The sequence below is a fragment of the Perognathus longimembris genome, chromosome 1, assembly GCF_023159225.1.
Source record: "Perognathus longimembris pacificus isolate PPM17 chromosome 1, ASM2315922v1, whole genome shotgun sequence".
Lineage (NCBI taxonomy): Eukaryota > Metazoa > Chordata > Mammalia > Rodentia > Heteromyidae > Perognathus > Perognathus longimembris.
Window position 1 is genome coordinate 14,974,939 of NC_063161.1, and position 72,089 is coordinate 15,047,027.

Consider the following 72,089-nt stretch of genomic DNA (forward strand, 5'->3'; position numbering starts at 1 on the left):
GCTGGCTTTTCAATCTGCCATCCTCAGATCTTAGCCTTCGAGTGGTTAGGATTATAGGCATGAGTCACTGTGTGTACCATTCGATAATAGCATTCTTTTTTTTTTTTTTTTTTTTTTTTTGGCCAGTGCTGGGCTTGGACTCAGGGCCTGAGCACTGTCCCTGGCTTCTTCTTGCTCAAGGCTAGCACTCTGCCACTTGAGCCACAGCGCCACTTCTGGCCATTTTCTGTATATGTGGTGCTGGGGAATCGAACCTAGGGCCTCATGTATACGAGGCAAGCACTCTAGCCACTAGGCCATATCCCCAGCCCAGCACATAGTTTTTAGTAAACCAATTCACAGCTGAAAAATCATGAACTGGATGCAAGTCTGTTCCTAAAGTTCTGGTACTGAGGTCTGATAATTCCTCCCTCTCTCTATTCCATCAGAACGTCATTCGGGATCTATCAAAAAGTATATACTATCTTAATCAGCTTGTGGACTACTTGAAGATACAAAACAAACAAATAGACCAATGCCCCTCTTCACAGAGGATTAGTTGAGGGACTAAGAACTAAGTACACAGAAGGCCTTGCGAGTAGATATCACTATAATGTCAAAGAAGCAAAGTATTTTAAGAGCAGAAACTCAGATCATTCAGATTTGACTTTATACCTTGACTCTACACTTAAAATCTTTGTGAGGGCTGAGAATGTGGCTTAGTGGTAGAGTGCTTGTCTAGCATGCATGAAGCCCTGGGTTCCATTCCTCAGTACCATATAAGCAGAAAAGGCTGGAAGTGGTGCTACAGCTCAAGTGGTAGAGCGCTAGCCTTGAGCAAAAGAAGCTCAGGAACAGTGCCAGGACCTAAGTCCAAGCCCCAGGACTGGCAAAAAAAAAAAAAAGTGAATTTTTTGTGAATCTCAGTAAAATGCTAAGCTCTTTGAACCTTAGTTTGCTCATCTTGTCCTGGCCTCCTCTGAGAAAACAATCAAAGTGCCCCCTGCAGAGACATAGAGCATTAAATGAGCGAATGCATCAAGTTCGGGTGTCTGCACATGGTAAGTGTTCTACAGATGGAGTTATTACTGAGCAGCTCAGCATTCCAGAATGATCTCTGGGTATCTATAGAAACAAAATCACTACACTCTGCTTTCATTCCAGCCTACACTGTTAGGAGATTTGTTCTATTCTACTAAAAATGATCCCTTCAGGATCCGGCGTTTCTCCCATGGGTGATTGCTGACTCCGTGGGTGTGACAGAAAAGATCAGTGTGTCACCAGGCGCCCTCCTGCACTGTGGACAGGGAAAGGCCAGCCTTCAGTCTGCAGCTGTAGCTGCTATTTGTAGCCTGTGTGATGAGATCCCGGGGCTCTGATTTATTTTCTGCCCCATGCCTTTGTTTGAAAAGACCCTAGTCCTCCTCAGCCGCCTAGGCCAGGGCTACTGTTCCTCAGTGTCCTTATTTTGCCTCACTAGTTGGGGGTGCTTCTTCACTTAATACTTGCTGAGAAAATTCATCACCATTTATCATATTTGCCGTGTACCAGGCAGCCTGCTAAGCATTTCTATGTATTCTTTTGTTTTGATGCTAGTCATGGGACTTGAACTCAGGGCCTGAGCATTGTTCCTGGCTTCTTTTTATTCAGGGCTACTCTATCTCTTGTGCCATAGCACCACTTCTGGCTTTTTCTGTTTATGTGGTGCTGAGGAATCGAACCCAGGGCTTCATGCATGCTAGGCACGCACTCTACCACTAAGCGACATTCCCAGCCTCTATGTTTTATTTTACACTCTTAAAACGCCACCAGGTAAGACACCATTGTTATTATCATCTTAAGATGATGAATAGGAAGCCCCGGGCTAGTGGCTCATGCCTGTAATCCTAACTATTCATCTGTAAGATAGGGATTCCACTGGAAAAATTACAACAAATACACAGGATATTCAATCAATTATAAGGAACTATTTCCAGCACCTTTACTCATTAAAGAACAAAAATTTGACAGAAATAGATCAATTCTTAGAGAAGTATAAACTGCCCAAGCTGAGTCAAGAAGAAATAAACCAATTAAATAAACCAATAACCTACAATGAGGTACAGGAAGTAATCAAGAGCCTTCCAACAAAGAAAAGCCCAGGCCTGGATGGATTCACCAATGAATTCTAAAAACCTTCAGGGAGGCGCTAATACCAATACTCCTCAAACTCTTCCATGAAATAGAAACAGAGGGAGAAATCCCAAACTCATTCCATGAAACTAATATCATACTCATCCCCAAACCAGGCAAAGACCCAACAAAAAAGAGAATTACACAGATGCAAAGCTCCTCAACGAAATATTACCTAGCTATTCAGAAGGCTGAGATCTGGGAATTGTGGTTTGAAACCAGCTCAAGCAGAGAAATCCACAAGAATTATCTTCATTAGCCAGCAGAAAACTGAAAGTGGAGCTATGGCTCAAGTGGTAGAGTAGTAGAGCACCAATTTTGGACAAAAAGGCCAAGAAAGAGTAGGAGGTCCTGAATTAAAGCCCCAGTACTTGTATTGAAATTAAAATATAAACCAGGTGCCAGTGGCTCACACCTATAATCCTAGCTATTTAGAAGGCTCACAGCTGAGGTTGACATATAAAGTCAGCCTGGACAGGAAAGTCTGTGAGACTCTTATCTCCAATTAACTACCAGAAAATCAGAAGTGGCACTTGACTCAAAAGGTAGAGCATTAGCTTTGAGCAAAAGAAGCTCAGGGACAGTGCCCAGGCTCTGAGTTCAAGCCCCTGGACTGGTGCAACACACACACACACACACACACACACACACACACACACACTTCTACTGGGGTCTGGGAATGTGGCTTAGTGCTAGAGTGTTTGCCTAGCATGCATGAAGCTCTGGGTTTGATTCCTCAGGACCACATAAACAGAAAAGGCACTGTGGCTCAAGTGGTAGAGTGTTAGCCTTGAGAAAAAAAAAAAAGAAGCTCAAGGATAATGCCCAGGCCCTGAGTTCAAGCCCCAGGATAGGCAAACAAACAAAAGACAATAACAAAAAAAAAGATTTTTTTTTTTTTTTTGCCAGTCCTGAAGCTTGAACTCAGGGCCTGTGCACTGTCCCTGGCTTCGGCTTCCTTTTGTTCAAGGCTAGCACTCTACCACTTGAGCCATAGCGCCACTTCGGGATTTTTCTGTTTATGTGGTACTGAGGAATTGAACCCAGGGAGGGCTTCATGCATGCTAGGCAAGCACTGTACGGCTAAGCCATATTCCCAGCCCTCCCCACCCCCCAAGAAAACTTTTATTGGCATTCACACAGAGACTAAAAGAGGACACCTTTAGAGGAGGAATCCAAAGACATAATTCCTCTGAACATTTAAAATACTATTTACTGAAACTAAAATACTCTCTACTGAATTCCAGGAGATAAGAGACATGGTTTTGTTGTTGCTGCTGCTGCTGCTGGTTGTGTTTTTGCTTTTATTTTTTTTCTTTTTAGGGTGGGTAATGAGGGCACCAGGCAGAGATGTAGGGATGAAGAGTCAACAAATGCAGGAATGGTACTCGGACAGTATGTAGAAAATAAACTATGTAACTTGTGCACAGGAACAGGAGGAAGAAGCTGGGGGAAAGCAAAGGAAGGGGTGACATTGTCCAAAAAGAGTAATATACTTATTACCTGCCTTATGAAATGGTAACTCCTGTGTACAACACCTTAATAATAAGAATTAAATTATATTTCTAAGTATTATGCCAAACACACACACACACGCACACATGCACATACACATCTTCTATTGAATCAGGTGTGGTGGTACACGCCTGTAACTTCAGCACTTGGCAGATTGAGGAAGATCACTAGGAAGGTGGCCAGTTCACGCTATGTAGTTACATACTAAGATTCTGCCTCATAAAATAAACAACAATCAACAGCCAAACAAACAAGTGAATACTCTCCATGATACATACTGCTATTTACAACAGTACAAGACTCTCCTTACTTGCCATTTGATTCAGTCGTAATTTTCTGAGTTAACCAAATCCCTAGATGCTCATTCTAATAAGAGAGCATAATTCCATTCACTTCAGAGCCTATTGATTGAACACTGCCTCTCGTCCTATGCCAGTATTCTTACAGGCTATTCAGTAGAGAAGAGGACTCAAGGTTAACTATAATTTGCTGGCACAGACAGGTACATAATTCCCATCGTGGCGGTTCATCACATTATACCATCTCGGGGATGGGATGGGTTGAACACCTGTTTAATACCAGCTAGAGCTCATTTTTGCTGACACCAGCTTGCTATTGTTGGTCTACAGTTTGTTGTCATTGTGGAATTATCAGAAGCTAGCTATTCTTTCCTTCATTGATTGGAATATGTCTCCACTTGCATAAAAGATCTTTCAGTTTTATTACTCGTACAAAATGGCCATGTCTTCTCCTCTCCATCTTCCCTTTCAGAATTGAAAGCTCCACCACTGACCAGTGCTCTAAGCCAGAAGACTTGACTCCCCACAGACTCCACTACCAGGGTCCACTATCCATTTTCACTATAACGCCAGGGACCTTCCCCCTCTTAGGAACAAAGGGAAGCCGGGGGCTCACGCCTGTAATCCTAACTACTCAGGAGGCTGAGATCTGAGGATTGCGGTTCAAAGCCAGCCTGGGCAGAAAAATCCATGAGACTCTTATCTCCAGTTAACCACCAGGAAACCAAAAGTGGCACTGTGGTTCAAAGTAGTAGAGCACTAGCCTTGAGCTGAAGAGCTCAGGAACAGTGCCCAGGCCCCAAGTTCAAGCCCCATGACTGACAAAAAAAAAAGGTGGGGGAAGAGAAAAAAAAAGAAATTAAAATAGACTAAGAATTCAATTATACTTAACGTCTTTGTATTGTAAGTGATTTGCCTTCTTGGACACATTTTACATACATACTTATATTCCCAAATATATCAGATCAGGAGTTGCAACCCAATTCCTTTTTTCATCAGTGGCCCAAATCTTCCAACAGCATTTAAAACAACAACAAAAAAAAAAAAAAAAAACAACCCTTACCTTTTGCATGTCATCTGGGATTTTCCACATGAGTCCACATCAGCAGCACCAATGCATTTGGCCCCTTCTGACAGAAAAGCAAATGACATGTTAACTAGATATTTGGAAGTTGTTCAGGAAATACAATTTGCTGGGTACTGTGGCTCACCTCTGTAATCCTAGCTAATCGGGAAGCTGAGATTTGAGGATTGGGGTTTGAAGCTAGCCAGGGGAGAAAAGTCTATAAAGAGTAATTAATCATCCAAAAGCCAGAAAGTGAAGGTTTGGCTTACCTGGTAGAATGCCATCCATGGACAGAAAAAAGAAAGGGATGGCACCTAGGCATCTAAGTTCAAGCCTTAGTACAGGCACAAAACAAAAAGATAAAATTTGTTTCAACCCAATTATATACTGGAGTCTTCTGGGGAACTTTGGGTAAAATACTCATGTTGGGGCACCACTGCCTTGCCCAAGCCTACATTCTGGTTTAATTAGCAAGGAGTGGGGTTGGCTCCAGTATTAGAAAATGTTAGTGCTGGGGCTGGGACTGTGGCTTAATGGTAGAGTGCTTGCCTGGCATGCATGAAACCCTGGGTTCGATTCCTCAGTACCACATACACAGAAAAAGCTGGAAGTGGTGCCATGGCTCAAGTGGTAGAGCGCTAGCCTTGAGCAAAAGAAGCTTAGGGAGAGGCCCTGAATTAAGGCCCAGGACTGGCAAAAGAAAAGAAAAGAGAAGAACATGTTAGTGCTCCTTTGAGTGCTAGGAAAGGTGCACATAGAGGTTTAAGGATGTTGTGGCTGACAGGTCCAGAGGGGTGATTCCTGTAGAGCTAGCTCAGTTCACACAGTGGATGTAATTTTGAATGGCTTTTGTTACTAAGGATTATGTTGTGATCTCAAAAGAAGAGTCTCATAAACTTTTCCTGCCCAGGCTGGCTTTGTGCTGCGGTCCTCAGATCTTAGCCTCCTGAGTAGCTAGGATTGGAGGTGTAAGGCGCCAGCCCCTGACTATCCTGTCTGGATAGTCAGTCCTGAGGCTTCAACTCAGGGCCTGAGCACTGTTCCTGGCTTCTTTTTGCTCAAGGTGAGCACTCTACCAACTTGAGCCACAGTGCCACTTCTGGCCATTTTCTGTATATGTGGTGCTGGGAAATTGAACCCAGGGCTTTATGTATATGAGGCAAGCACTCTTCCCACTAGGCCATATTCCCAGCCCATGAATATTTCTTAAGGACAGTACTTCTGGGGATGTAAAAGTGATAGGCAGCAAGGTTCTCTTCTGCATGCTGTAACTGAAAAGAAGATGTTGGTAGTATACCAACACATAGTGGGCCAAATATATCACAAACTGATGATTTTTTCTTTTCTACCAAACCCCAAAGCTCATCTTTCTCATTTCTCCTGAGAAAAATCTCATATATTCATGTTGCTCAAGAGAGAAAAATACTATTTAGGACATTTCCATATTTTTTCTAAAAAAAAAAAAAAGCCAATTATGACATTCCACTTCATTTTCACATTCTCTTGAAGTTTTAAGCCAAGGTCATTCTAGTGATTTTGTAGAAAAATATTTACAGATATTGACCAAAATTTTTCCCCATAAGATAAGGAATTAAATGAGTTAATATACTGAACTTCTGTTTTGTTTTGTTAAAGAAAATAAATACCAGCGCTTGGAGACATTTGTCAATACAGAATAAAAAGACATGTTATCATACTGAAAAAATAGTTTGCTTTTCCCTTTTTCCCTCCCTGGGCATTTTAAGCATGTATATTTATAGGTTTGATGAAATTGATATTTTGTATGTATTTATCCCATCAAGTCCACATACTTAGGGAGATTAATAAGGTCATTTTCTTCAGTAGAAGTGACTAAAATCCCTCTCAATCTAATCCCTTAGTGTCTCACGGAGAATTGGGTTCCTCTCTGTGCACAGAGTAGGAAATCATCAATATGGGAGTCTACTCTTCTCTGCGAGAGAACAAAACACTTCTGCAGATTCTGAAGACCAGTTTTCTCCTCCAGATTTTCCCAGTTGCTAAAGAGAGAGAAAGAGACACTGGTGGAGAGGCCTGTCCATGGGGGAAGATTCCTCATCCCAAAATAAACTCTTCCTGCTCAAGTTAGAGCCTCGGGCTTAAAGTCTCAGCATCCTGGAACCAGAACAATACAAACATGGGATAAGGTTAATGAGAAGGAGCATTGGTACGTGATGTGGTCATCGCTGTGTTAGGGCAAACTCAGGGGCATGTTGGGAATGTACTAGGTTGGGGAAGGGGGGAGTGGTGGAAGGCAGGATATGTGCCATCTACTGGTGAAGAAACCGCAGTTACGTACTGCCATCAGCCCAACAAAACCTAGTAGTGTCTCTTAGTGGATTCTTCAGGATGTAGTCGTAGGATATGCAAATTATCATTCAAAGATGTTCCATTTCAGTGGATTTGTTTTCAAAATAAGAAATGTAGGTTTCTTTGGAATTTTGGAGATTGTTGACAGTCATCGACCAAAGGGTTTTTTTCTGGTTACTTCCAGAAATGCATCAAATGTGTTGCTTTTCTTTCTAAAGTCACATTGATTCCCTTGACCAGAACTCTAGTGTTGAGCTTCCTTGAGATCCATTGTAATACTCTAGAACATTCTGTGGCAACAGGGATATTCTTTATCTGTGCTGTCTGGGGTGGCAGGTACCCACTACTTGTGCCTTCTGAGCACATGAAATCTGCCTAGTGCATCTAAGAACTGAATTTTACACTTTATTTCATTTTAATTGACTTCAGTTTAGGTTTAAATAACCACACATAGCTCTAAAACATCCTGTGGTCACCCTAGATAAAGATTAAAAATTATAATTGAATTTGGAAATAGCACTTGTTTGTAAACCCAAGGATTTTTTTCTCTGAATAAGTCCTGCAATTTCCAAATTAGACATGACATCTCATTTGGAAAAAGGGAAAGGACCATGGGAAGTAGAAAGAGAACCTTCCAGAACCCCTTGGTCATGATGAGGAAACAATCAGATTTCTTTAATGTTTAGCTTAGTAACTTGACAGATATAATAAATACATGTTGATCAGTAGTCCAGAGGGCCACGAATAAAGGACTAGTATTTAAAAATAAACCACCAAAATTCTTTAAAAATCTGACATATCATTTGGGTTCCAGTGGCTCATTCCTATAATCTTAGCTACTCAGGTGGGCTGAGATGTGAGGATTATAGTTTGAAACCAGCCCAAGCAGGAAAGTCCATGAGTTTCTTACTTCCAATTAAACACTAAAAAGCCAGAAGTAGAGCTGTGGCTCAAGTGGTAGACCACTGGCCTTGAATGAAAAGGCTCAGGAACAGAGTCCAGGCCCTGGCCCTGAGTTCAAGCCCTAGGTCTAGCATGCTTACAGGCGCATGTGTATACACACACACACACACACACACACACACACACACACAAAATCTGACAAATCACAAATACAAGATCCCTCAGTGTATGTAAGGAAACCACTGAGGGCTGGCTGGATCTGGTTGGAATCCAAATGAAGAACAGTGTAAGTCGCTAGGAAAACATGTGGTAGAGAACAGCTTAGTGAGTCAGGCTTATGCACTTGTCTCTTTAAGACAGGGAGGCTACTAAGTGGATTTGGAAAAGCAAAGATAGGGGGTTCATGTAACTCTGAGCTTGATGGAAAATTCCATTCACTAGCTCAGTTTGTTTAAGGAAAGAGGGACAATTGGGGTGACAATTGTGACAGATCAGAGGTTTGCATGTTCAGCTACTGTATTTCACTCAGGCTTAATTTGTGATTGTCACAAAAGCATTTGAACCCTCAAAGAACCTCTCCATGTCTTATCCTGCTATAGATGGAATCTAGTGAGAGTGTCAAAGGCTAAAACCTTATACATCTACAAAACCTCAGCCAAAAGATTAGTGAATGGGACCTTTCTATCCTTTCATTTTGCCTTCTCCTAAAAAGCCTCGCTGTTGCTGGGTGCCAGTGGCTCACGCCTGTAATCCCAGCGACTCAGGAGGCTGAGATGTAAGGCTCCTAGTTTGAAGCCAGCCAGGGAAGGAAAGCCTATGAGATTCTTATTTCCACTTAACTACCAAACAGCCAAAAGTGGTGCTGTGACTCAAGTGGTAGAGCACCAGTCTTGAGTGAAAAAGCTAAAGGACAGTGCTCAGGACCTGAGGCCAAGTCCCAGTACTGGCACACACATGCACACATGAGTGTGTGCACACACACACATACATACTATATATACCGAAAGCCTGCTTTCCTTGTGGTTTAGCAGATCTAGAATATTCAAGCTTTCAAATTTTTCCTATGACAGGCCCAGAAGAATAAATATACGATATTTTTTTAAAGAAAACATTAAGTTGCATTTAAAACAGTATAAATGGCAGGCATCAATGGCTCATGCCTGTAATCCTAGCTACTCAGCATCCGAGGATTGCAGTTTGAAGCCAGCCTGGGTAGAAAAGTCCCCATGAGACTCTTATCTACAATAAACTACTCAAAAAAGCCAGAAGTGGCGCTGTGGCTCAAGTGGTAGAGTGCTAGCCTTGAGCACAAAGAGGCTCAGGGACAGTGCCTAGGCCCTGAGTTCAAGCCCCAGGACTGAAAAAAAAAATTTGTGGGTGGGACCAGAGGGAAAAATCTCGGAGAGAATTAGGGAAGGGATAACACTGCTGAAAAAGAAATGTACTCATTATGTGACTTATGTAACTGTAGCACTTTGGTGCATCACCTTTATAATAACATTTTGTTGTTGTTGTTGGTTGTGGGGCTTGAACTCAGGGCCTGGGCATTGTCCCTGAGCCTCCTTATGCTCAAGGCTAGTGCTCTACCACTTGAGCCATAGCACCACTTCTGGTCTTTGAGTGGTTAATTGGAGGTAAGAGTCTCATGGGGACTTTGCTTCCCAAGCTGGCTTCAAACCGCAATCCTCAGATCTCAGCCCCCTGAGTAGGTAGGATTGCAGGCATGAGCCATCTGAGCCCAGTTTATGATAACAATTTTTTTTAATTTTTTAAAAATTGGGGCATTGATCTCAAGCTCTGTCTTAGATTTTTGCCAGCTAATTGGAGTCTTTCTTGCTCTCTTTGCATTGTCTGAACTTGATTATGACCTCAAGTGAGTGAGACTTCATCTCAGCAGAAGATGTGAATAACATCTATAAATACAGGCTCAAAGTACCTCACTAATGAGGTGAGGTTTTAGCCTGTGAAATACAAAGTGCTAATGGTCTCACTAATAGACCAAAGACCTGCAGTACTCTCTTTACATGTGATTTATTTCCATTGTGAGGACTCTGTAAAAATGAAAATTTTACAGTTCCTTTGCCTTTTTCCCTCTTCCCCATCATTCAGATTGAATTACAGTGTCAAGTTCTGTCACAAAGGTTTAATAGGAGAAGAAAAATGCTCTCAACTTCTCTATCTCAGGGCTAATGTAATATTATGTTTTTTAACTGTATTTTTTTTAACTTTTCTTTTTTGGTATTGTGGATGGAACCTAGGACACTGCGCTAGCTATACAAGTACTTTGCCACTGAGCTACATCCCAGCCCTGGGTTCATTTTTAACTGTATTTTTTGTCTTTTCTTTTTTGTAATATTATTTCTAATGCAGTCACTCAACACAACCCCCTCAGTGTTAGAATTATTACTATTATTATTATTATGCAATAAGAAACACTCAGGAGTATAGTTTTGTTTGTTTTGTTAGTTGGTTTGACTTTAGATTATGAGGCTATATGCCTATATTTTGAACCTTGGAAAAAATATAAGCCAAGTTACATCCTGGTTCATTCATTTTATTTTCCCCCCTCCCTAATAATAAGCATATTCATTTTGAAAAAAATCCAGTGATACATGTGTGTCTGATTAGATGTGGCAATGATTTACTTCCTTATGTGCCACTAAAAATTATATTCAGGGACCGGAGAGAGGAAGGGTAAACAAATGCAATCATGCTATTCAGTATACACTATGTGAAAAATGAACTATGTAACCTCTAGACCAGGGAAGCAAGGGGGAATCGGTGGAAAGCAAAAGAAGGGATGACATTGTCCAAAACAAGAAATGTACTCATTACCTGATTTATGAAATAGCAACCTCTCTGTACAACACCTAAATAATAATAATAATAATAATAAAATTTAAAAGCAATTATAAACAGGTCCATCTCTAAACATATCCAGCCTTATGCTCATGGAGTCACATGACAATGCTGCCATTTAATAGACACACCAAAGGAGGTAGTATTTTAAGTTACAGTCGGGTTGTTGGGTCACCCCTTCTTTCTCTGTGCCGTGACCAGCCACCTGCTGTTCTTCCTTCCACGTGTCTTTCCACTCCTAACTTGGTGTCTCCTCTTACAGTTGATCCATCATGTTCTTTCCTACCATTGCCAAACATCCTTGTGATAGGACCAGAAAAAAAAAAGTTACATAAGAGCTGCCAAAACTCAATTTTCCTCTCTGGGCTGCCAAAGGGAATTCTCCCTCCACCCACATATCTAAAAAGGAAGAATTATTGCTTATGGAAGAAAAGGTCAGTGAAAGCAGAGAAAAAAGAAAATGGGCGAGGGGCCAGGGATTCACGCCTATAATCCTAGCTACTCTGGAGGCAGAGATCTAAAGACAGAGGTTCAAAGTTAGATGAGGCAGAAAAATCCACAAGACTCCTATTTCCAATTAACCACCAAAAAGTCAGAAGTGGAACTGTGTTTCAAAAGTTGAAGGATAGTGCCCAGGCCTTGAGTTCAAGCCCCAGTACCAGCACACACACACACACACACACACACACACACACACACACACACACACACACACGGTAGAAGAAGAAAACTTTCAGGAATTAGATGTTAGAGAGAGTTTTGTGGTTGCTGAAGAAGTTTACAGTTGTAGACTGTTGGAGACAGATTAGACAAAGGAAGAGTTTAATACTTATTCTTGTGAAGATACATTTGGATTTTTTTTTTTTTTGCCAGTCCTGGGGCTTGAACTCAGGGCCTGATCACTGTCCCTGGTTTCTTTTTGCTCTAGGCTAGTACTCTGCCACTTGAGCCACATCACCAGTTCTGGTTTTTTCTGTATATGTAGTGCTGAGGAATCAAACCCAGGGCTTCATGTATATGAGGCAAGCATTCTACCACTAGGCCATGTCCCCAGCCCCACACATTTGGATTTTCTTAAATGCTCTTTGAAGATACAAGTGAGGAAAAAAATCTTTTAGAAAAAAATTTAGCTGTCTGGGAATATGGCCTATTGGCAAACGTGCATGCCTCATATACATGAAACCCTGGGTTCGATTCCTCAGCACCACATATGTAGAAAACAGCCAGAAGTGGCGCTGTGGCTCAAGTGGCAGAGTGCTAGCCTTGAGCAAAAAGAAGCCAGGAACAGTGCTCAGGCCCTGAGTCCAAGGCCCAGGACTGGCAAAAAAAAAAAAAGAAAAAAAGAAATTTAGCTGTTGCTTTTGGCTTCTTTAAATGAAACCCTATGGAACCTTCTCCTACTTTATTTATTAACATCACATTTATTTACATCACATTCTTAACATTTATTAACATCACATTCTTAAGAAAAAATTGATAAGATAGCCAGGCACAGGTAGCCCACCGGTAGAGATCTGAGGATTGTGGCTCAAAGCCAGGGAGGCATAAAAATCCATGAGACTTTTATCTCCAAGTGACCAGCAAGAAGCAGGAAGTAGAAGTGTGGATCCAGTGATAAATTAGATAGCTAGACCCTAGATAAGTACACAGATAGGTAGATAGATGATAGATAAGTAGACACACAGACTGGCAGATAGATAAAATCATTTTGGGAGGCAGAAGGAATGGAGAAATCCAAGTCGTTCCATGGGAGCAGCTTTGGAGCCCTGAAGGAAGCCACTGTGATTACAGTTCACCAGTGAAGGAGGGCTGCACTGGGCCAGGCAGGAGCAGTGGTTCACAAGCTACATTATGTGGTAGAATGTATGAGACTTCAGTTCATTCAGAGAAGACGTTCTCAGGGCTGAAAGTATGGATTGAGGAGATACTGGCATTCTGGATGGACTGAAGGCACAGATAAAGTGTAGTAGGGAAATGACAATGATGCAGAAGGGAGTGGGCCCAGGAGCCAACTCTCCCATTCTCGAAATTTAAAGGTGGAGGAGAAGAGGAAACAGTAGTAAAGGGAACTGAAGGGTGGGGGCTTGGGAGCTGAAGAGACACAAAGAGTGTGTGGTATCATGGAAGCTGAGGAGAAGAAAGTTTTAAAGAAGGAAATTCATGGGCTGGGAATGTGGCTTAATGATAGAGTGCTCGCCTACCATGCATGAAGCTCTGAGTTTGATTCTTCAGTACCACATACACAGAAAAATCCAGAAGTGGCGCTGTGGTTTGATCAAGTGATAAGAGTGCTTACCTTGACCAAAAGAAGCTCAGAGACAGTGCCCAGGCCCTGAGTTCCCAAACTCCAGGGCTGGCAACAATAAATTAATAAAAATAAAGAAGGGGGGCTGGGGATATATGGCCTAGTGGCAAGAGTGCTTGCCTCGTATACATGAGGCCTTGGGTTCAATTCCCCAGCACCACATATCAGAAAATGGCCAGAAGTGGCGCTGTGGCTCAAGTGGCAGAGTGCTAGCCTTGAGCAAAAAGAAGCCAGGGACAGTGCTCAGGCCCTGAGTCCAAGCCCCAGGACTGGCCAAAAAATAAAATAAAATAAAAAAATAAAAAATAAATAAAGAAGGAAGCTCAAGGGTACTAAATGCTGAATTGCAAGAAGGAAGTCATTGGTTATGTTCATGAGTGACAGTACAAAAGATTGAAAAAATAAATCAAACCACAATCAAGGACTCAAGATGGGGCTACGTGTGAAAAATCAGAGAGCTTAGAGAAAGCTTAGCAACTATATGTGAGCTCAAGACACCATTTCATCTTGTTTTATTCCCACATTGTGTAAGGTCTGTCCCCTGTCCCCCCTCCCCCCCCCCCCCACCCAGGGCTCCATGAAGATGCACCTCCACTTCATTAAGTCTCCACCCAGTTACCTGGGTAACCAGCAGACCCGGAGGCGGCGGTTACCTCCCCCTTCCCTGAGGTCACATCCTAATCCACCTGGCCACAGCCCCTGTGCCCCTGCCCTAGATAAGGCAGGACCGGATGGGGGTCGTCCTTCCCTCCCTTCTCTCCCACCATGCATCACTTTGGCCACAGGCCAGCAGTTTGGTAATAAACTTTTCTCTCCTGCCTGAATACTGCGTGGCATTCTCCTTTCCTGGCTACCTACTTTAAAAACCTAACACATAGAAGACACTATCACTATAACGAGATATCTATTTTCTACATCCTTCTCAGCACTGGACATTTTCTATATTTTCGAAAGTATTTTTGAAAGCTCATTCATTCATTTAGTGCTGGTCTGGGGGCTTAAACTCAGGGCCTGATATTGTCCCTGACCTGTCCCTGAGCTGTTTTGCACAAGGCTAGTGCTCTCCCTCTTGAGTCACAGCTCCACTTCCAGCTTTTTGGTGATTAACTGGAGATCCAGTCTCATGGAGTTTCTTGTCCAGGCTTCAAACCACAATCCTCAGATCTTGGCCTCCTGAGTAGCTAGGATTATAGGTATAAGACATCCGCTTTTCTTTTCTTTTCTTTTCTTTTTTTTGCTAGTCTTGGGGCTCGAACTCTGGGCTTGGGTGCTTTCTAAGAGCTCGTCAACTCAAGGCTAGGGCTCCACTTCTGTTTCCTGGTGGTTAATTGAAGATAAGAGTCACATTGACTTTCCTGCCTTGGGCTGACTTTGAACAGTGATCCTCAGATTAGCCTCCTCAGTAGCTAGGATTACAGGTGTGAGTCTTGAGCCATAAGCACCTGTCTGGACCATTTATGATTTGAATCTGACTACAAAGCCAATGCATTTCTTCACCATATGGCTAATTATACTCGGCTATAGGTCCAACTTTGATATACACACACACACACACACACACACACACACACACACACACACACACACACACACACACACACCCCCTACACACACTATCTGCCCAGGACCTGCCTTTCCCACTTATTCCTTCAAACTGTTTTCTGCAGGGGCATCTCTAGGGGAGGACTGCATTGGCAGCATTCTCTGGCATCCTCGTTCCTCTGAGTCATGGAGCAACCCCGCTGCGAGGGTCTGGACAGCTGCAGCTGTCAGACATCTGTGAGTTACTTTGAGACAGCATGAAAAATATCTCTCGATTGGTTAGACCTACCTTATGACCTGCCCCCGGATAGAAAGGGTTGACATTTCTACAGAATATTTTTGCTATACAATGAAAATACAGACCTGACTGCTAAAAGGCATGGACCTCTTCACATTCACTAAGGAACTATCTTCCCTTACTTCCAAACTAATTTGAGTTTGATCCGAAGCTCTTTGAGCCTTCTCCAGCCGCTGTGAGCAAGTCGAGTAACATGACAGCTTTCCATGTGGAGTCAGGAACCTGGGGCAGGAATGGAGACTTGATACTGATTGGGTAAAGAGAATTTGTGAATTGGCTTGCCTTCCTAAAGCCCTGGAGCTCTGCCTCCCTGGTTAAGCTTGTAGCAGATAGATTTGTGAAATCCTACCTTAAAGCTAGCATCAAAGTGAAAAATCTAGGGCAGACTTTGGTGTGCTGCCTACTGGACAAATATTTAGCTCTTTCTGCATCCCAGAGATGAGCTCTAGATCCATAAACCATCTTCAAATGGCAAGCCTGGAAGAGATTTTAGTCTCCAAGAGAATTAGTGGTGTGCTTCAGTCATGCATAAATCACTCCCAGGCTGGGGAGGGGGGGGTGGAGCCGGTGTCATGCAAACAGAATAGCCCTAGGGAAGGCACAGACTAACATTCTTTCAAAAGAAAGTGGAGGGGCTGGGAATATGGCCTAGTGGTAAAGCGCTCACCTTGTATACATGAAGCCCTGGGTTCGATTCCTCAGCACCACATATATAGAAAAAAGCCGGAAGTGGCTCTGTGGCTTAAGAGGTAACGTGCTAGCCTTGAGCAAAAAGAAGCCAGGGACAGTACTTAGGCCCTGAGTCCACGCCCCAGGGCTGGCTACAAAAACAAAACAAATAAACAAAATCAAAAGAAAGTAGAGGGGGACCATTTTATGAGATTGTGCTTTACTCGTATCAGCCATTTCTCATCTTTTTATGACCATATCACCCTTTATGTGCCCCTTAGTATTAAATACCTCAGGAATGAATAACAATAGATCCTGTGCACTTCCAACTTCTTATTACCATTGAGAGACCCATGGCTTTAAAACATACCTAGTAAGTGCTGGGTGCTGGTGACTCACACCTGTTATTTTAGCTGTTCAGGAGGGTGAGATTGGAGAATTACAGTTCAAACCCAGCCTGGGCAAGAAATAAATCTATAAGACTCTTCTCTCCAGTTAACCACTAAAAAGCCATAAGTGGAGCTGTGGCTCAAATAGTAGAGCACTAACCTCGACAACAAAGCTCAGGGATAGCACTGGGCTCTGAGTTCAAGCCCCAGGATTGGCACCAAAAAAGAAGAGAAGCGAGGAGGAGGGGGAGGGAGAGGGGGAGGGGGAGGGGGAGGAGGAAAGAAGATGGAAAGAAAAGAAAAGAAAGAAATTAGGTATAGGTAAATACCAAACAGATAGATGACAGTGGTTACTTCAAGGCCATTTGAAAAAAGTAGTGAGACTTTTCATCTTTTTGGTGATTGTGTATCCTAGAAATCCAGCAGGATTGCGAATTTCAGATTAGCCTAGGAGCTATATTAAATCATATTTTATCTCTTAAAATAAAATCCTTCATTGTAAATAGAATTTCAAAATATGTTGATAAACTGCAGATTGACAATGTGAGTTTAGCCTATGATGACACATTTCAGATTATAATATAAACAGTAGAAAAATAATTAGTCAGACAGGGGCTGGGAATATGGCCTAGTGGCAAGAGTGCTTGCCTTGTATACATGAAGTCCTGGGTTCGATTCACCAGCACCACATATATAGAAAAGGCCAGAAGTGGTGCCGTGGCTCAAGTGGCAGAGTGCTAGCCTTGAGCAAAAAGAAACCAGAGACAGTCCTCAGGCCCTGAGTTCAAGCCCCAGGACTGGCAAAAAAAAACAACAAACAAATAATTAGTCAGGCACCAGTGGCTCACACCTGTAATCCTAGCTAGTCAGAAGACTGAGATCTGAGGATCAAACTTTGAACCTATCCCAGACAGGAAAGTCCATGAGACTCTTGTCTCCAATTAATCACAGAAAAAGCCAGACGTGGTGCTGTGGTTCAAGTGGTACACATGGAAATGCTCAGGGACAGCACACAGGCCTAGAGTTCAAACACTAGGACCAGAAAGAAAAAAAAAAAAGCTAGAGTTCTATTGACATTTGCAATAGCTCCTTTGGGGGTGACAGGATTGAAACAGGGTCTCACTGCATGGAAAGCTAGGAAACAAAGAAAAAAGAGAGACATGTCTTTAAAAAGCCTGGCATGGTGGCGCACACCTGTAATCCCAACTGCTTAGAAGGCAGAGTCAGGAAGATTGTGAGTTCTATGCTAGTCTGTGCAAAAATAACAGCAAGACCCTATCCCTGAAACAAACAAAACCACAGAAGGGCAGGGGCATAACTCAAGTTGTCAAGTGTTTGACTAGCATGTACAAGATTATACACACACACATACACACACACACACACACACACACACACACACACACCCCACATACAGTTTTTAAACTTCAAAGAAACTGAATTCTATCAAGAATTCTCTGCTTACTTTCATTAGTTTGAATATCTAACTGCAATTCTTTCCAGTTCCTCCTAGAAGGGGGGAAAGTATCTATCTCCCCCTCACCCCCCACCCTCAGCCAGCCCCCTCAATCTGAGTGTGGCTTTTGTGGCCTGGTTGAATCAACAGAATGTAGAAGAGGCAATGCTGGTAAGTTCTAAGTCTGGGCCTGAAGAGGCCAGGAGACTTCTCTTGTTACCCAGGGCCTGTATGGCAGATGACCGGGTCACTCTTGTCACATCAGTCTACAACCAGCTAACCCCATAAAGCAAAACCAACCACCTGGCAGCTAGCTAAAGAAACACTAGTGAATCTAGCTAAGTAAAGCTCAGACTGGCATTGCATAGAAAGGGTAACCAGGAACACCAGTTAAGTATAAGCGCAGAATGACAAAGTTTCAATGCTCTTAGGACACTAAGGCTTTACACAGTTGATTTCACATATCCCTTCATTATTCTTAACGAAGTTACTGTGTACCCACGACAAGCCAAGTACCACTCTTGGCCTTAGGAATCCATCTTTGTTAAAAATAGACTTTCAAAGTATCTTTTCAATTGGAGCCTCATCCTCTCCTCTGATTCTCTCAAATAACTGACTCTGTTGTGCAATTCTTTTTGGCTTTCTCTCCTCCTGGCGTGGGTTTCTGTGTTCTCAGATCTGCTAAAACCAGTTAGTAATGATCAATGTGCCTTCAAACTTCCAGGGTTACTGAGTTCTTGTCACACATTGGATTTGTCTGTGTTGCTTTTTGTCTATTCTTTAAACTTTTGCTGGATTTTAGTGGGCCTTTTAGGAGAGAATAGAGACTGTTACATATACTTAATTCCCCATGTTTATCTATAAGTTACATGCCAATATTTATACATATAAATCTTTCTTAGAAAATGATGAAAACATATTTTCTGCAATATTTATTGAAAGCTGAGTCTTCTTTTTTTTTTTTCATAGCACTGGGGTTTGAACTCAAAACCTCATGCTTGCTAGGCTGGCACTCTACCAATTGAGCCACAAACCACCCCTGGTTTTTGTTGCTTCATTTTATAGCTGGAGTCTAGTGAACTGTTCTACCCAGGCTGGACTCAAACCACAAACCTCCAGATCTCAGTGTTCTGAGTGGGTGCTCTGTGCCACCCACACCAAGTTGAACTTGAGTCTTGGATATTGATTTAATCCTACTTAGAATAAGCAAGAACCGGGGCTGAGAATATGGCCTAGTGGTAGAGTGCTCACCTCGTATATATGAAGCCCTGGGTTCGATTCCTCAGCACCACATAAACAGAAAAAGCCAGAAGTGGCGCAGCGGCTCAAGTGGTAGAGTGCTAGCCTTGAGCAAAAAGAAGCCAGGGACAGTGCTCAGGCCCTGAGTTCAAGGCCCAGGACTGGCAAAAAAAAAAAAAAAGAATAAGCAGGAACCAGTGAGATGTTACCCATGTGATCACAATATTCACAGTTGAGGTCCAAAAACCAAAGAGAAATGACTAAATGTCACACGGTGCCTTTATTAATGAGCACTGCGTGTGTCTACTCCAAGACAATAGCTCCCACTGCTTGCCCACCCACATCTTTTGGACATCTTTGAGGCATCTCAAATTCTACAATCTGAAAAAGGAAATGTATACTCTTTCCCCCCAAAGTTCATTCTTTCTCTATTCTATATCTTGAAGAAGGGTCTAACTGTTCATTCTGATAAGCACCCTTAAACTCTAGCAATAATTCCCTCTCCTCTTTTGCTTTCTCTATCCAATGATCCATCACCAAATTGAGTCATTTTTCACCTTCTAATACTTTTTCAAATCAATCTGCTTGTCTTCATATTTAGTAGCCTTTGCCTGGACCAGAACATTGTGGTTTCCCTGCACCCTCTCTGAATCCCCTTTTGCCCCTTACTTCATATTATGTCTCATCTCTTCCAAAGGTAAATCTGATCCTGTCTTCTCTTTACTCCAACCCAGAATTGTGACTCATTGGGCCTGACTTTAAACATGTAAGAACATCTCTTCCTTATCTGGTACAGTTGGTTCTTCCATGAGTCTGAGGTCCATGGGGCTGAGGTCAAGTGTCTCTACCGTCTACTCTCCCAACACCTAGAGAAAACCACTGAGACTAAGGCTCAGAATTATTGAGAGGAGCAACAGAAAGGACTGGAGGGAGGAGTTAGCATGGCCTTTGTTTCCCCTTGCACTTGAGGGGGAACTCAAAACATGGAAAGTCCTTTTGTCTGTTCTCTGTGAATAGACTTAACATTTTTCATTTGTTGCCATAATAAAAAATCAAAATTATATTTAATAAAACACACTCCAGGAAGTGGAACCATGGGACTTTTGTTGTTATTGGTGGTGGTGGTGATGGTGGTGGTGGAGGTAGTGGTTCTTTTTGCTTTTTCCTTTTTTTAGGGGGCCAGACAAGGGACCCAGAAAGGGAGGTGGGAAGGGTAAACAAATGCAATCATGCTATTCAGGATACACTGTGTGGAAAATGACCTGTGTATCTGTGGAAGGGATAGAGAAAATGGGGGGGGGGGGGACAAAGAAAGGGGTGTGTGCCATTGTCAGAAAAAAAAAGAAATGTACTTATTACCTTACTTAAGAAATGGTAGCCTTTCTATACAACACCTTGATAATAACAATAAAATTATATATATATATATTATTTTTTTAAAGGAATCAAAGTGAGGTCTGATCCCACAAAGAAAGGTATTCCTGAGTATTGGACAGGCATCGACAACTTTCCAATGTTCCTTGTATAAAAATAAATCTCGTGTGTTTGTGTTTGTGTGTGTGTGTGTGTGTGTGTGTGTGTGTGTGTGTGTGTGTGTGTGTATGTTCCATTCAGTACTGGAGCTTGAACTCAGGTCTTGGGCTGTCCTTTTGTATCTTCTTCTTTATTTTTTGCCAGTCATGAGGCTTGAAACCAAGTCTAACCACTGTCCCTCTTGATCAAGGCTAGCACTCTATCACTTGAGCCACAGTGCCACTTATGGATTTTTCCTTTTATGTGGTACTGAGGAATCAAACCTGGGGCTTCATGCATGCTAGACAAGCACCCTACCACTGAGCCGCATTTCAGCCACCCTTAGTTTCTTCACTCAAGGATACTACTCTACCACTTGAGCCACAGCTCCACTTCTGGCTTTTCAGTGGTTAATTGACAAAAAGTATCTCACAGACTTTCCTGCCTGAGCTGGTTTCAAACCTCAATCCTGATCTCAACCTCCTGAGTAGCCAGGAATATAGTATATGCCACTAACTCCCAGCTTAAAAATACACTCCTAAACAACTGGCCAGTGCCTATGATGTCTAGTCTTACCTACTTCTCCAGTCAAACTTCAGTTCTTCCCTGCCCCTTGCCATGCCCTCGTTCCACTCAGCAAGGCTCGCTTTTGCTTTCGATCCCCCACCACTTCTACCACCTTGATGTCTGGAATGCAGTTCTCTTTCCTCCTCGTTCACTCCTCTCCCCCTCCAGTCCTCCGTCCCGCAGCTTCTTTGGGGCATGGGCCCTGGCCAAATTAAATTCTTTCTTCACACAACCTCAGAGCAACTTTCCATCTTCCTCACAGCAACAATGCTGGTTGGCATTGGTGTCATTGTTGGATTCCTATCTTTCTTCCCAAATGGACAGTAAGCACAGGAGAGCTAAGCCTGGGAGTTCTGCATGCTTGACTTCTTGGGTCCTAGCAAAGTTTCCAACCATCCCAAGTCCTCAGTATAGAATCATTAAGCAAAAAGGATAATTTAATGACTGAGTAATGACATAAAAATAATAAAGGAATTAGAGACCTGTAAATGTCCATGATACATATGTTATGTAGCTTCAAACAACCACCATTGCTCCATTGTTTGTTCAAATATTGTCATACAAGTACCCTGGGTAACAATTTATACTACATGGTGATTAGACCTCAAATAAATCCTGTGATATTAATATGGATTGATGGCTGAAAGCCATCATTAGGAGAAAACAAATACTCTCCTCTTACCCTAGTGAGGCACAGTCTCTTAAGAGATCACCAAAAGGCAAGCTGGGAAATTTTTAGAGTTGTGAGCCTAATTTTACATCCCAGTAAAAATATGATACTGTCCATTAGGAAAATTCAATAAGAACTATTTGCAGACTTGATGATGTAAAGAAGTTTGTCAGGTTACAGACTACCCAGCATTGAGAAAGCGAAGTTCATGGGTCAACTCTCCCCAGGAAGCTAAAAGAGAAATGAGAACGTTGAACTAGCATAGCACTTGCACCATCTCAAGATGCAGGGAAACACATATGATCTTTAGGAGTTCAGTTTAATTGTTTTTCAGGATTTCTATCTCTTTACTTTTTAATGTTTTGCATAAATTTATTTCATTATTTAGCTGTTTGTGTGTGCTTTGTTTTCTTTTAGCTCTTTGGTTGTATTCTCTTTCAGCTCATTTACCTGTTTGTTTATATCTACTTAGAATTCATTAGGTTTTTATCTTATTGAATTCCTTTTTCTTTGGTGCTACATTCTTTTCTTTTTCATATCAGTTCTGGGACTTGAATCCACAGTCATCAGATCTCAGCCTCCCGATTAGTTAGTATTACAGGCAGGAGCCACGGCTCCCGGCTGGACATTCTTTATGTTCATGTGGTTGCTTCCTCTCTCATTTCCTCGACCAGTCTTATTGACATTCTTTTGCTCTCACTATATAAGATTTTTTTCAGCTTCACTGTCATTTTGATCCTCTTTTGGGCAATTGTTGATTTCTGGAGATGTATTCCTCTGCTTTCTCATATTTCTTTATTAGATTTCATTCATTTAAGGACCCTTTGTGTTTTGGGGCCGTAGTTGTTTTTTTCCATGGTTCTCCTCTCTAGACTCACTCGACTATATGTTAGCTAAGTTGATGTAGCCAGTAGTGTGGGCTCAGCTCTGATAAACTTTCCAACTCAAAGCCCAATGAAATATTTACATATAGTAAGATACCACAAGTACCTCTGTCTATACAACCAATTGATACTGTGCACTGAGACTTTGTGTAGTAACTGAGTTTTTGAGTAGCTACTAAGGGTAAGGAGAATTCTGGCTGACAGTGGCTCACACTTAGCTATTCCTAAAGCTGAGATTTGAGTATCTGGGTTCAAAACAATCCAGAGCAGAAAAATATCCAATTAACTAGCCAAATGCCAAACTTGTGGCTCAAGTTGTAAGGTACCAATCTTGAACAAAAAGGCCTAGTAAGAGCTCGAGGCCCTGAGTGCTAGCACAAAAAATAAACATAAAGAAACAGAGTGAAGGAAATATATGGAAGATGGTGAGAAGGGGAATGAGATGCGCTAGGTGAAAATGTGGAGGCAGTGATATATTGTTCAGTTGCTGTGGAGAGGGAAGCTACTATCCGAAGCTGCAGATGGGTAGAGCAGTCAAAAGGTAAGGAAAAGCTGGCACCAGTGGCTCACGCCTGTAATCCTAGCTACTCGGGAGGCAGAGATCTGAGGACCATGGTTCAAAGCCAGCGGGGACAGGTAAGTCCATGAGACTCTTATCTCCAATGAACAACCAGAAAATCAGAAGTGGCGCTATGGCTCAGTGGTAGAGTGCCAACCTTGAGCTGAAGAGCTCAGGCACAGCACCCAAGCCCAGAGTTCAAGCCTCAGGACCAACAAAAGCAAACAATCAAAAATAAGGTAAAGAAAGAGAGAAATGGGATAGGCCACTAATGAGGGAATCGAGACTTTAAAAAAGGAAAGGGGGAAAAAAACTGAGCACATAGAAAAATAAATACCCAAACAGATTTTTGGTTTGTCTGTGGGGAGAGTAAGGCTCTATCATCAAAAGATATCCATATTTCCAGTCTCCGCTCCTACTCCGGGATCTGGCTTGAACAGGTGTAGATTCTCTAGTGGGGAGTGGGGGCACGGTTGCCTCTCTTGAAACCCACTCTTTGCCTTACTCAGGTTGTGCTGTGTGTGCCCTGGCGGTGTCCCAGGATAAAATAACTTCCAGAGGATTCTGTAAACACTGCTGCTTTCACAGAAGAGTAATCACCCCTTGCTGCTTTGTTTCTCACATGAGGGACCCTCTGATTAGCTACCACCTCTGTGTGTGTGTGTGTGGCACTCTCTGTCCTCACTGAAATTCCCTTCTCACTCCCTCGGGTCCCCTGGCTCAATGTGGGCAGGCGTCCTGGCAGTAAAGTGGATTATTGAGCTTTGGCAATGCTCACCCACTCAGGTCCCTTGGATCAGTGTGGGCAGCAATGGCGGGGGTGAGGGAGATTATAGAGACCCTCAGCAGCGCTGGCTTTGCCTTGCTCTGGTGGGAGTTTGGGAATTTGCCACCACAGAGCGAGGCTCCTTAGTTCTTTTTCTCAAGCCACCTGACTGGCTTCTTCTCATGGAACTGCACGGTGGTTCTTTTGACGTTAAACCAGCATGGTACCTTCAGTTGCGGACTGCTATTCTTGTTTCCAGAAGATTCCTAACATGCCAACCTGGGATTCAGAAGTTCTTTCCTGGGAGGTTATTCAGCAGCAGAAATGCACTCATTTACCAGGCACTGGTGGCTCACACCTATAATCCTTTCTTGGGAGTCTGAGTTCTGAGGATCAACAGTTCAAAGCCAGCTGGGGCAGGAAAGTCCATGAGACTCTTATCTCTGACTACCAGAAAACCAAAAGTGGAGCTATGGCTCAAAGTAGTAGAGCTTTAGCTTTGAGCAGAAAAAGTTCAGGGCCAATGCCCAGGCCCTGAGTTCAAACTCCTGTACCAAAATTAAACAAAGTAAAGTAAAAATAAGTGGAGTCCCTAAGAAGCAGTAAAAAGGATGCTATGTTGGGTAATAACTCTAGGCAAGAATGAGTCTCTGAGAACACAACCTACCAAGTGATAAATGAAGAAAAAGAAAAAGCCTATCATCCAAAGAGACTAGAAAAGGACATTCTAGACAGAAGGAACAATATATGCAAAGGCCCTGCGGTGGGAAGGGACTTGGCTGGTTCTAGGAACTGACAAGTGGTAGCACACAAGAGAAGAGTGGTGCAGGTGGACTGAACTAATGTTGGAGAGGTAAGAAAAAGTCAGTTCATATAAGCTACTTGGCCAGAGTAAGAAGTTTACATATTGTTCTAAGTAAAATTTTATATTTCCACATGGAACTATGTAACCTCATTATAATTTTTTATACCTTTTCATGGGCTATTCAGTCTGTGAAATGACTTAAGAGTCAGGAGTAGAAGCATGGAGAACAGTCATGGACTTCAACTCTGCCCATGTGGCTGAGGTTGATAGAAGTGGAGGTAAGTGGAAAGATATAAGAAGGGGGGCCGGGCAGCAGTGGCTCAATCCTAGCAGCTCACGTCTGTAATCCTAGTGGTTCAGGAGACTGAGATTTGAGGAACACAGTTCAAAGCCAGCCCCGGCAGGAAACCCATGAGACTTATCTCCAGTTAACCACTAGAAAACCAGAAGTGGACTTGTGGCTCAAGTGGTAGAGTCCTAGCCTTGAGTGAAAAAGCTCAGGGACAGTGCCCAGGCCCTGAGTTCAAGCCCCATAACCACCAACAACAACAAAAAAGAAGTATTTGGGGTGGGTGACTATTTGCTCAGTACCTACCAGTGAGTAAATATGTGTTTAGTGGATGAGTGAAAGAATGAATGAATAGGTATTTCTAGATAACTGTTATTGCCTTATTCAATATTCTTTAATATGTAATGTCTATTTATGGAACACATAAATCTGGTGATGATACCATGAAACATCATATGTCCTAAGGGAAAATCAACAACAGGGAGCAAGCTTAATTTATGAGAAACCCTTTTCATGCCAATTCGGAAGCCATCAATTAGTCCTCCAAACTCTGTGAATACTATTGTTCCCATGATCCAGCTGTAGAAACGAACTCACAGACATCTGTTTAATCAATCTATTCTGTAAGTGTCTTAAATGCAGAGTCACACAAATAATTAAGCTGGGGGGCGGGGCTAGTCTGTCTAAATCTGAAGTTCTAACCCACCACTAGTGGATTCCATTGCCTCTCATAAAACTTCAGAGAATTAGATAGTCTATGATGTCCTGCAGACAACTCTGTCATTTGTAAGCAACAGCAAGTGCAAGATGGGAGGTGTGGAAGATTGGGTGCTTAGGGCATAACCTAAGCCCTCAGCCCTGACCTTTCACCCCTCCTTGGAACACTGATATGCATGACGCCAGGATCTCTTGCCATAGGTGGAGACAGGGAGCTGGCTGGCTCCAAGTGTCTGCATTCCCACAGGCTCATCAGCTTGCAGCTCCCCAACGTGAGGCCTTGAGGGCTAAGTCTGGTTTGGCACAGGGGCAGAGGGACGCTAAGGCTGGAGGAGCTGAGAATTGTCCCTGGTCCCTTGGGAGGACCGGATAATGCCAGGGAGATGCTCACAAGAGAGAGTGCTATTTTGAGCCTTGGGTATAGTAATGTTTCACAAGTGGAAAAACAGTGGCATTCTGCAGCAGGATATGACCCCCAACATGAGGGAGCACTTGGGAACCAGTGCCCTGGCTTTCTATTTTTATTGCTAAAGTCACAGTTGGGAAACTTGACAAAGGATGACCCCTAACAAAGTAGGTAAGAAAAAAAAATCTGCAAAATCTGGAACCACTCCTGGAAAATGTCACAGATGAGGAGTTGGGGGGGTGGGGGAGGGGACCAACCTGTTAAATCCGTCATGCGACATCTATGTAAAGAAACACTATGCAGCTAGCATAGCAGTGATGTACAAGTTCAATTTGTCAGGTGGAAATAGGTTTGTGCAAAGTTCTTCTATCCAGAGATGGCAATGAGAACAGAGTATGTACTTTAGTGTTATTTTTAAACTGTTTACATGTTTGTATGTAGACAGTAAAAGGTTGGAAGAAGATAGGAAATATTTAAATGGTAGCTATTGTGAATTTGTATTTAGGTTTTCATAAACTTTTTGCAAGTATAACTTTTGTACCTATACCTAAGAAAGCCATGCAATTTCTATTTTGAAGGGAAAAAATAGTTATTCAGGGGTCTCTGATTACAGGAAACTGGGAAGGGGTTGGTTGAGGTCAGAAAGGGCCCACATCCTTGGGTAAAGCTTTGCTCTGAATGCTCCCAGAAAACATAGTATCAGCTAGACATTGGCGGGTCACACCTATAATCCAGCTACTCAGAATTCTGAAATCTGAGGATCTCATTTTGAAGCCAGCCGGGATGGCCAGAAAACTCCATGAGACTCTTATCTACAATTACCTTCCAAAAAGCCAGCAGTAGGCTGGGCATATGGCCTAGTGGCAAGAGAGCTTGCCTTGTATACATGAAGCCTTGGGTTCGATTCCCCAGCACCACATATATAGAAAATGGCCAGAGGGGCACTGTGGCTCAAGTGGCAGAGTGCTAGCCTTGAGCAAAAAGAAGCCAGGGACAGTGCTCAGGCCCTGAGTCCAAGGCCCAGGACTGGCAAAAAAAAAAAAAAAAAGCCAGCAGTAGACTAGCAGCTCAAGTGGTAGAGTACCAGCCTTGAGCAAAAAGAGACTAAAAGACAGTGTCCATGTCCTGAGTTTAAGTCCCAGTAACAGTACCAAATAAATAAATAAATAACAGTATCTTATTTCTACAATTGTTCACAAATTATATTATGCTGATTAGATAAGTAAACAAATTCAAATGATGCCTTAAAAAGTCAATAAGGAGGGCTGGGGATATGGCCTAGTGGCAAGAGTGCCTGCCTCTTATACATGAGGCCCTGGGTTCGATTCCCCAGCACCACATATATAGAAAATGGCCAGAAGGGGCGGTGTGGCTCAAGTGGCAGAGTGCTAGCCTTGAGCAAAAAGAAGCCAGGGACAGTGCTCAGGCCCTGAGTCCAAGCCCCAGGACTGGCCCAAAAAAAAAAAAAAAAAGTCAGTAAGGAAACAAAAAGAAATAAGTTAATCAGCTACCATGTTCAAAAGTTTAAAGTCTGTGCATATACTCATTAACAGTGGAATTTTGGGCTAGTGTCAGGACAGTTCTTTGTGTAGGATTATCAGATGTCTACTAACGGCACACGACCTTGGACAGGAGAAATAAAATCAGTGCATCCCAGGTTCACAGCATTTACCACACACACCAGTGCAGAACTCTTTGGTTCTCCTACCTCCTCCATCTGGAGAGGAGCTTCTACCTCTTAGTTTTTTGCTCTACTAGATATCTTGCTGAAACAATTGTTCATTTAAAGGATACGTATTTTGGGTAAATATGAAAAGAGAGTTTCACTTTAGGGATATTTTGGAAGACATTAAACTATAGTAAATATTATATAATTGAGTATACAGTACAAAACCCAGTATGGTCATAGTACAGGCTAAATTATGTCACTATGAAATTCATATATGGCCAGGTGCTGGTGGCTCACATCTGTAACTGGAGCTACTCAGGAGGCTGAGATCTGAAAATTGTGGTTCAAAACCAGCCTAGGCAGGAAAGTCCATGAGACTCTTACCTCCAATTAATCACAGAAAAAGCTGGAAGTGGTGCTGTGGCTCAAGTGGTAAAATGCTAGCCTTGAGCAAAAGGAGCTCAGGGATGGTGTCCAGGCCCAGAGTTCAAGTCCCAGGACTGGAAAAATAAAATAAAATAAATAAAACTTAAATGCAGGGCTGTGAATGTGGCTTAGCCGTAGAGTGATTGCCTAAAATGCACAAAGCTCTGGGTTCGATTCCTCAGGACCACATATATAGAAAAAGCTGGAAGTGGCACTGTGGCTCAAGTGGCAGAGTGCTAGCCTTGAGCAAACAGAAGCCAGGGACAGAGCTCAGACTCTGAGTCCAAGGCTCAGGACTGGCAAACAAAACAAAACAAAAAATGCATATATGGAAATCTTAACCGTCAATGTTCCAGAGGGTGACCTTACTTGAAGACAAGAGTAGAAATTAATAGTGCTGACAGGAAGCCATAGTTGCCAGTGGCTCTTCCTTGAACTGCCCATATACTTTCAGGTGTGTTCTTGTTTTGCTCATAAACCCATCTTTACTATCGTCCAGGAAAAAGATGAAGTTATACTGGAATACTGTCAGCTCTAATATGACAGTTCTTCTTCTTCTTTTTTTTTTTTTTTTTGCCAGTCCTGGGCCTTGGACTCAGGGCCTGAGCACTGTCCCTGGCTTCTCTTTGCTCAAGGCTAGCACTCTGCCACGTGAGCCACAGCGCCACTTCTGGCCATTTTCTATATATGTGGTGCTGGGGAATCGAACCCAGGGCTTCATGTACATGAGTCAAGCACTCTTACCACTAGGCTATATTCCCAGCCCTGACAGTTCTTCTTATAAGTAGAGAAACTTTGGAAGTAGCGCTGTGGCTCAAGTGGTAGAGCACTAGCTTTGAGCTCAGGGACAGCACACCCAAGCCCAGAGTTCAAGCCCCAGGACCCACAAAAGAGAGAGAGAGAGAGAGAGAGAGAGAGAGAGAGAGAGAGAGAGAGAGATTAAGAGAGATTAAGAATATCTGCCTAGCAAGCACCAGGCCCTGAGTTCAAACTCTACTGTCACCAAATGATTAAATAAATTGGGGAATTTGGACACAGACAGACACGCAGGAAGACAACCCTGTTGGCATCTTATTTTGGGACTTCTAGTCCCTAGAATTATGAGACAATAATTTTCTGTTCCCTGAACCTCTTTGAGCTCAAGGCTAGCATTCTACCACTTGGGCCACAGTGCCACTACTGGCTTTTTCTGAGTAGTTTATTGAAGATAAAGGTCTCCCAGACTTTTCTGCCTGGGCTGTTTGCAGACTGCTATCCTGAGATCTCAGCCTCCTGAGTAGCTAGGATTACAGGTGTGAGCCAGGCTAAATTTCTGTTCTTTAAGCCATCCATGTTTTCAGTTTTTGGTTTTTATTTTTATATCCATCAGGGGGCTTGAACTCTGGGCCTGGGCGCTGTCCCTAAGCTCTTCAGCACAAGGCTAGCACTCTACCACTTTGAGCCACAGCACCACTTCTGGTTTTCTGGTGGTTAGTTGAAGATAAGAGTTTCACGGGCTTTCCTTCTTGGGATGGCTTTGAACCATGATCCTAAGATCCCAGCCTCTCGAGTAACTAGGATTACAGGTGTGAGCACCTGGCACCCCGTTAAGCCATCCATTTTGTGGTGCTTTGTCCTGGCTTCTCCAGAAAGTGAATATAAGACGCAATGCATCTCCATAGCTCTGCATTCAATTCCACCACAAGTCTTGAAGGAATATTGTCATCTTTTCCTAATTTGTAGGAGATGTCACCAAAGCTCACTGGTAAAAAGGGCCTGCTGGAGATGAAGCAGAGCCAGAAGCTCACTCCATGTTCTCCTTCTGGATCTGTTTTCCCCAGGAATGATTACCCACCTAAATCTTTAGGAGGACATCATCAACAATAAAGCCATTTTACCCCAATCAAACCATGGGTTGAGGCTACAGATTATAATGGCAGAAAGGAGGCTGAGTCAACTATGCAAAGTATCATAAGAAAATTGAAGAAGGGGCTGGGAATGTGGCCTAGTGGTAGAGTGCTTGCCTAGCATGCATGAAACCCTGAGTTTGATTCCTCAGCACCACATACATAGAAAAAGCCAGAAGTGGTGCTGGGGCTCAAGTGGTAGAGTGCTATTGTTGAGCAAAAGAAGTTCAGGGACAGTGCCCAGGCCCTGAGTTCAAGATCCAGGACTGGCAAAAAGAAAAAGAAAATGAAGAAGGACTTTATTCCTGAGTTTTCTGCAAGGCAAGGAACCATCATCTCCAATCAAAAGTCCTCAGCATCTGCAAGCAGTGACAGCTGTCTGTGGATTGCTCTCCAGAGTGACAGAAGAGCCACTGGCAGAGGAGACAAAATAAATCACCTGACAGGGGATAGCCTAACCTCAGTGCTGAGATCCCCCTCTATTATATCACCCCCTTCTAAAAACTCCTTACTTCAAATCCTTTTTCCTTCTTTTTTTTATAGTATTGGTGCTTGACCTCAGGACCTCATACTTGCTACACAGGTTTTCTACCACTTGAGCCATGCCTTCAAACCTTTAAATCCTATTTGCTGCCCTTAGCATACAATCACCCTTTGGGCCATGGTCTCAGAGGCCTCTTTGTAAGCTCACTTCATTCCTTCACCTCCTCAACCTTCCTGGCTTTTTTCCCAACACCACCCAACCCCTTTCTCACTGGACACTGGCCCTGCTCTTCCTGGGACTAGCTTGTCCTTCAGGTCTCAGGGCAGAGAGCCCCTTGTCTAGCCATCTAGGTGAATAAAGACCCCACAGCGTCATCCTGCTTTCATGTGTCCCTGTATTGGTTTGGATTTGGGTAAGGGATTTGAACTTAGGGTCTCACATTTGCCTGGTAGGTAGGTAATCAATCTATCACTGAAGCCATGCCCTGAACTCAACGGGGCTAATTCATTATAGGGATTTCCTTTCAAAAATTGGACACTCAAGCTGGGCACCCATGGCTCACGCCTGTAATCCTAGCTACTCAGGAGGCTGAGAGTCTGAGGATTGTGGTTCAAAGCCAGGCCAGGTAGAAAAATCCCCATAAGATTCTTACCTCAAGTTAGCCACTCAAAAACCAGAAGTGGCACTGTGACTCAGTGGTAGAATTGTAAGCTTGAGCAAAAAAAAAACTCAGGGACAGTGGTCAGTTCAAGCCCCATAACAGACAAAAATTAAATGAAACTTGGCAATCTACACGCTTTGGATAGGCTGGTTTGTTCTTTAAGCATGGAGTAGGAAATCGTGGTTCAAGGCTTGCTCTGTGTAGAAGTTGGCGACTCTCAGCCTATGATAATGTATTTTGGGTTTGGAAACCTGGCACAGTGAAAAGAAAAGCACGTAAGTCTAGTAAATGTCATTCCCAAGATCCTTTCTGGGCGGATGGACTTAGCTTTTCTCAGCACAGAAAGGACGTTAATACCAAAGTCTCTATAGTCAGAGACACTGGGTTTACACCCCAGCTCCACTCCTTTCCAAGGTATGTGACTTGTTGGGCAAAGGACATAACCTTACAGTCTCTCCATTTTTTTTTCATTTGGGCTCTGAGGATAGTAAGTATTGCATGCCAGATCCAGAATTTCTATATAGCAAGAGCTTAGTAGCAACCATTTGGTTGGAAAGAGATGTGAGGAGATATATTAAGAGCTGGTTTTGCTCCTGACGTGGATTGTTTATTTTGAGGTTCTGGTGGAGATTTGGTGGACACAAAAGACCTCCTAAGATACCCTGTGGTGCTACTACAGGGTGGTTGTGTGGATTTACTAAGATGAGACCAAAAGCTCTTAGCAAAGTGTTTGGCACATAACAAGGGCTCAACAAAAGTCCCATGCTGTATCTGTGCCATGAGATGTTCCTATGGGTGACAGTAGGTCCTCCTAAACAAGCAAGCAAAGGGAACATTCCAGATGGGGAAATGAGAGGGTGGATGCTTCAACTCCTCGCCAAGAAGAATTCATGTCCGGACAAGTTACAAGGTTTGAAATAGATATATAAAGACTGCAAAATGGAGCTGGGAATGTGGCCTAGTGGCTGTGGGTTCGAGTCCTTAGCACCACATATATAGAAAAAGCCGGAAGTGGTGCTGTGGCTTAAGTGGTAGAGGGCTGGCCTTGTGCAGAAAGAAGCCAGGGACAGTGCTCAGGCCCTGAGTCCAAGCCCAAGAACTGGCCAAAAAATAAAATAAAAAAGACTGCACAGTGGAGGTTCCCCAACAAAATAAGGACAAAGTCTCCTTATTTTTGAATCTTTAGGAAGACATTTGTTATGGCATGCCATTGTAATTATTTTCTTTTGTGTAGCACTATAGCAATGATTACCTGTAGCTCAAAAAACTTGTTACTTGTCCAAGATTGAAGATTGAAACTCAGTTTTTTATTTCCTTCTGTAAGTCTGATATTCTTCGGCAATTTAATATTCCCCCAGTCATACATTGTGTGTGTGTGGTGTGCGTGTGTGTGCGTGTGTGTGTGTGTATGTGTGTGATGGTAAGGGGAATTAAACCCAGTACCTTGTGCTCTCATTTGGCCTTTTCACTCAAGGCTGGTATTCTACCATTTGAGCCACACCTCACCTCTTGACTTTTCTTCCTAGGCTGGCTTTGAACTGTGGTCCTCAGATCGCAGCCTCTTAGTAGCATGAGCACCTGTCTCAATCACTCATTTTTTTTTTGTTATACAGTTTTTTTATTGTTATGGTTACAGTGTTGTACAGAGGAGTTACTATTTCCTTAGTCAAGTAATATCACCCCTTCCTTCGCACTCCTCCAAATTCCCCCTCCCATCCCTGTCCACACGTTGCATAGGTCATTTTAAACATAGTGTCTACTGAGTACCACTGCTGCATTTGTTCACCTTTCTCCTCTATTCCTGTGCCCTACTCACCCCCCTCAAAAGACAGATAAACCCAGATAAACAAGACAACAAAAAGCAAAAACAATACTATCTCCACCAAAAGCAGCAGCAGCAACAAATTGTTTTAAAAGTTTCCATTTCCTAGATCAAACAAAACATCCTAATTCTTGCTCTGCCTAATAATTTCTAATTGAATGCAAGACACTGCATATAAAAAATTATAGCAATACTGGATGATTGATATTTCCTTCAGAAAGGATCTCTCTTTGCTTCTCTTAGAAGACAGAGCAGGGGCCAGGCACTGGTAGCACATGCCGGTAATGCTAGGGTTTGGACTCAGGGCCTGAACACTGTCTCTGGCTTCTTTTTTGCTCAAGGCTAGCACTCTACCACTTGAGCCACAAACCACACCGGGCAAAACATCCTAATTTTGCTATGCCAGTCACATTTTCCATACCATTAAGCTTGTCATAATGCTCTTTCATCTATTACTAACTTTCTCCTACAATGTATTCTGAGTATTTCCTTCATGAAAAATCATAAGACAGGCTAAGAAATGAGTTTAATGTTTTTCTCTTTTACACCAACCAAAATAAGTCTCTTTGTACTGCTCCAAAGTCAAATGAGCTGAATAAGTTATTTGGTGTGGAGGTAATAAGATAGCAAAAAAATTTTTATGAGTTAGATTGACAGGCTCCTTCTGTCACTCAAGGGACATGATAGGACATTCTTGTTTTACAAAAATGTTTTTACATCATCCTGATATCATGTAGTCCCTACCTATAAATGCTTCTAAAAATATCCATAATAAATGTTGGGTTGTTTCTGGCCTCTGTAAAGTTTGCACAGAGAAACCTAAAATTTAAAATCTAAAAGGAATACCAATTTCCTGTTATCAGCCAAACAGAAATGATGATTTAAAAATCATGCAATAGGGTTTTTTTTTTCTTTTTGCCAGTCCTGGGGCTGGAAGTCTGGGTCTGATGGTGACTGATATTTTGTTCAAGGCTAGTGCTCTACCACTTGAGCACAGCACCACTTCCAGCTTTCTGGTGGTTAAGTGGAGATAGGAGTCCCTTCCCAGCTGGCTTCAAACCATAATCCTCAGATCTCAGACTCCTGAGTATCTAGGATTACAGGCATGAGCTACTAGTGCACAGCATGAAACAGACTTTAAAAAATGAAATCATCCAGGGCTGGCAATGTGGCTTAGTGGTAGAGTGCTTGCCTACCATGTATGAAACCCTGGGTTCGATTCCTCAGTACCACATACACAGAAAAAGCTAGAAGTGGGCGCTGTGGCTCAAGTGGTAGAGTGCTAGCCTTGAGCAAAAAAGAAGCCAGAGACAGTGTTCAGGCCCTGAGCCCAAGCCCTAGAACTGGAAAACAAAACAAAACAAAAAAAGTGAAATTATTCAAAAACAAAACAATACAAAACAAGGCTAAGAATGTGGCTTAGTGGTAGAATGCTTGCCTAGCATGCACAAAGGCCTGGGTTCCATTCCTCAGCACCACATAAACAGAAAAAGCCAGAAGGGGCACTGTGGCTCAAGTAGTAGAGTGCTAGCTGTGAGCAAAAAGAAGCCAGGGACAGTGCTCAGGCCCTGAGTTCCAAGCCCTCAGGACTGGCCCAAAACAAAACAATACAAAACAAAATAAAAGTGAAATCTTTAAATATGTGTGTATAAATATATATTCAGAGCTATATACTATGAGATAATGTAGAAAAAATAGGCCATAACTTAAAAAGATTGAAACCAAGTCTTGAATTAGCTCAGTCTGATTGGATTAAAGTAATCAATTCCCAAACTCTCTCCCTCCTCACTCCCCCCAGTCCAGGATTTAAACTTAAATCTTTGTACTCACTTGGCTTGCTGGCTTACCGCAAGCACTAGACCACTTGCTTCATGCCTCTTGCCCAGCCTTTGCTGGTCAGTTTGGAGATGGAGTCTCAAGAATTTTTCGTCCCAACCTGACCTCAAACCACACTGTCTTCCACAGCTCAGCCTCTGAGCAGCTAGGATTACTGGCATGAGCTACCAGTGCCTGGCTCCTGCTCTGTCTTCTAAGAGAAGCAAAAAGAGATCCTTTCTGAAGGAAATATCAATCATCCAGTATTGCTATAATTTTTTATATGCAGTGTCTTGCATTCAACTAAAAATTATCAGAGAGCAAGAAAGGACATCAAGAGAAAAAAAAAGACAAAACAGAGTAACAAGTGATCTAACCTATAGGTCTACAGAGGGGAATTCTTTTTTCCAGTCCGACACTTAAAAGTCATGGCTGGGCACTGTCCCTGAGCCTCTCTGAGCTCAAGCCTAGCACTCTACCACTTGAGCCACAGCACCACTTCTGGCTTTTTCTGTTTATGTGGTGCTGAGGAATCAAACCTGGGGCTTCCTGCATGCTAGGCAAGCACTCTACCACTAAGCCACACTCCCAGCCCACTTTTAGCTTTTTATTGAATGGTTCATGGCTGGGGATAAGTTGGAGTTACGTCTACCAATCCTTTTAATTTACTTCTTATTTAACACAATTGCACTTATTTGCGGAGCATATGGTATTTCTATGCATGGATAGGTAATCATAGAATTAACATTTAAGTTCTTATCTTCTAGTTCTTCATCAAATAGATGAAGTTTATTATAAACTATATTGGCCAACACTCCTTGAGAGACCTTAGTTCATACAGTTCAAGCATACTTCACTATTTTCTTTTTTTTGGTGCCAATACTGCGGCTTGAACTCAGAGCCTCATACTCTTGCTCAGTTGATTGGTTGTTGTGGGTTTTTTGTTTGTTTTTTGATTTCTGTTCTTGTTTTTCTCAAGGCTAGCATTCTACCACTTGCTTCTTGCTTTTGGGTGGCTAATTGGAAATTGAAATCGCAGTTCCTTGGTTTGCCTGCAAGACTGGTTTTAAATGGGGGAATCCTTAGCTCTCAGTCTCCTGGGTAACTTGGATTATAGTCATGAGCCACTGGCGCCTGGCTCGTGTTTCGCTCTTCTTGCCTGACAAAGGTTATCCAATTTCTACCTGCAGCCCTTTTTATTTTTTTAATCCTATTCAAGATTGGTGTTATAAAGCCCAGAGATTAAAGGAGATTTAGACTTTAGGATTATTAAAAACTGGGCCTGGGCTGGCTTCGGCAGCACATATACTAAAATTGGAATGATAGAGATTAGCGTGGTCCTTGCACAAGAATGACAGGCCAATTCCTGAAGCATTCCATATTTTATATATATTATAAAAATCTAATAATCAAAACTGGGCCCTGGGCTGAGGGTGCCTGCCTCTAATCACAGCACAAGGGAAGCTGAAGCAGGATTATAAATTGGAGGACAGTTTTAGTTATATAGGAAAAAGGTTTGGCTAAAGGAAAAACATGTAAAAAAGAAACCCTTAGGGTTGGGATTGTGTGTTTCAATGTGGAGCACTTGCCTTGCATGTGGTGAGCTGCTGAGTTGGAACCCTCGTACCACACACAGAACAATTGTAAAAATTAATAAAAATCAAAGAGGAAGAGGATCAGGAGAAGAAACTCTCAGTATAAAGAACACTGATAAACTGGACATCATATTCTATCACAGTAAATAAAATCAAAGGTATAAGTATGCATGTAGAATGAGTGCATTCAAATGATATCCAGAAACATGAGTGTAGATTGAAATGGGCTATGTGGGCGCTTCCTGGGGTGTAGGGTGCTAGTCTGGTACTGGTGGCATGGGGTGCACATATAAACCTGTAAAGTTAATGTTAACGCACTTTGCTACCTACATAAAACTGATCATGCTGCTATCTATCCGATGTAAGCTAGAAGGGGTCTTAGAATGATTTCCAGTTAGACATATCTCTAAAAAAAAACCTAGGATTAAGAACTTCAGTCTGGGACTGGGAGTATGGCCTAGTGGCAAGAGTGCTTGCCTCCTACACATGAAGCTCTCAGTTCGATTCCCCAGTACCACATATATGGAAAATGGCCAGAGGGGGCGCTGTGGCTCAAGTGGCAGAGTGCTAGCCTTGAGCAAGAAGCCAGGGACAGTGCTCAGGCCCTGAGTCCAAGGCCCAGGACTGGCCAAAAAGAAAAAAGAAAAAAAGAACTTCAGTCTGGAAAAAGCATAGCCAATTGTTTCAATGAAATCGCATTTGAGGCACCTCAAAGCATTCTTCACTGACTTTTATCCATTTACATCATGGCAAATATATAAGTTCTTTCTCTTTGCCAAGCTAATGATCTTCGGGAGTTCCAATTTGTTCAGCTACGTTATATATGTACACTTCAATCACTTGAGATTTAACCTGTGGCTCATTTATTTGTAACTGTTTTTTTTTTTAAATCAGATATTTTATGTTGCTGTGGCAATGGTGAAAAAAAGTAAATTTCCTAGCAAAATGGCCAGTGTGTCTAAGTGCCTAAGTGTTAGGCATGGTTAGTGTTAAGTAAATGGCTCAAAAAGGAAGTCACGTGCTAGTCTTCTTGGTGTTCTGCCAACTGCACCACTTTGTATAGCAATACGGTGTTGGTTATATCAGCCAAGGATGAAAACACCCAGAAATGGTTAGAGACAGAAAGACAGAGAGAGATGGTAAGAGGGCCCAGAGAGGGGACAAGAGGAATGTTAAAAGGAGAAAAAGGAACTTGAACAAGAGGACTGGTGATTGGTGAAGGACATTACAGGACTAATTACAATGACAAAAAGAATTTTATTTATTTTAGTGCTAGGGATCACAGGGGCTGGGCTTTTTGCCCAGGCAAAACTCAGAATGTATATATCCACGTTCTAATCTGTAGCCTTTACCAATCTGCTCTCTTATTTTTCTCTCCCTTCTTCATCCCATTCTTCATGCCCTCTGTCTTTTCCATTTCCAACTGTACTTTCTCCTCCAAGGGAAGAAAACACTGGTCTCAAGGTTCTACCAAATGGATGAGGCAGCAGCACCTCCCTGTGGCTGAATTTTAGGATAACAAGAGACCAATGGTAACATTAAGAATGTTATTTTCAGCTAGGTGCTGATGGCTCACACCTAGAATCCCAGCTACTCAGAAGACTGAGATCTGAGGATCCCAGTTTGAAGCCAGCCAAGGCAGGAAAGTCCATGAGACTCTAATATACAATTAACCACCAAGAAGCTGGAAGTGGAGATGTGGCTCAAGTGGTTAGTGCTAGCTTGAGGGAGAAAGGGTCGGGGACAGTATCCAGGCCTTAAGTTCAAGCCTCAAGACAAGCACAAAGAATTTTCACCAATGTCATCTTTTCCTATGCCATCACCTCTTTCTAGCACCAAAGGGTTACACACCATGAGTGAAGGTACAGAGATAAAGACTCGAGACTTAAGAAATTTTTATTTTTACTTGATAAATAATTGAATATATTTGTTACCTGTGATATATATATATATATACATTGTGGAATAATTCACATTAACTTTCATATCAGCTTCAATACCATTTGTGACAAGAGCATTTAAAATCATCTATTTTGAAATTAGTAAAATATTACTATTAACTATATCACCTAGCTATAACATTTCAATCATATTCACCCTTCATTCATCTCATCTTCATCCATTACACTCATCTTTTGCTCTTCTTTACCCTCCATTTATGCTAGTTATTTTTATATTCAAGTTGTGTGTGTGTGTGTGTGTGCATGTGTGTGTGAGTGAAGTGTTTGTATGTCTATGCAGTCTTAGGGATTGAACTAAGGCCATTGGTACTGGCCCTGAGCTTTCTGGTTCAATGATGATGTTCTACCACTTAAGCCATAAGTCTATTTCTATCCGGTCATGTTTTAAGGGTATGGAGTGTGAATATGAGAAATAACATGTAATTTTTCTTTCTCAGTCTGACTTATTTCCCTTACTGTACTGATCTTCCATTCCATTAGTTTTCCTGGAAATGACTTCATTCTTCTTCATGATTGAATAGTGCTCCTTTGTAAAACTATGCTTTCTTTACCTATTCAGTCAAACAACAAGCACCTAAGTTGATAGCTCGGCTATTAGGAATAGTACTGCAATGCACAAAGGTGTGCAGGGACCTTTGTGTTTGTAACTTCCATTCTTCAGCTATATACTAGTCACAAACAGTATGCTGGATGGCAGTTCTATTTAGTTTCCTTTCTCTTTTTTTGCCAGTCCTGGGACTTGAACTCAGGGCCTGAGCACTGTCTCTGAGCTTTGCTCAATCAATGCTAGCTCTCTACCACTTGAGCCACAGCTCCACTTCCAGCCTTTTCTGTTTATGTGGTACTAAAGAATTGAACCTAGGGCTGCATACTAGGCAAGCAGCCTACCTCTAAGCTGCATTCCTAGCCCCCTAAGTTTCTTGAGAACTTCCATACTGATTTCCCTACCAGCTTTAGTTCCCTTTGACATTGTGCTTGTCCTCCATGTTCTCAGCCTGTGTTACCATGAGGTTGTCACCAAAATTTAGTATCCTGCCTGGTGCTAGTGATTCATGTCCATCATCCTAGCTGCTCAGGAGGCTGAGATCTGAGGATCAAGGTTCAAAGCCAGCCCAAGCAAGAAAGCCCATGAGACTCGTATTTCTAATCAACCACCAGAAAGCCAGAACTGGAACTGAGGCTCTAAGTAGTAGAGTGCTAGCCTTGAGCAAAAAATCTCAGGGATAGCACCCACGCCAAATAGAAGTCCTGTGACTGACAACAAAAACTAATGCCCTTCTTAACATAAAAGAATCTGGAGTTTATATGGAACCACAGAAAGAACAAAGCTAGAGGTATATATAAAATATATTATAAAGCTATAGTAACCAAACCAACATGGTTTGACACATCAGCCAATAATTTTTTTAAGCCCTTCATGCCTAAGGTTAAAAATGATTTATAGGGGCTGGGGATACGGCCTAGTGGCAAGAGTGCTTGCCTCGTATACATGAGGCCCTGGGTTCGATTCCCCAGCACCACATATATAGAAAATGGCCAGAAGTGGCGCTGTGACTCAAGTGGCAGAGTGCTAGCCTTGAGCAAAAAGAAGCCAGGGACAGTGCTCAGGCCCTGAGTCCAAGTCCCAGGACTGGCCAAAAAAAAAAAAGATTTCTAACAAGCCAAGAAGGATTAAAGATTGAAGCATTACAACCAGAAAGTATAAAACTTCTGAAAGAAGTGGGCTCTGGTGGCTTATCCATGTGCATCTCGGCTACATGGGAGGCAGACACAAGGAAAATCAGTCAAAGGAGAGCCTACACAAAAAGTCCCCAAGACCCCTCTTGTAACCAGTCAACAGATAGAGCAGTGCCTTCCTGCACCCCAACAGCAATAGGAAACATACATGGTGGGACCCAGGTCCATGCCCATCTGTACAGAAGAGACTGTATCAAAAACAAAAAGAGGGCTGGGGATATGGCCTAGTGGCAAGAGTGCTTGCCTTGTATACATGAGGCCCTGGGTTCGATTCCCCAGCACCACATATACAGAAAATGGCCAGAAGTGGCACTGTGGCTCAAGTGGCAGAGTGCTAGCCTTGAGCAAAAAGAAGCCAGGGACAGTGCTCAGGCCCTGAGTTCAAGGCCCAGGACTGGCCAAAAAAATAAAAAAACAATAAAAAATTAAAAAAAAACAAAAAGAGCACCAAAGGGCTGGGGATATGGCCTAGTGCCAAGAGTGCTTGCCTCATCATATACATGAAGCCCTGGGTTCGATTCCCCAAGCACCACATATACAGAAAATCGCCAGAAGTGGCACTGTGGCAGAGTGGCACAAGTGGCAGAGTGCTATCCTTGAGCAAAAAAAGAAGCCAGGAACAGTGCTCAGCCCCTGAGTCCAAGCCCCAGGACTGGCCAAAAAAAAAAAAAGAGCACCAAAGGGCTAGAGCATAACTGAAGGGGTACAGCATCTGCCCCTCAAGTGCACACCTTGAATTTAAACCCCAAAAGCCTACTGAAAAAGAACACGAGAGTGAAAGTTCATGAACTTGGATGTGACTCCGCAAACAGAAGTGATAAAAGCACAAATAAGCAAATGAGATTGCATTACACAACCAAGACCTGCACAGTAAAGGAAGAAAGAGGGGAAGAGACAATCTGGACCAGGAGAAAATATTTGTAAATCACGGATTGGATAAGGAGCTAATACAGAAAATAATCAAAGTGGGCTGGGAATGTGAGTTAGTGGTAGAGTGCTTGCCTAGCATGCCTGAAGCCCTGGGTTCAATTTCTCAGCACCATATAAACAGAAAAAGCAAGAAGTGACGCTGTGGCTCAAGAGGTAGAGTGCTAGCCTTCCGCAAAAAGAAGCCAGGGACAGTGCTCAGGCCCTGAGTCCAAGGCCCAGGACTGGCAAAAAAAAGAAGATAATCAAAGAAGCTGGGCACTGGTGGCTCTTACCTAGCTACTCGAGAGACTAAGAGCTGAGGATGGTGATTGAAAGCCAGCCTGGGCAGGAAAGTCCATGAGACTCTTATCTGTAGTTGACCACCAGCAAACCAGAAGTGGAGCTGTTTGAAGTGGGAGAGCACTAGCCTTAGCAAAAGAGCTCAGGAACAGAGACCAGGCCCTGAGTTCCAAGACCCACCAACAACAACAAAAAAGAAAAGAATCAAGAAGTGCAAACTCTTGAGAACAAATATCCCTGTTTAAAAAAGAGCCAAAAGCATTTGAATTTCCCAAGACAGACAGCCAATTGACAAATGAAGAAACGCTCAGCCATCTGTGAGCAGGGAAATAGCTACACACTGAAATGTACTATTAAATTGGCAAGCATTCAAAAGATAAACAATGCTCTGAAGTCTTTAAAGCCACAAACACATTCTGCATGAATCCTGTATTGGCAAAATTTTTTTCTTTTTTCCTTTCTTCCTACCTTTCTTCCTTCTTTTCCTTTTTCACTTTTTTTTTCAGGCTGGTGCTCTACCACTTGAACCAAGCCACCACTTGCAGCATTTTTCTAGTAATTGGAAATAAGAGTCTTCTGGCTTTATACTTGAGTGATTCTTTTCACCTAGTACATGGCAGGAAATGTTTAAACCAATATATAAATCAAATAATGTAATTGACATCATCTGGAAGAAAGTGCCTGTGCAGAAGAAACAAAAGCAAGGTCATTTCCTGTATACTCCCAAACAAGGTTCAAACACTGGAAACAATAGAATTACTGGCAAAATTTCCCCCATGCTAGTTTATATTACATACTGTTAAAAGAGAGCAATAATTGAGATAATTGGACTTAGTTTCCTCTTTCCTACTATTATCCCTCAATAGATCTCGGGAGATTGGTTCCATGAGGCCCTCAGAGGTTCCATGAGGCCCTCAGACCCCCAAATCAACTTCCTTGTATAAAAATGGCCAAGGGAAGGCAGGGAATGTGGCTTAGTGGTAGAGTGCTTGCCCTGGGTTTCTCAGTACCACATAAACAGAAAAGGCCAGAAGTGGTGCTGTGCCTCAAGAGGTAGATAGAGTGCTAGCCTTCAGCAAAAAAAAGCCAGGACAGTACTCAGACCCTGAGTCCAAGCCCCAGGACTGGCAAAAAAAAAAAAAAAAAAGGCCAAAGATTTGCATAACCTAGGAGCAAATTTAACACCAATGCAATATAAATGCTACGATTACACTATTGTGTCATTTAGAAAAATTCCTTTGAAACAAGAGGCACAATTGCTTTTTTAATATTTTTACCCGTAGTTGGCTGAATTCTTGATGTGGAACCTCTGAATATGGAAGGTGGGGTATGCTTGCCTCAAGTAAAACAATCTTGAAGTCTGCAGCATTTTCTGATGTTGGGAGACCAGGAAATGGCAGAGGATAGTTAGTATACTGGGTAGTTTAGCTCCTGGTAATTAGTATAGGCATAGTTGTAATTGGCATCCCAATTATTTAAAGTAAGATATTTTTGATCCGGTTGGACATATGGAGAGTAGAAGAATTCTTTCCCTGAGATATGAGGTGGTGAAAGTCTCTGGAGGATGAGATCACTGAATTGGTAGGTGAGTTTTCTCCGGATTTTGATGATTTCTCCCGTCCGTGCATAATTCCGCAAGGCTCTGGCCATTTTCTGATAAGTCATGGTCTTCCTGTTGCCTTTCCTTTTCCCCCAAAGTTCAGCAAGCGTCTCTTTGTTTTTGGATATAAACTGAAAGATGCCTTTGTTTTTATCAACCCATTGAATACAAGATGACATCTCAGGGTTGCACAAGGATTCATGAAGGTACTCAAATAGTCTCAGCTTCTTCCTGCCTAAAGCACAGAAAAAGAAATCAAACCCACTGTGCTATACCCAGAGAACTTCCCTGGCAAGGGTTTGAATCACCACACAATGAAAAGGCCCATTGGGACTGAAGGTACTATCATTTTATTTTATAAGACTTAAGATCAGGGGCTGGGAATATGGCCTAGTGGCAAGAGCACCTGCCTTATATACATGAAGCCCTGGGTTCGATTCCCCAGCACCACATATATAGAAAACAGCCAGAAGTGGCGCTGTGGCTCAAGTGCTAGCCTTGAACAAAAAGAAACCAGGGACAGTGCTCAGGCCCTGAGTCCAAGGCCCAGGACTGGCAAAAAAAAAGATCAAAGAAGTACCAAGTTTCAACTGGATGCAAGTTTGTTCTGGAAACTGTCAGCAGTTCTGAACTGTCATTTGTTGTGGAAGGGGACCTTGGAGCCCAGTACTTGGGGCTCATTTCTCATAAGGCTTTCCATCACAGTTAAACCTTGACCCCTAATTCCACAGCATACACAGGACAGAACTGAGCAAAACAGAGTACAAAGGTTAGTGGTTTTGAAGAGATTCGAAATATTTTGCAAGTTGTTGGAGAGGGAGCTGTGCAGGTAGGATGTCAGCCTTGAAGGTAAAAGCTAAGGGAGAGTGTGAGGCCCGCGTTCAAACCCCAGCACCAGTACAAACAAGCAAACAAAACCCTACACCTGGCACACACATGCCAAAGATGTTCTTATGCCATTGGTTTGGGCCAATGGCACAGATACAATTAAACTAAAATCTGATACGGCACTACCAGTTTTTAACCTTTTTAGGAATGCAGCCATTTATATCTCAAAATAACTCCACAGGAAACAGAGGTTTTCTGTGGGGTTTTGCTTATTGCTGTTATTTGTGCCATTGATTAGATTTCACGAAAGTAGAGTTGACAGACTGTTTTGGGACTTCTGTAGTAAGGATAAATGCCAAGTTTCCTCAGATCCATCAGTAGCGAAAAATCTACATAGCCAGATTCCTTTTTCCTCAGGAGAAAACAAAAGTTGATTCCCAAACTGCTTTAAACAGTCTCTGGGGCATAATGGTCTTCTATCTATCCATTGCCATTCACCCAGAAACCTCAACTCATTAATATTATCTTGAGTTTGGACATTGAGAAATAAAAGGGACTTACCAAAAAATAAAAACCATGAATTAAAGTCACAGCACTAAACAAACCTCTTCTGCCTCTCATAATGTGACTTTTAGTTTTGTTTTCAAGTTTTAAACCAATGTCTTTTAACATGTATGGAAACATTAATAATGAAATCCCCTTGTGTATATATAATTAATGGAAGCTACTTTTTCTAAAGTTTAATTTTTTATCTTTTATCACAGAAGGCCAGGGGCATAGCTCCATAGTCAAACACTTGCCTAGATGTACAAAACCATGGGTTCAGATCACCACCATTAAAATCAATCAGAATCGGGGCTGGGAGTATGGCCTAGTGGCAAGAGTGCTTGCCTCCTATACATGAGGCCCTGGGTTCGATTCCTCAGCACCACATATACAGAAAATGGCCAGAAGTGGCGGTGTGGCTCAAGTGGCAGAGTGCTAGCCTTGAGCAAAAAAGAAGCCAGGGACAGTGCTCAGGCCCTGAGTTCACGGCCTAGGACTGGCCAAAAAAACAAAACAAACAAACAAACAAAATCAATCAGAATCAATGAATATGTAGAATTAAGTAAATGGTGAAAAAAATAAAAAGCAAATGCAGCAGCAGTACCCACTAGACACTATGTTGAAATGAACTACACAACTTGTGGGTGGGGACAGGAGGGAAAAATGGAGAGAAGGGGTGACATTGCCCCCCAAAAAATATACTCTTAGACAGGTCTAAGTGTCTCACACATGTCACCCTAGCTATGCAGGAGGCTGAGATCTGAGGATCACAGTTCAAAGCCAGCCCAGTCAGGAAAGTCTATGAGACAAGATCTCTAGTAAACTATTCAGAAAGAGCCAGAAGTGGCACTGTGGCTCAAGTGGTAGAGCACTAGCTTTGAGAAGAGGATCGGGGAACAATGTCCAGGACCCAGAGTTCAAGCCCCATGACCAGCAAAAAGAAAAATAAATTACAAAAGAGATAATACTCTTGTATTTTTAAGAAGGTAATGTAGGTTAAATATACCATAAATAAATAGAAATTAGTTATAGGTATGCTGGGAGCTACTCAGGAGGCTGAGACCTGAGGATCAGGTTTTGAAGCCAGCCCAGGCAGAAAAGTTGATGACAACCACACCAAAAAAGCTGGAAGTGGGGCTGGGGATATGGCCTAGTGGCAAGAGTGCTTGCCTTGTATACATGAGGCCCGGGGTTCGATTCCCCAGCACCACATATACGGCCAGAAGCGGCGCTGTGGCTCAAGTGGCAGAGTGCTAGCCTTGAGCAAAAGGAAGCCAGGGACAGTGCTCAGGCCCTGAGTCCAAGGCCCAGGACTGGCCAAAAAAAAAAAAAAAAAGCTGGAAGTAAAGCTATGGTTCAACTGTTAGAATGCTAGCCTTGAACAAAAATGCTCAATGACAGAGCCCATATCCTGAGTTCAACAGGACCAACAGGGCCGAAAGAAAGAAATCAAAAGGAAAAAAAAAAACAGGAGTGGCTCAAGTGGTAGAGCACTAACCTCAAAGGGAAGAAGACGAGCCACCGTGCTAAGTTCTAGCCCCAATGCTACAAGAACACACGCATATGTGTGCACACACAAATACCACAAAGAAGTTGGTTTGTTCCATAGCCCTGAGTATGCTAGGCAAGCACTTGCCACTGACTGACATCCCAGCCAATGACTATTTTAAATTGTGATAGGTATGGATGGCCAAATTACCTTACAAAGCTTCGTACTAGCAATCTATGAGAATGTGTATGGCCCACATCTTAGCCAACAAAGCTACTTTCCAGCTTTACCACTTTACTTTGCCCATCGGTGAAGGGAAACCACCCACATCTTAATTTTATAAGACTTGATTTCAAATTTATGAAGTAGACGTGTTTGAGAAATACAATTTTATTTATCCCAATGACTCCACAATTAGAATAGGGTCATTAAACCAATTATCATTTTATAACTAAGGTGCCTAACTTTTTGAGACAAGGGTCTCACTATGGAGCCTAGGCTGGTTTCCAACTCATGATCTTCCTACCTAAGCTGGCATTCTGTCTTTCTCCTTACAGTAGGGTTATAGGCACATATGCCTTACATTATTCTTTTAAGTACAAATCTACTTGATTTAAATGACACTTTGTGGCTTCCCGATTTCTCTATGAGTAATAAGAAAATCTCACCTGGACTGGGGATATGGCCTAGTGGCAAGAGTGCTTGCCTCATATACATGAGGCCCTGGGTTCGATTCCCCAGCACCACATATACAGAAAATGGCCAGAAGTGGCGCTGTGGCTCAAGTGGCAGAGTGCTAGCCTTGAGCAAAAAGAAGCCAGGGACAGTGCTCAGGCCCTGAGTTCACGGCCTAGGACTGGCCAAAAAAAAAAAAAAAGAAAAGAAAATCTCACCCAAGATGGATGGTTGGGACCACATTGTCACAATTGTAACCATTTCTTTTTCTTTTGAGACAGGGTCTCACTATTCTATTTTCTTCCTAGTATCCTGAGTGCTGAAACTGGAAGATCACCGGACCACAACTGCAAATACAAAATTCCACACTTGCTCAATATAAAATTTCTTTTAAGCTTCTATTGGCTAAGAATAAGCTCTGATTATTTTACTGGTAAAAGGAATAATAGATCAACTTACCCTTTCCTCCTTTTTGCTGGAAAGCACCAGGTGATGCCAACTGCCCTTCAGTTATGTTCTGCAGCAATGGAGAATTATTCCCTTCCAAATGTAAGTCAGTGGCACTGTTCTGTGTAAATAGGAGAGCAGGATGTGAAGTAGGGGAATTTCCTACGGTCTCCAATGGACAGCTAACCAAATGCTAAAAGCAAGAAGTGCTAAATAGCTACCTCCAAATTCTTTCTTGTCCTTTTTTTCATGTATTTGTATGTGTTCCAGTACTGGGGCTTGACCACTGGGCCTTGCTGCTGTCTCTCAGCTTTTTTTGCTCAAGGTTGGAACTCTACCATTTGAGCCACAGCTCTACTTCTGACGTTTTTTGTACCAGTCCTGGGGGCTTGAATTCAGGGCCTAGGCACTGTTCCTGAGATTTTTTTTTTTTTTTTTTTGCTCAAGGCTAGCACCCTACCACTTGAGTCACCATTCCATTTCCAGCTTTTCTTTTTCTTTTGGTGTTTAATTATGGATACAAATCTCATGGTCTTTCCTGCTTGGGCTTCAAATCATGATCCTCAGGTCTCAGCCTCTTGAGTAGCTAGGATTACAGGTCTGAGCCAACTGCATCCGGCTCTTTATGATTTGTTTTCTTTTCTTGTATTGTTAATCAGAGATGTCCTGGACTTTTCTGCCTACACTGGTTTGGAACCATGGTCCTCAGAGCTCAGAAGACAGTCACCTGCTCCGAATACTATATCCAAATTATAAAAGGAGTTCCCTCAACTTCAGCCAGATAGCACTCAAGACAATATAGTATCAGAGCAATCTAAGAGAGGACCAAGGAATAGAAGGCAAACTTTAGCTTTATGGATAGTTCCATGTCCTCTCTTCTCTCCGTATGAGAGGAGAGTGTTTTCCTCGGCCTCCCTCTCTCACCCCCAGTGTTTCCATGAGAAACAAAACCCCAAAAGAACCAATAAGATTGAGGTGTCAGCAATTAGAGAAGTTGGACTCTCATTTCTTGCCCTAGAGGGCAAGAGATTAGAGAAGTTGGCAGTCAAGGGAGGGTAGAGCTGAGAGTGGATAGGAAGAAGTAGCTCCAGCTCCTAGTTTCACCTAGGGGAAGGACATGTACCTCTCCATTGGTTAAATTCAATGAAGGGGGCTGGACTTAAGCCCTTTACCATTTCCTATCCACAACCCCAAGGTGCAGCACAATGCAAGCTAAGAGTAGAAGTTTAAGTCAAAGCTGGGTTTTGAGACTTTGTAAATAAGAATAGTGGGAGTCCTATAGTCTACCTGGCAACCCAACAGCCAACATCACCTCTTCAAAGAAATGACGTGTGGAATTAAAGACCCAAGAGGAGAATTTATTGGACAGAGAATGGACATAGGACATAGCGTGGTTGAAGGGAATTGAGGAAATAGTTACAAATATTTCACATTAAACTCCATCATGTTAAAAACGTCTGGAAAACAAAGCACCAGTGGCTCACTCATGTCATCCTAGCTACTCATGAGACTGAGATCTGAGGGCTGGGGATATGACCTAGTGGCAAGAGTGCTTGTCTCCTATACATGAGGCCTTGGGTTCAATTCCCCAGCACCACATAGGAAGAAAATGGCCAGAAGTGGCGCTGTGGCTCAAGTGGCAGAGTGCTAGCCTTGAGCAAAAAGAAGCCAGGGACAGTGCTCAGGCCCTGAGTCCAAGGCCCAGAACTGGCAAAAAAAAAAAAAAAAAAAAAAAAAAAGACAGAGACTGAGATCTGAGAATTAGAGTTCAAAGCTAGCCAGAGCAGAAAAATCCATGAGACATTTTTGTTGGTGGTGATCTGGGTGCTGTCCCTGAGCTCTTCAGCACTAGGCTAGCTCTCTACCATTAGAGGTTTTCTGGTAGCTAATTGGAGATAAGAGTCTCAAACTTTCCTGCCCTGCTGGGTTTGAGCAGCAATCCTCAAATCTCAGATCTCAGCCTCAGTGTAGCTAGGATTACAAACTCGAGTCTCTGGAGACAAGCAGACCCTTGGCCCCTGAGACTTGTATCTCCAGTTAATTACCAAATGCCAGAAGTGAAACTGTGGCTCAAGTGGTAGAGTGCTAACTTTAAGCAAAAAAAAAAAAAAACTTAGGGACAAGTTGGCCTCCAGTGGCTCACACCTGTAATACTAACTAGTCAGGACAATGAGATCTGAGGATTGTGGTTCAAAACCAATCTGAATAGGAAAGTCCATGAGACTCTTTTCTCCAATACACTACTCAGGAAAAAACAAAGCCAGAAATGGTGCTATGGCTCAAGTGGTAGAGCACTAGCCTTGAGCAAAAGCTCAGGGAGCGCCCCAAGCCCAAGGACCAGCATACATCTCTCTCTCTCTCTCTCTCTCTCTCTCTCTCTCTCTCTCTCTCTCTCTCTCCCTCTCTCTCTCTCTCCTTCTGGAAGACAATGTAAAATTACACACCATTGGACAGATTCCTGTAGGGGCATTTTTCTCTATAAGGGGCCACTAAAATATAAATGAATGGGTCCATCCATTCAGGTAGCTCAGGGAAGAGAGCAAACGAATACAAGATTCTATAAATAAAGCCAGGTTTAGGCTAATCACAGCAGAGGATCACAAGTGCCTAATAGCTATGCCCCTATGAATGCCTAAGATAATTCTAAGTGAAATGAACTCCATGTTATGGAAACAAGTGATATATCACTGTTATAATTACTTTCAACATGCCATGTGAAACTGTAGCTTCTATTGTTGATGATCCTTTTGTATCCCCTTCCTGTGGTTGTACCTGCACTATCACTGTATCTTATCTGAGTACATTGGAAACTGTGTATACTGGTATTAGAACTAGGAAAGTGCAAGGGAATACCAAAATCGAGAGACACAGGATAAAAAGACAAACGACTCCAAAAGCAATACTTGCAAAACTGTTGGGTGTAAACCAACTGAACAACTCATGGGGAGAGGGAAAGGGGGAGGGGGGAGGGGGGAATGAGGGAGGAGGTAACAGTACAAGAAATGCATCCAATGCCTAACGTATATGAAGCTATAACCTCTCTGTACATCACTTTGACAAATAAGAAAAAAATAAATAAAATTACAGTAAAAAAAATTAAAGCCAATGAAGTAAGACTGCAAGAATACAGGGAATACATTCTCTCCAAAGAAGTTTTCCAAAACCACTTTGAGGTGGAGGAAAGAACAAAAAAATGAAGGGACTGGGAAGGTGGCTTAGTGGTAGAGTGCTTGCCTAACATGTATGAAGCCTTGGGTTTCATTCCTCAGTACCACATACACAGAAAAAGCTGGAGGTGGCACTGTGGCTCAAGTGGTAGAGTGCTAGCCTTAAGCAAAAGTAGCTCAAGGACAGCGCCCAGGTCCTAAGTTCAAGCTCCAGGACTGGCAAAAAAAAAAAAAAATGAAGGCATCTTCTTGATCCTATTGATTATCTAGTTGGAGTCTCTGCAGATGGGCCTTTGTATTTTTACAACTACTGCAGTCTCTAAGCTGGGACTCACCCCATACGCCAGGAAGTGTGCCCGAGGGGTGGTCTCTTGGGAAATACTCACAATGCTGGTTCTCCAGTTGTTCCCAGGTTCCTCTATGGGGGACACTGTAGGAAATCCGATGTAGTGAGGGGGTCCTCTCATTTGAGAACAGCAGTTAAGCAGAGGCTGGTTATTTCCGTGATCTAATTAAAGAACATAAAAGGAAACTTATGTGATGGTGTTGGTGTATGTGCGTGTGTGTGTGTGTGTGTATGTACACATGAGTATGGAAGTAGCCCCAACACACACAAAAACTTTATTATTCAAATGTCTTGTTCCATGTTTTTACCAGTTTTTGTATCTGAGGTTGTTTATCCCATTATGTAAAGATTACAAAGAATCTTATAGTTTATTCCTTTTTAGCTCCTTGTAGCTTATAATAACCATAATTTTTCTCTACAATAGGTTGGGCACTGGTGACTCATACGTGAAATCCTAGCCAGACTAGGTATCAGACTCTGGTCTTCTTTAATTCATCTTTTCTCCTGAAGTTCTTTGTTTTTTCTTTGCCAGTCCTGGAGCTTGAACTCAGCTGTCCCTGGGCTTCTTTTTGCTCATGGCTATCACTCTACCACTTGAGCCACAGTGCCACTTCCAGCTTTTTCTGTGCATGTGGTACTGAGGAATCGAACACAGGGCTTCATGCATGCTAAGCACTTCATGCATGCTAAGCAAACACTCTACCACTAAGCCGCATTCTCAGCCCCTTTCCTAAAGTTCTAACCCAGGGCCTTGCATAAGACAATTGTTCTGCTACTAAGATAGATATCTCAGCCTCCAGCCTCTGCTTATTATTGTCATTCCTTTTGCTCTTCTCTTTTTTTGGGGGGGGGGGGGGGAGAAGGGCTTGGTGGGCAGGATCTTGCTATGTGACCGATAAGGCTGGCCTCAAACGCATGACCATCCTTTCTCATCCTCCTGATTGCTGAATTAGCAGGTAACAGAGTAAGACTATTCTTAGTCTTACACATGCATGTGACCAACCAAGCGAGCTGATTGGTGTGCCAGCAGAAGATTGTAGTTGACTTGTTTACCGGAATACTGGAGATCCTCAGTTGAATGCTGCCTTAATATGTCAAAAGCATCTTCAAATTTTTGGCCCAGGTTGTCTTGCTCAAAACAAATCTGTTGGAATATGGCAGAGCACTGAAGTTATCATGAAATGATCAATGACAATTTTCTGGATATGAACCACAACTTTATCTAAAGGAAGTTTCCTCAGTATTGGCACTATTGACATAGATTGGCTAAAAAATTGTTTTTTTGGGTGGGGAGAATCATAGTACTGGGCAGTGCAGAAGTTTCAAACCACATTCCTGATTCTATCAATTAGATGCCAGTAGCTGCTACCCATAGTTATGATAAATTAAAAAAATGTCTTTGTTGGGTGCTGGTTGCTTACATCTATAATTCTAGTTACTCAGGAGGCTGAGGTCTGAGGATCACAGTTTGAAGCCAACCCAGGCAGGAAAGTCTATTATCTCCAATTAAACACCCAAAAGCCAGAAACTGTGGCTCAAGTGGTAAAGTGCTAGCCTTGAGCAAAACAAGCTCAATAACAGTGTCCAGGCCCCGAGTTTAAGTCCCAGGAACAGCATACACATATAAAGAAAAAAGTCTTAGTTAGATATCACCACATATAGCTGAGGCTGATGGCTCATGCCTGTAATCCTAGCTACTCATGAGACTGGGACCTAGAGGACAATGTTTCAAAGCCAGCACAGGCAGAAAAATCCCTGAGACTCTACCTCCAAAATAAGCAGCAAAAAGCAGGGCTGGAGATATGGTTCAAGTGATAGAGTACCACCTGTGAGCAAGTTAAGTCGAGGAGAGCATGCGGCCCTGAGTATAAACCCCAGTACCAGCAGAAAGGAAAATATAAAATACACCTCCAAATACACACTCAAGACAAAATGCATGCATCTCAGGTATGAGCCATTTCTTTCTAATAGTGTTCCAAGAAAATTATTCATCCTGAAGTTCAGTATTTGGAATTCTTGTGAAATTTTTTTCAAGGAATCATAGAGCTGATTTAGAAGGAATCCAGCAAAATAAAACATAAAAAAGAAATAGAGAAGCTATGTATTGGTGGCTTACACCTGTAATTCTAGCGATGCAGGACGCTGAGATCTAAGGATCATGATTCAAAGTCAGCCAGAGCAAGAAAGTCCGTGAGACTCTTATCTCTCGAAATTAACCACCACAAGCCAGCAGTAGAGTTGTGGCTCAAGTGGTAGAGCACTAGCCTTAAGGACAAAGGTCAGAGATAGGGTCCCGGCTGTAAGTTCAAGACCAAGGACTGGAACAAAAAAAAAAAAGAAAAAGAAAAAGCAGGTGAAGGAAAGATACTTTCAATGGAACAGAATCCACAAAACATTACTTAAAAGTGAGATGAGGGCTGGGAATGTGGCTTAGTGGTAGAATGCCTGCCTAGTGTGCAGGAAGCCCTGGGTTCAATCCCTCATTACCACTTAAACAGAAAAAAACTGGGGGTGGTGCTGTGGCTCAAGTGGTACAGTGCTAGCCTTGAGCACAGAGAGGCTCAGGGACAGTGCCCAGGACCTGAGTTCAAGACCCAGGACCGGCAAAAACAAAACAGTGAAATGATCTTAATTTCAAATGTCTCCAAGGTCTAAAAATTGAACTACCTTGCAAACCCTACTATATGCCTAATTTGATTCAACTGGTTTGCTTATTTCAAATGGAGGGAAAGATTTAAAATGTCAACTCACCATGGTTCACTAATAAGTGAGTGATCCTTAGGTTGAGAATGCAACCTAAAGAGGTAGCAAGGTAGCTGCCTGGTATTCACGAGACCCTGGGTTTGATCACCAGCACTGGAAAAAAAACACAAAAAACTTAAACTGACAGTTTGGAAAAAGTTGAACATTTACACAACAAAATTATATAAATCGCTAACTTGATTCTGAAAAACAAATTAGATCTTGCTTTAAAATATTTTCTGATGGTGGTGCTTGTTTTTGCTTTGGGTTTTTTATAAGGGGGTAGTAGTAGGGGGGTGGGGGGGGGACAAATGCAACCACACTATTACGGAAATCGAACTATGCAACTTGTGGGCAGGGGTCAGAGAGGGAAGCAGTGACATTGCCCCCCCCAAATAAATGTATTCATCTATTTATGAAATGCTAACCCCTCTGTACACTACCCTAATAATCATAACATCATTTTATGGCTGGGAATGTGGCATGAAGCCCTGGGTTCCATTCCTCAGTACCACATACACAGAAAAAACAGAAGTGATGCTGTGGCTCAAGTGAAAGAGTACTAGCCTTGAGCACCGAGAGGCTCAGGGACAGAGCCCAGGCTGGGGGGGGGAGGGGAGGAGGAGGAGGAGGAGGAGGAGGAGGAGGAGGAGGAGGAGGGAGGAGGAGGAGAAGGAGGGAGGAGAGGGAGGAGGGAGGAGGGAGGAAAAGAGAGGAGAGGAGAGGAGAGAAAAGAAACATTTAAAAACTCCCCAAAAGCTGGCCTTAAAGGCTCCTGCTTATAATCCTAACTACTCAGGACTGAGGTTCAAAGTCAGCCTGAATAGAAAAGTGAGACTCTTATCTCTAGTTAACCACAAAAAAGTCAGAAGGGAGATGTGGCTCAAGTGGTAGAGCACCAGCCTTCAGTGAAAAGTCCAAGCAAGAGCTCAAGGCCCTCAGTTCAAGTCCCAGTATGAATATAACAAACAATCCTCTGTACACAGAGAGACGGTGCAGCAAAACCTGGCAAGCAGGCAGAGGAAAGTGAGTTGCTTTTAACTTATGTGAAAACATCTTCCTTTTCAACAAAAATGCAAAACTCAATAAAGAAAACCTCTGGAAAATAAAACAAACTTGCAAAAAGAAAACCCAATAGTGAACTTTGGTCATTTGTTGTTTTAGGCAGTACTAGGAATGAACACTGGGCTTCTGTGAACCTGTCAGTCTACCTCTTCAGTAGGCTCTATTCTTACACCCAACTAAGAACTTAAGGAAAAAAGCTTCTTGCCATTTAAGAATCTGGCAACCCACATGCATTTTTCCCTCAAGAAAAACAAATTTACAGCCCAGCTCGGGAGGCCCATACCTGTCATCCTAGCTACTCAGAAGGCTCAGATCTGAGGATCACAATTTGAAGCCTGCCGGGGCAGCAAAGTCTCTAAGACTCTTACTTACCTCCAATTAACCACCAAAAAGCCAAATGTGGAGCTGTGGCTCAAGTGGTAGAGCACTATTCTTGAGCCCAAAGGCTCAGGCCCAGGCCCTAAATTCAAGCCCCAGGACACACCGACATAGACAGACACACACAGATTTACATTACAAGTAAAATGTAGCCTATGAAGCCAATCGACTGCAGCTCTCCCTTGAATCCTAGGATTAGAATTCTAGATTGCAATTGTACATGATCTATCCCTTGAACGATGAACAAACGACCAATGCCTAACAGGCTTTTAAACTCTGTTCTATGAAATAACAGAACAATAAACCCACAGCACAAGAAAGATGGGGACTGCACTTTCTATCATTCCATGTAATAGATCCAGTCTCTCTAGACTTAGCATCCGTCCTGCCAACACTGAGCTGGCTCAGTCAGTATTGCACACAAGAAGAGGCAATATAATCACAATATATAATTATCTCTGCATAGAGTCATTTCAAAGAAAAAGGAGGGGTGGGGAAGTTCATAAAACACAATGAATATTGTCAGCAATGGGTTTTTGTTGTTTCTTAAAGCAGCCTCAATAGCTCATGCCTGTAATCCTAGCTACTCACGCGGTTGATACGGGAGGATCACGGTTCTAAGTTAGCCTGGGCAGACAAATCCAAGATACGGTTACTACCAATCAAAATGCCAGAAGGGAAGGTTATGTCTCAAGTGGGAAAGCACCAACCTTGAGCAAGAAAGCAAAGACAGTGCCAGGGGTCAAAGGCTCACATCTGTGATCCTACCCAGTGGCTGAGAGCTAAAGATCATGACTCCAAGGCAGCCCAGAGAGGAAAATCCAGGAGACCCTTATCTTCAATTAAATACCACACAAAGCCAGAAATACAGCTGTGGTTCAAGTTGTAGTGTGCTATCTTTGAGCTGAGGAATTCAGGGTCTCTGCAAATCTCTCAGCTCCAGCTCTAGGACCAGCACAAAGAAAGTTAAGGCAAGAACAAGAGACCCTGCATTCAAGTCCCAGTATCAGAAAAATTTTTTTAAAAAAGCACCCACACTTAAGTTTAGTTAATTACGTCTCAATTCTTAACATCTGGATGTCATTTGAACAAATAAGCCTAAAGGTAGTAATAATGAAGAAAAAAAAAACTGTTGTCTCTTTTTGTCTAATGCTTCATAAGTATCGTAACTCACAAGAGTATCAAACCCAAAGGAAAAATAACCAAACTTCAAAAATGTTATTGATCATTTTAGTGGCTTACTATTTCTTGTAAGTGAACAGGCAAATATATGTAATAAATATAATATAATATATGTCTTAAGAAATAACCATTCAGCCCAAGGGAGAAAAGTGAACAAACAGCTGTAATAAAAGTTTTTGAAAAACATCAAGTATGTACTTACCATGAAGCCACTCCAAAGGTACTGCATTAATATCAGAACAGTAAAACACAACCAGCAAGACACTGGCAATGTTGCATTAAGTAGCTGCTTTTAAGGAAGTGCTACCAAGGGGATTTTTCTTAAAAGTTACAGTGCCTTCACAATTTCTAGCTCCAAATGTGCCCACTAGACACCAAGGACTATTATTTTGAAGAGGCTTGGGATGGTTTTGCATCCTCTGGGCCAAAGGCATCAGAACCCAACTCCTGAACCATCACCCCCCATGTCCCTAACCTGCTCGTCCTACCAGAAGCCTCTAACGTCTACGTCTCTGGTCCATCCTTCATTTTTCTCACGTTGGTGTTTTAAGTTCATCCTCTTCTCTCCCAGTTCTGCACTGTCTCATTTCCATTTTCTGAACTGTGATCAGATTGCTTGAGCGCCTTCCCAAATCAGTCTCTATCTTCAAGCCACCCTTCCCTGCCAAGCCATGCACTGGTAGCCTTAGAGATCTGAAAGGCCCAAGGCCCTAGACTGGAAGCTCTTCAAGAGTAGCCTTGGTCTGACTTTTCCCCATCCCACAGAGAGAAATGGAACTGACTCCAGTGTCATCCTCTCCACACCAGAATCCATTAGGAGCTGTTTAACAGTCTCTCTCACACACACACACACACACACACACACACACACACACACACACACAAACAAACGAACCCTTTTTGCTCTAAAGCGCATCTATTTGCTTAGCCACAGCTCTCTTACTTAGCCTGAAGGTTTGGTTCCAGTGCCCCTGATTGCTTTCACCTACACCTCAAGCTCAGGATTCAAGCCGTCCCACTCACCTTCCAAGATGGAAGTGGGCTCACTCAGCGTGGTGCCACTAAAAGACTCAGCCTCACCCAGTCAGCAATGGCCATTATAATGCCTTCACTTTTAGCCAGGGGGGAAAACACCCTCAGACCTTTTGTTAAACTTGTGGGTGGAGAAAATGGAAAGGGTGTGTGATTGTGTGTGTGTGTGTGTGTGTGTGTGTGTGTGTGTGTGTGTGAGTTGTTTTGGATTTTGTGTTTTGCATTTGTTGGAACTGGAGCTCACCTTGGATATGGGACAATTGTTGGAGGTCAAATTAGTTTTCATAGCCAATTTGTTATGCAAATATATAATCCTCCGTCCCTCTTCTGAAATGTAGATATTACAGTAACAAGATAAACCCCTCCCAGCTGAGCTGGAGTAATGGTTTATTTTTTTCTCACTGCTTGGTTTTTTTGTTCCTGGTGGTGGTGGTGGTGCTGATGATGGTGCAGTCCTGAGGCTTGAACTTGGGGCGTGGGCGTTGCCTTTGGATTTAATGTTTTTCTCGAGGTTGGCTAGTACTCTACAGCTTGAGCCCACGATCTACTACCAACTTTCGGGGTGTTTACTTGGAGATGAGAGTCTCTCAGAGTTTTCTGCCTGAGATGACTTCAAACTGCTAGCCTTATATCTCAGCCTCCCGAGTAGCTAGGATTACAGGCAGACGCCACCCACCCCAGACTTAAAATTTTTTTTAATGTATCAGGCCCAGTGTCTACACCCTTTTTGAGACATCTTGTGCTGGTTACTTTATTTATTTATTTGTTTATTTAATAAATGTATCTTCCTGAGCTCTCCACGCTGTAAGACATTGTCATGTGACTGAAAGCTACAATCTGGAACAAATTCTAGTGCCTGGTGATTTAAGAATAAATAAATAATAAGCACATCAGCCAGATGTGGTGGCTCATGCCTATAATCCCAGCTACTTGGGAGTCTTCAAACCTCAGTCCTTAGATGGAGAATCCTAGGTAGTAGAAGTAGCTATTATAGGCATTTATATATATACATATATATGTGTATGTATCTATGTGTATATGTATATATGTGTGTTGGAGTAATTTTAACCTGAGTTTGACAGAAAAATGTTTAAATCAATATATAAATCAAATAAAGTCTTCACACACACACACACACACACACACATATACACACACACAACAACAACAACCTAGCAGCATGCACAGAGAAATAAGCATACTTGGAACATAATACACTATATGTTGAAAAATAATAAGCAGCAGGAAGATGATGGGGCCCTGGCATGCAACAGGACCAGTTGTCCTCTGGAGGAGCCGCACGGGAGAGCTGAACCCCAAGGAAAAGAGAGAGAAGCTGGCACTGGCAGCTCACACCTATAATCTACCTACTCAGGTGGCTGAGATCTGAGAATCATGGCTTCCAAGCCAGCCCAGGGAAGGAAAGTTTATGAGACTCTTATCTCTAATTATCCACTTATTAGTAATAAGTGGAGCTGTGGCTCAAGTGGCAGGGTCCTAGCCTTGAGCAAACAGGGCCTAGGCCCTAAGTTCAAGCCCTAGGACTGGCACAAGAGAGAGAGAGAGAGAGAGAGAGAGAGAGAGAGAGAGAGAGAGAGAGAGAGAGAGAGAGGAAAACTGGAGGTGCTAAGAAGCCGGAGGACTACCTCATACAGCAGATGACAAAGGGCAGAGATAAATCCTGATTCAAGCCACAGAAAGGAAAAACAAAACAAAACAGGGTTGGGGGGGTGACTGAGGGAAAATTATCTTGGGGCAGAGAGGTGAAGTTGGGGACAAAGGCAGGATGTAAATTACCTTATACATGAAGTTAAAAATCACACATACCCAAAAGTTATCTACGGTGTGGATGACATGCATTAACGTGAAGATTTCCATCTTTTTCCTAATGTCTACTTAGTAGGAGATGTGGGCTTGACTAGATCCTGATCTGGGTCCCCCTCACCTCACGTACGTGAGTCTTGTACCTTTACTGAGTGTAAAGCATCTTCAGTCTTGGGTACCTTAGACCAAGATGTTCAGATCAGTCGCAGTCCCCACCGCCCCCTGTCGGTGCTGTCACGTGCTTCAGGCTTAGTAAAGGTTTTGGAAATGAATGGAAGAGAACTTTCAAAATTAGCATTTTCCCAAGAGCTATCTCCAAGGTTTTATTCTGCAAGATGTTAAGAAGGAGACGCCCAAGAAATTAAGTGAAAGTCTGAATTGCCACTTAAAACTTCTTTAGGAAACCAAAGCCTGGGGTCTAGATGCAATCCTGTATCCCAGATTGGAAAAGAGAAAGGTATGCTGAGGACTCACACCTGTATCCTACCTAGCTACCCCAGAGGCTGAGAGCTGACGATCACAGTTTGTAGTTAACCCTTCCAACAGGAAAGTCTGTGAAACTCTTTTCTCCAGTTAACCACCAAAAAGCCAGAAGTGGAGCTCATGGCTTCCATGGTGGAAAATTTCCTGAGTGCAAAATTTGCTCAGAGACAGTGCCCATGACACAACCACAAAAAGACAGAGAAGAAAACAGAAGAGAAAGGCAGCTCTTGGGTGCTCCATAGGACTGAGGTGTGGAGAGGTGTTTGACAACTTCAAAAGATGACCTAGTATTCCTTTTTAACATATTAGAGGTCCAAGCTTCCTTTTCTTAGGAATCCAACCAACACAAAGAGTTCTTTTAGTACAACTAATTTTTTTTTTTTTGCCAGTCCTGGGGCTTGAACTCAGGGCCTGAGCACTGTCCCTGGCTTCTTTTTGCTCAAGGCTAGCACTCTGCCACTTGAGCCACAGCACCACTTCCAGCTTTTTCTGTTTATGTGGTGCTGAGGAGTCGAACCCAGGGCTTCATGCATGCTAGGCAAGCACTCTACCACTAAGCCACATTCCCAGCCCCAGTACATCTAATTTTTTAATGACAGAATTCTTGAAGTCAGTTGGGCACCAGTGGCACGTGCCTGTAACCTTAGTTACTTAGGAGGTCGAGATAGGAGGATTGAGATCACTGGAAGGATCAACCCCGGAGGGCTCGATGCAGATGCCCGCAGGTACTGGGCGGAGACTTTAGACAGGCCGGGGCATCTGCCTGGAGCCCTCTCGGGGTGGACCTTACAGTCACAAGCCTGCCCTACCTTTCTGATTGGCAGACCAATCAGAAAGATCTTTGTATCCAATTAGCAAAGGCCGCAAGGGAAGGTGTGGCTCAAGTGGTGGAGTGCCAGCCTTAAGTGGAAAAATGTAAGCCAGTGTACAGAGTCCTTGAGATCCAGCGCTGGTACTATTACAACAACAACAAAGACTGACTGGCTTTTGATAGGTTGCCTAGTCTGTCCCTGAATTCACCATCCTTCCTTCCCTACAGGAGCAAGATATCATGCCAAGTTTTGGCACTTTTTTTAGGTGAACTCTTCCAGCAGGAAGAGAAGGTCCCCATTTAGAAGCTCTTGCCATTACTTTAGGTCTGTATTATTTTAGATCTAAGGTCTGATTGCGTCTGAGACACATGCACACACACGCATGCGCACACTCCTACGGCATCTTTTGGTGGAGAGGAGGGTGTAAGGACATCCATATTGCAAGGATATCCATATTACTCTCAAATCCAGAAGTGAGCTGAATTAAAAAAAGAAAAAAAAGCTAAGTGCTGTGCAGATCCCTGATTGACAGATTCCCTTTTGCAGAAGTTCATTGTCCTCGGTGGCAACTGAGATTATTTTAGAAAATCTTAAGCAACAGATGTTCTGGTATGTTCAAATCATATGGTGTCAAGCTTCAGGTGGAAGATTGCATTTTCTGAGAATGGGGAACTGCAGAAGCCAAGAAAAGAGAGACTAAGTTCAACCCATATTGATTCTTTGCAAGTTCCATTGACGTTGTCCTATTGTTTATAACATTAGAGGAAACATTCCTCATCTTGGAACATTAAGGACCAAATACTGATTGTGAGTACACTGAGGAGAAAGTGCTATGTCTGGTGTCATCACCACAGATTGTAAGGAGAGTAGCTAACCCTCACCCTCATTTTTTTGTTTGTACTGGGGGTTGGACCCAGAACGTAGCACTTGCTAGGCAAGCACTTTGCCACTGAGCTATATCCCAGCCCTTCATCCTCATTTTAAATAATTATTTGTAATAGATCTTGGAAGTTATCCGTCTTCATTCTTTGAAATTCACTGAGGTTTTCTATGGCCTGGCCAGGGTCCAAACCATGGACTGTTGTAACTAGACTATCTGTACTTTGTGGTGATTGTGTAGTGTCTTATAAACAGCCAATGCGACCTAATGAGTTGATAATAGTCTATTATCTCATATCCAGAGGCAGTCCTGGGCTTGAATTCCTGAGCTAGCACTCTACGCTTGAGCCACAGCACCTAACACTAAGCCACATTCCCAGCCCATTTTCTAACCATTTATGCAGGTGTTTTGAAAGTATTATTAGATGCATTCTCACTTTTTAAAATAAATTGAGCCTTTTATCCTTTCCAGCCTTTCTCCCTGTTTGAAGTCCTCTGTTTTAAACATTTCTTTTTCTTTCTTCCTTTTGTTTATTTTCAAAACAAGTTCTCATCTGGGAGCCAGTGGGTCAAGCCTGTAATCTTAACTAATCTGGAGGCTGAGATCTGAGAATTGTAGTTGGTAACCCTGCAGGAAAGTGCTTGAGACTCTTATCTCCAATAAACCACCAGTAAACTGGAATTGGCTTAATGGCTCAACATAGTAGCGCAGCTTAGCCTTGTGTAAAAAAGCTCAGGGATAGCACCTAGGGACTGAGTTGAAGCTCTATGACTGACAAAAAACAAACAGGTTCTACGTAACCCATTCTAGCCTCAAACTCGAGATTTTTTTTTGCCTCATCTTTGAGAGTACTCAGATTACAAATGTACTATCAAGGTGTCTATTTTCATACTAAGCACATCAGCTTTCTTCTTTGTTTCTTCCTTCCTTCCTTTCCTTGTTTGTTCTTTCTTTTGTTCATTCCTTCCTTCCTTTCCTCTTTTCTTTCTTTTTCATTATCTTTAAGTAATTGTACTAAAGGATTTCAATTAGACAAGTTTGTAAGTACAATATATCTTCATCAGTGTTACTCACATATACATATATCTGTGGGTGTGCACACACACATGCACACAAACATACACACACACTTTTCGGGGGGAGGGGCACTGGGTCTGAACCCAGGACTTCACACATGCTATATACACTCTGCCACTGAGCTTCACAGTTGCTTTAACCATGCATGTATGTGTGTGTGTGTGTGTGTGTGTGTGTGTGTCTGTGCTGGTCTTGGTGGGGGGGGGGGTTGTTGAATTCAGGACCTAGGCGCTGTCTCTGAGCTTCTTTGGTTTGGGGATAGCACTCTAGCACTTGAACCACATTTTTACTTCCATCTTTTTTGGTCAGATAAGAGTCTCACAAACTTTCCTGCCTAGGCTGGCTTCAAATCAAGATCCTCATATCTCCACCTCCTAAGTAGTTAGTGTTGTAGGGAGTACCAGCTGACTACATCTTGATTAAGGAAACACGGTAGGAAATGTTGGGGGGAATGTTGGGGAAATGTAGAATTGACTCCATCTTGAATATTAGGTCAACCTGACCCAAAATTCTGCTTCTATAAATGACTTGCTTAGCTTGTTTGTTGCATGCTCTACCCCTTGCGTCAACCCCCTACATCTGTGCTATGCTTTTACCTTTATCAACCCCAATTTGAGGACTGCTTGGGGTCACGGTGTTAGCTCCCATGTCTGCACTGTGTCCCTGGCCAGTCAGCCCACTTTTTTAGGGTTGCAGTTTCAGCTCCCGAGTCTGTGCTACATCCCCGGCCAGTTACATCCCCGGCCAGTCAGTTCACTTGTTGCTTCCCCAATAAATCCATCTTTTTGCTTGAGACTGTCTCTGAGTGGTGGACTCTTGGAAGGACATGGAATCTCCTCCCTCAAACCCTGTAACAAGATGATGGTTTTTTTTTCTACTTTTTTTTTTCAAAGTTTTTTTTTTTTTTTTTTTTTTTTTTTGCCAGTCCTGGGTTTTGGACTCAGGGCCTGAGCACTGTCCCTGGCTTCTTCCCGCTCAAGGCTAGCACTCTGCCACTTGAGCCACAGCGCCGCTTCTGGCCGTTTTCTGTATATGTGGTGCTGGGGAATCGAACCTAGGGCCTCGTGTATCCGAGGCAGGCACTCTTGCCACTAGGCTATATCCCCAGCCCTCAAAGTATTTTTTTTTAATAACCTTATTTTCAGTTATTTATTTATTTTTTGCCGTCCTGGGCCTTGGACTCAGCCTGAGCACTGTCCCTGGCTTCTTTTTGCTCAAGGCTAGCACTCTGCCATTTGAGCCACAGTGCCACTTCTGGCCATTTTCTGTATATGTGGTGCTGGGGAATCGAACCCAGGGCTTCATGTATACGAGGCAAGCACTCTTGCCACTAGGCCATATTCCCAGCCCCTTTTTATTCTACTTTGAAGATCTCCCTCTGTTTCATTTCTTTCTTTTCTTCAATTTTTTCCTTCTAATCTGAGCTCTTATGACCCATTAAGCCACTTCATGTATGATGGGATAATTCTGTTTATATTCCTCTCATCTTTGTGTTACCTTTGTCACCTGTTTACTTCTACATCACACCTGCTTATTTATAACTTTTTATATTATAAGGTTCTAATTTCTTTTTCTTTTTTGTTCAAGACCAGGACTTGAACTCAGTATCTAACACTTGGCTTATTGGCTGGCACTCTACCACCAAAGTCGTGCTCATTGGCAGGTGCTTTGCCCCCCTCCCAGTGCTAAGTCTGAGCTGTGTAAACTTAAGCAAGTAGTGTCATCGCCGCTCCTCCTCTGTGCTTTGCGGGTAGTAGTTTTACTTACACATGGAGTCAGTTCTGGCATCTTAACCAATATTCACCAAATGTTAGTTCTTGCTTTAGAACTCTTGCTACTTTGTTGATGAGAAAACAGATTCCAGGAAATGAAGTAACATAAAGAAGATCTCACAGCTAGTGATACAGGTTGTCAAACCAATTCTGCCTGGTTCTAGCCAATTCAGCCTGACTTTGTCTCATTATCAATGAAACTAGAGTGAGGAGATTGCGGTAAGGCCTGTCTTAGGGCTCCAGAGAAGTTTTATAGATAGTTCACTGGAAAATGAGAAACTTGAATATGAATATAGATAAGTCCCCTGGCCACATCTGAAACCTCCAGCCTAGCTCCTAAATGGTAAAATGAGAATTCAAACCCAGTGTTGTTTCCCATTAGTACGACTACTGGTTGTGCAAATATTCTAGTATTTGAACAAGCTCTTGCTCTTGCTAGGGCCTCTTACTTCTGTTCAGGCTGTCCACACTTCTACACAGCTGGGATGACAGGCATATACTACCACATCCAACTGTTTCTTTTCTTTCCACTTATTTTTGTGCCAGGGCTGGGGCTTGAACTCGGGGCCTGGATGCTATCCCTTAGTTTTTATCTACCCCTTGGGTCACAGTTCCACTCCCAACTTTTTGTTGAATAATTGGTAATAAGAGTCTCCCAGACTTTCCTGCCCAGGCTGGCTTCAAACTTGTGATCTTCCGAGCTCAGCCTCCTTGGGTAGCTAGGATCATAGGGGTGATTACAGGTGTTGCCTAGATTAGCCTCTTATCTTGATCCTCCCTCTCATGGCTCCCTATTAACTAGGATAAGGGCTACCATACCTGGCTACAAGCCAGTTCTTTGACATTGTTTATTTGGAAGGTAATACTTATGAATTTGGTTATATGAAGGAAACGATTATAATTTTTTTTTTTTTTTGCCAGTCATGGGCTTGAACTCTAGGCCTGAACGTTTTCCTTGAGCTCTTCAGCTCAAGGCTAGTGCTCTACCACTTAAGCCACAAGCACCATTTCAGGTTTTCTGGTGGTTAGTTGGAGATTAGTCTCATGGACTTTCATGCCATGGGTGGGCTGGCTTTGAACTGTTATCTTCAGATCTCAGCCTCCTGAGTAGCTAGGATTACAGGCATGAGCCACCAGTGCCCAGTGGTTATTTTCTTTTATTGTGGATAAGTTATTGAATTCCTTGGCCCTCTAGCTCATAATTCATTCTATCAGAACTAGAAGAAGATTTGGGATCATTTGTTACTACCAAATAGCAATCTGTATTTTTTTCTTATTGACTCTAACCTCAAGTTAGTTTATTCTATTCACCAATCTGATTTGCTTTGATTACTTGTTATTGGTTAAATATATTAAAAGATATTGTTTTAAAAACATACTAAGATGGATCACGCCTATAATCCTAGCTACTCAGGAAGCTGAGATTTGAGCATCACTGTTTGAAGCCAACCCACGTAGGAAAGTCTGTGAGACTCAGAAAAAGCTGGAAAAGGCACTGAGGCTCAAGTGGTTGAGCACTAGCTTTGATCCAAAGGAGCTCAGAGACAGTGTCTAGGTCCTGAGTTCAAGCCCCACAACCAACAAAACAAACCAAAACTTCATCCTGAGCCAGGACAGAATGGATCAACCCAGATACTCAGGAGACTGAGATCTAAGGATCACAGTTCCAAGCCAATAATCTGTGAGACTCATCTCTAATTAACCACCAAAAAGCCAGAAATGGAGTTGTTGCTCAAGTGGTAGAGCTCCATCTTGGAACAAAAAAGCTGAGAGGACCCAGTTCAAGCCTTAGTAATGATGCGCTGGGGGTAGGTGAGGAATAAGAAAGAGAGGGAGGGAAGGAAGGAAGGAAGGAAGGAAGGAAGGAAGGAAGGAAGGAAGGAGCCAGTTGAAATGGTTTTAAAGAGAGAAGGGTACAAGGGGAGGGAGGGAGGGTGGGGAGAGGGTTGATGTTGATGAGGGATATTGTATACATAAATGGAAATATCATGCCAACCTCCCTCTTTACAATCAATGTATACTAATATAAAAGTAAAACTCCACCTTGGTTTAGATATAACACTATGTACAAGTTGGACTGGGAGTGTAGGTGAGTGGTAGAGTGTTTGTCTAGTATCCATGAGTTCTTGATTTAAATCCCCAGCACAGCACAACTAAAAAGTCATAGTATGTTTAAGGTTACCACAGAAATAAATTATGAAAATTTAGAAAAATGATTCTGTCTCTCTCACCTCAACTTTGAATCCATGTCGAGTGCTAGTTCTTAAAGGGGAAATAATTTTTCCATTAGAGATTATTACACCTAACATTTGGACACTGTAAAGGCATGTTTCTTGGTAAGTAAGAACATAGAGGCAGGAAAAACTGGTTTAAACATAATTGGCATCCATGTTCTCTTCCTTCCTTCCTTCCTTCCTTCCTTCCCTCTCCTCCTCCTCCTCTTCCTCCTCCTCCTCCTTCTCCTCCTCCTCCTCCTCCTCCTCCTCCTCCTCCTTTTCTTCTTTCTTCTCCTTCTCCTTCTCTTGCCTTATGCTGGGGCATAAAGTCAGGCCTGGGCACTGTCCTTTTGCTTTTTAATGGTTGATTGATATAAGAATCTCATGGACTTTCTTGTCCAGGCTGCCTGCCATTCTCAGATCCCAGCCACCAGAGTTGCTAAGATTACAGTAGGCACCCACTGATGGCATCTTTTTTTTTCTTTTTGTTGACAGTCCTGGGGTTTGAATTCAGGACCTGTGCACTGTTCCTGGGCTTCTTTTACTCAAGGCTAGCACTCTACCACTTGAGCCACAGAACCACTTCAGGCCTTTTCTGTTTATTTGGTACTAAAGTATATGGTACCCAGGGCTTCATGCATGTAAGGCAAGCACTCTAACCACTAAGCCACACTCCCAGCCTCAGCGTCTTCTGTTCTTATCTTACCTTGTTTAATAAAGAACCCAAGAGCTAGGTTATTCAGGTGTGAAGACTGAGTTTTGGAAGCAAGGAGAAAGTTAATGATTGAACTGTCTACATCTGTGGTAACTTCTGATGTTTGACTGGATAATCATTAGCTGAGATCTGAAGTGGATGTCTCCTAACAGCTTCAAAGAAGGAAAGATAAAATTACCCCCAGAACAGCCCACAAAGTGTCTGAATGAGATGGACTCAAAAAGAATACCAAAAAGGGAATGAGACCTTGAGGCGAAAGACCCAGAGAAAAGGTGGCTCATTCCTAAAGTATTCCAGAAAGAGGAGATAATGTAATTTAAACAAAGCAGCCACTATTGATTAGATGGATGAAGGGTGTGGTGGTCTGGGACCTTTAGATTAGTTCAAGACTCCAAGGAAATCAGCTGCTTTGTGACAAGCAAAGTCAAATGAAGGGTGACTCACCTGGACAAATTCAGATCTTATAAACAGCTCACTGATTCCGAAGACTGAATGTATTCTTCTTGACATTTTTCTGGGTGGAAAAGTGTAAAGTTAATGAAGAAAGTGTCAAGCTAAAAATACAGCCAGGAGCTAGCTACTCAGGAGACTGAGATCTGTGGGTTATCTAGGCAGTCCCGGCAGGAAAGTCCCTGAGACTCACATCTCCAATTAACCACCAAAATGCTAGAATGGAGGTATGGCTAACAAAATGCTAGAGTACTACCCTTAAGCAAAAAAGCGCATGGACAGTCCTCAGGCTCTGAGTTCAAACCTCAGTACTGGATACATACACACTATTGCTCGAACACACACATACACAAAAACACACATGCATGTGTGCATGCACACATTACAATGTAATAGATTTAACAAAATCAAAATAAATGTAATGATTTAACAAAAGCAAAATCTATTTACATATGTCCCCAAAGCTATTTAACATTCAAAACTGAATGCTTATGCAAGAAATGATATATTTTATATTGAACAAGTTTGTAGAAGCTCATACTGTAGCAATCTGCAAAATAAACAAGGCAAGAAGCTAATATAGGGTTGACAAAGGTACGTAAGGTAAGGGCAATGGTTCTTTTTCATCAATTCTGTCAGCCTTCTGAGAGGTTGGCAGAATGAACTGTAAAAGTGTTCCAAAGGCAGGGTATGTAGCAATGCCCAGCATTTTTCTGTTGACATAATAGTTTCAAACAGAATGGATAAATAAGCCTTGAAAATGATGAACACCTGAATAAAAAGGAAAAATCAGTGAAAGGAAGCAGCTGAGACCAAACTCAGAAGAAGACTTTTGTAGGTAATTGATCCAGATATTTTCTTTTTTTTTTTCCAGATATTTTCTTTGGTTCTTAACTGAGACCTACATGGTAATAGAAGAATGGAAATAGCCAACCCATCTTATAAGACATTGCTCCATAGATGAGCATAAAAGTGAGGATAAGGGGCTGGGAATATGGTCTAGTGGCAAGAGTGCTTGCCTTATATACATGAAGCCCTGGGTTCAATTCCCCAGCACCACATATATAGAAAATGGCCAGAAGTGACGCTGTGGCTCAAGTGGCAGAGTGCTAGCCTTGAGCAAAAAAGAAGCCAGGGACAGTGCTCAGGCCCCGAGTCCAAGCCCCAGGACTGGCCAAAAAAAAAATTTTTTTTTAAGTTTCCAATGATGGGTCCACCACCATGCTCCAAGTCCGGAGGAAGATCCTGTCGCGAACATGGCAACAACCACGGGCCTAGTACTATAGACCCATAGACAGCATTGGGAATTTTGAGAGCCTTGTTCTTGGCCAGGCAATCAACAAAATATTTCTGTTCAGTACTTGAACCCAGACAGTTCTATCACTGTCTCCAACGCTAATGGACAGACTTGCCTTCAAGCCAGTTTGTCCCAGGCTGTGTTGACCAAGACTGTGTTGATTTCGTTTTATTTGCCCTTAGCCTTGCCAACCAAATGGAAAATCATATAGCAAAAAAAACAGATCTGTATAGCTAGGCACCTGTGGCTCTTGACTATGTAATCCTTGCTACTCAGGAGGCTAAGGTCTGCAAATAGCAGCTCAAAGCTAGCTGAGGAAGTCCATAAAACTCCTATTTTTTTCTTTTTTGCCAGTCTTGTATCAAGGCTAGCACTCAACCACTTGAGCCACAATGCCACTTCCAGCTTTTTCTGTTTATGTGGAATCAAATCCAGGGCTTCATGCATGCTGGACACTCTACAACTAAGCCACATTCCCAGTCCCCCAACTCATTTTTAAAGTGAGAAAATGTGGACAGAGGTATAAATTTCTTTACTATTTTCCTATTAAAAGGGAGACAATAATTCAGTTCAGACATCCTCTCTTATCCACTAGCAGATTTCCTTAAAAAGTATTTTAAGATTTGAGAGCAAGAATATTCCAGAGATCTGTGACATAGCCATTGATATCTGTCCTGTACAAAGCTTACAATATCAGTGGTGACAATTTTTGCATGCATACAGCTGTCATTAATGAATGTAATCCTTTTTTCTCCAGACCAAAGATACTAAAATTAAACTCAAAGATCTCTTTATATTATTTATAAATCAATTGCAAGCCAAACATGTCTTTTAACATCAGGCATAGGTGACCATGGATCTGAGGAAGTCCTGGGTTCGAATCCTCAGCACCACATATATAGAAAAGTCCTATCCTAGGCACTTTGAATGTGTTTGGTCTTTTAATCTAGTCAACAATTTCATCCTGGGGTAAGTACTATACTATCGGTGAAAGTAACTAAAGCATGCAGAAACCTTCTAGAGTTTACACTTTTAACCTAGTTCTGTCCTTTGGGGCAAGAATCAGAAAGACCAGGGGTATTGGTGTCAAGATTATGGACTCCCCCAAGAGCCTGAGAACAAAGTTAGACCTGAGAGCCAAGATATTCAAAGGGTCCCTAGTTAAATTGGCTTGAACCCAGGTGAACTACTCTCTTAAATCCATTCCTATCCCAGGAAAAAAAAATTTTTTTTCTTTTCTTTTTTCTTTTTCCAGTCCTGGGGCTTGAACTCAGGGTCTGGGCTCTATCCCTAAGTCTCACTGTACTCAAATTGGGCTACAGCGCCACTTCTGGCTTTTTCTGTTTATGAATGGAATCCAGGTCTTCATGCATGCAAAGCGAGCACTCTACCACTAAGCCACGTTCCCAGCCAAAATAAATTATTGCTACTTTAGATAAAGTTCTAGTAGTCTAGAACACTCCACCTGGCTCCTTCCCAGGTAACTCTGATCAATCTTGTAGAAAAGTCTTTTCTATCAAAGTGTGGTAGGTTGTATGACTCCATTCCTTGTTTTAACTTGCCCAGTATGACTCCATTTTTACTGTCCCAGTTCCCGGTTCTTTTCCCATATTGTCTTGCTTTGTGAAACTTGCGAGACTTGCCAACACCCGCGAGATTGGACAGATCCTTGCCCTGCCCACTTCGTTTCAGTGTTGTGTGTTAGCCAATCATGAGAGACAGGGAACGCTGAACCTGACCAATCCCGGCAAGGGGGCAGGGCTTAGGGTAAGGCAGACGCCCGGCAGCCGTGGCCGCGATGCACGTCGGGGTGTGTGCTGCTTTTCGGCCCTGTTGGTGTGCTCACGTGCCTTTCTGTGCACAAGTAAACTTGGCCTCGCTGAATTCCTTACGACTTGGTGTCTTCATCAGAGCTATGTTGTTAGAAAGCCCTCCAACAAAGGAGATAAGAAACACGGGAGCAAAGCATCCAGGATTCAGCTTTTTGTCACACCGCATGTCCTGAAATAGAGATGCCAGCTCTGAAGAAACCACAGGCCAAGAAAAATAAGGTTGTAGAATATCCTGTGCTTTTAGCCAAGAACAGGAACAAATTGAAGAGGCAAAGGCTGACCTTTCTGAGAGCTTCTATTAAGTCTAGGTAAAGTCAAAAGTAAAAAAAAAAAAATCTCTGGGCTGGAAATATAGCCTAGTGGTAGAGTGCTTGTGTCATGTACACGAAGCCCTGGGTTCGAATCCTCAGCACCACTTATATAGAAAAGGCCAGAAGTGGTGCTGTGACTCAAGTGGTAGAGTGCTAGCCTTGAGCAAAAAGAAGCCACAGACAGTGCTCAGGCCCTGAGTCCAACTCCAGGACTTGGGGAGGGGGGGCGCCGGGAATGTACCCTGGGCCAGGTATTTCTTTGTAGAATAAGCCTGCCTTATTCATAGATTCATTACACTTGGTTTTTCTCAAGCACAGTGAAAAATAATTTTAAAAAATTTCAAAAACAAATACTTTAATTTTCCATGTGCAGCTTGAACGTCTCAGTCAATGCAGAACACTTTCAATGAGTGCTTGTTACTATCAGTTGTGTTTTATTCATATTATCTATTTGTGTGTTTCCCTGTCCTATATATTATGAAAATATCACTCCCCCAAAGTATAGGGTGCCTCCTACCCACCCACCCATACCCCCTCCCAAGCAAAAACAACAAAAAGCAAGGAAAATTTAATGCGCTTAACTATAGTGCTAAAGTAAAAATTTCAATGTTATAGAGTGAAATTTTTTGATTTGTTAAAGTATGACATGCATTTAGCAAAGTTGGGTGGCCTTACTGAAACAATCAAGCAAGCAAAATAGAACTCCAGGTGTTGTGAGGTCTCAGGCAATTCCCTCAATGCCAGATCCTTACCACCACATACTCTCATAGCAATGTTCTGCTGAAGTGACACGTAACTGACACAGGTGTTTGCTAACTCACAAGGCCTCCAATCGATCCTAAATCTTCTGATGCCTCTAGGTTTTGCTTTCAAAGGAAATTTCCGTTCCTCCTCACCGTTTATGTTACTGTAGAAGTCAGCCACTAAACATGCTCAGCTTGGTTACTGCTAGGTTATGCCTCTCTACCACTTGAGTTATGCCTCCAACCTAGATTTTTCTTTGCTTTGTTTTGTTAGTACCAGGGCTTGAACTCAAGGGTTCATGCTCTATTTTTTTTTTTTTTTTGCCAGTCCTGGGCCTTGAACTGAGGGCCTGAGTGCTGTCCCTGGCTTCTTTTTGCTCAAGGCTAGCACTCTACCACCTGAGCCACAGCGCCCCTTCTGACCATTTTCTATATATGTGGTGCTGGGGAATCGAACCCAGGGCTTCATGTATAAGAGGCAAGCACTGTTGCTACTAGGCATATTACAGCCCCTCATGCTCTATTTTTACCTGGTGCTCAACCACTTAAGGTATTCCTATAAGCTTGGATTTGGGCTGGCTTCAAGCTGTAGTCTCCTAGATGTCAGCCTTCTGAATAGCTACAATAACAGGTTTGAGCAACCAGTGCTCATCTTTTTTTTTTTTTTTTTTTTTTGTGTGTGTGTGTGTGTGTGTGTGTGTGTGTGTGTGTGTGTGTTGGT

The 72,089-nt window shown here is 42.6% G+C and overlaps 1 protein-coding gene and 1 non-coding gene across 2 annotated transcripts; one reads left to right on the forward strand and one right to left on the reverse strand.

Annotated features, from left to right (window-relative positions):
- The first annotated feature begins 36,241 nt into the window (after positions 1–36,241).
- On the forward strand, positions 36,242–36,343 carry LOC125341286. The gene has a single exon (XR_007208952.1). It is a non-coding gene; the product is annotated as a U6 spliceosomal RNA (small nuclear RNA).
- A 6,269-nt stretch (positions 36,344–42,612) lies between these two features.
- On the reverse strand, positions 42,613–56,217 carry Spic (Spi-C transcription factor). Its single transcript, XM_048349529.1, has 6 exons — positions 56,127–56,217; positions 53,309–53,407; positions 51,611–51,701; positions 50,598–50,719; positions 47,057–47,165; positions 42,613–43,294 (listed from the first exon to the last, which is right to left on the reverse strand). The coding sequence occupies exons 2-6, from the start codon at positions 53,309–53,311 to the stop codon at positions 42,867–42,869; spliced, it is 753 nt and encodes a 250-aa protein (XP_048205486.1). The 5' UTR covers positions 53,312–53,407; positions 56,127–56,217; the 3' UTR covers positions 42,613–42,866.
- Positions 56,218–72,089: the final 15,872 nt, after the last annotated feature.

Bases quoted from the DNA above. Each gene is read 5' to 3' on its own strand.
- Spic (XM_048349529.1), bottom strand. The intron at 50,720-51,610 runs GTAAACAAGTCA...TTCTTTAATTAG, and splicing joins TGAGGATCTCCAGTATTCCG to ATCACGGAAATAACCAGCCT. The intron at 47,166-50,597 runs GTGAGTATTTCC...CTATTTACACAG, and splicing joins ACAACTGGAGAACCAGCATT to AACAGTGCCACTGACTTACA.